The 60,948-nt window shown below is 46.9% G+C and overlaps 3 protein-coding genes across 3 annotated transcripts; 1 reads left to right on the top strand and 2 right to left on the bottom strand.

Annotated features, from left to right (window-relative positions):
* Positions 1 to 12,168: 12,168 nt before the first annotated feature.
* Positions 12,169 to 12,912, top strand: LOC115310774 (the record flags this gene model as incomplete). Its single annotated transcript, XM_040217120.3, has 1 exon — positions 12,169 to 12,912. A coding segment is annotated over one exon (744 nt), but the record flags the coding sequence as incomplete, so codon positions are not given.
* A 7,547-nt stretch (positions 12,913 to 20,459) lies between these two features.
* Positions 20,460 to 22,238, bottom strand: LOC121837856 (zinc finger MYM-type protein 1-like). The gene has a single exon (XM_042293694.1). The coding sequence runs from the start codon at positions 22,236 to 22,238 to the stop codon at positions 20,460 to 20,462; it is 1,779 nt and encodes a 592-aa protein (XP_042149628.1).
* A 4,204-nt stretch (positions 22,239 to 26,442) lies between these two features.
* Positions 26,443 to 27,520, bottom strand: LOC121837679 (the record flags this gene model as incomplete). Its single annotated transcript, XM_042293410.1, has 1 exon — positions 26,443 to 27,520. A coding segment is annotated over exon 1 (1,056 nt), but the record flags the coding sequence as incomplete, so codon positions are not given.
* Between the last annotated feature and the right edge of the window lie 33,428 nt (positions 27,521 to 60,948).

Here is a 60,948-nt window from a genome sequence, read left to right as displayed (position 1 = left end):
CAGAACAAACAAGCTCACGATGAGGGGAGCCGAGTGACCACAATTCGTCACCTTACATAAGATGGGCCAGAAGCACACTAGCAAGCTCTTGAAAAGTGGCAGCTCATCAATATTGCCTTGCAAGATGACTTCATGTGGCGCGGGAAGTGTCCTCAGCGCATCTCGAATTCCTTCTTCTAGACCGAAACGGACAAAGCCAACATCGTTGACTCGGGTGGTTCGCTGCGTACCCATGAGGGTTCGCAGATCCCTTGGGACGTCTATGCCTTCTTCCCTGCAGAATGCGGCTAGGTCTTTCACGCTGGCGTGTGTGAAATTGGTGTGTTTTTGTGCTATATAAGCCAACCTGTCGCGAGGCGGAAGAATTTCTGGAGACCCGGTGACAGCATCAGCGCTGTTAGAACTGTCCGGCGTCAAATCGGGTGCCAAACTTCTCTCGAGGTTGTCTTTCTGCTGCAGAACCATGTCATTGACGTCGGCTGAGCAGGATTACGTCACATTGGTCACATTCTGGCTCGTCTCACCTTCCAACGATGTATGCTCACAACAACTGCTGGAGAGATCCTCTTGTAAGCGCCGAGCTTTGATATCTATCATTTCTTGCACTACTCGGTCATGCTCTTTGTGGACCTTCCTCCATATTTTCCATTTACTCATACCGTGCTTGTCCCGCATTCGAAAACTTTGACTTCACTTACACAAAACAGATAAATATGTGAAAGTAATAGCGTGACAAAAAGATTAGAAAAGCACGCACACCACACGACTACGCACACTGAACACGCAAAAGCGGGCAGCTGTTAGTCATGTCGATTGCAATGCAATTTCCTCTTCGCTTTTATTTTTCTCTTTTTGCAGCATTTGAGATTTGATCTTAATCACAGGATGTGGCTATCAAACAGATCGCTGTAGCAGGACGACAGGTGACACGAGCCACCATCCAAACCTAGTATTACCGGTGTTACGAGCACAGCATCCATGGCATGGTTATCTGGTGCGTCACGCCGGACCTGACCCGGACGCGTATAAACAAACCATATCCCGTACAGCGCCTGGCCACGGCCCCTTCGGCGCGACGCAAAAGCGGCCATTTCATTGGTTTTCAAAATGTTGCGTGACATGACGTCACTTCTGCGCCGTTTGAACGCATTTGAGCGCGTTTTCGTCTCGTCAAGATGGCGTCCGCCGCTACGCTGAATCACATTATGAAATCCAGCTCAACCTGGGAGGTCACAGGATGGGGCTCAACGAAACCTATCTGATCCCGACGAGGTGGCAGGCATTAAGACCTTTAGTGCAGTCTTGCACTTGGCACATTGTCACGTATGCTCATCTGCAGGGAGTGGGCCCTCTTTCTGGGCCTCTTGGCAGATGGTTGGCCTGATGGGCGTCCAGCCGGCACCCTCTCTGAACCCCTCATCAGTCCTGGCCGACATCTGGCAAGGCTTGTGGGCTGCACCCGTATCCGACGTCCCCGCAGGGGGCACCTGTGGAAGCAGGTGTTTGGAGAGTGGCGTCTCCACGGACCCCAAGCCATGCGGGTTTGCCCGCCCACGTCTGGCTGTGCGTGGCTTTCTCGTGTCCGGGGAAAAAGGCATCCTGGTGGTTGAGCCGAGCCGAGCCCGGAGTAGGTTTGGACCCTTCGGGGCCCCCGGGTGAGGCAATACACCACTTCGGCCCCCGCTTCTCGTAGACGGGAGTCCTGGTAAGGCCCGGCCAGGATGATTCAGTCTAGTCGCCTTTTCTTCTGCTATCCCCTCCAATCTTTCGCTTTTACCTTTCCTGTTTCTTTCACTTCCTTCTCATTTCTTTTGCTCCTTTTTCACCCCTCTTTGGCGGCAAGGGCTAACCTTGGGTGGCAATAGACCTCTGTCTTGACCCACACCTGGGTATAGTTTCCCGGCAGCATTGTTAGCATAACGTCTCCAGCCAAGCCCTTGTTATGGTGCGTTACCTAAACCGCTGTTGGGGTCGGTGGTGGCGGTGCACTGCGGATTCTAAAGACTCTTTGTCCTCCTATGGTGCCCCTCTCTTCCAAACCCCGTTTGGGATAAGCCGTTAAAAGGCGCTGTCCTGAACACAAGACTATCGAAAAAGAACCTGAGGTAGAAAACTTCACAAAGTTTTTCATTGTTCATTCCCTCGATGAACAGAAACCAGTGTCAAAGCTATCGCCATTTGTTGTAGCCAAAGTACTTGAACACCTTGTAGGGTTTTTCTACAAGGCTAAGATACTCCACTCAGGAGACCTCAGAGTTGAGATAAATAACAAAAAGCAAAGTGAAGTGCTGCTCAAGCTGAGCACCATACTTGATGTGTAAGTATCAGTGAGCCCTCACCGCACACTGAACACCATCCGTGGAGTCCTCTCCGAGGATGACTTCCTTCACACTAGTGAGGAAGAACTCCTCGAAGGACTCCAAGGTGCCGGCGTCGTTGCCATAAAACGGATTATGCTCAGAAAAGACGGCGAAGAAATTCCTTCAAAACATGTCATCCTCACGTTTGAAAGGCATACACTACCACAAACAATGAAGGCTGGATACCTCAACTGCCACATCCCTACAGTACTCCATACGCATACGCATACCACAAGCATACAGTACTACATGCCCACACGTTGGCGGAATAAAGGAAACTGGTGTACTGGTTTTTGAGCAAGTTTATTTCTATAGTATAAAGTATACAGCCATAACGAGACTTAGTATGCGGCCACAACAACACTTTCTTTAGAGCAACACATATGGTGTTAGACACGCAGATTTTCATTGAATATGAGAAAACATTGTTGTAAGACAGCCGTCGAAAGCTGTTTGCAAGTGGCTGCGTAATAATACTTGATTGCACCACTGAAAATATCGTCCGCCAAATCATTATGATGGCATGAGCCCCATTTTAAGCAGCCAACTTTGACGTTTTCTTAGAACAAATACGGTAAACAGAGATGATAAACACACAACATCTAGAAATAACCCAATGCTTGCAAATTTTAAAGGGTGAAACACAGTCAAAGGTGATTTAAAAAATTAATTTTCCACGATATATATACTTATAGGCTTTGCTTCTCGAGATATTTCCTCCAAAATTGAATATCAGTTGAGCCCCACAAATTGTTGTTTACTTCCCACTCTAGGCCAGTGCGTGTTTGCATTCGCCAGTACTTCAGCAACTCCTCGGAGTATATCTATTTCATTAAGGCGGAGAAAAAAAGCCTATTTAGCAAGAGACACTTTTTAGATAACGTATAGGAGGCCCACATACCTCCCGGCTTTTCATTTCCTTCTCTGGACCTCATAACAAGATGATTGATTCGAGTGATATAACGTTACGCGTTTGTTGCTTTTCAAAAGCCAGTTCCATAAACCATGACGTCATATGCGTACGCACAAATTGTTCATTTCAAAGATAGAAGTGGAATCAACACTAAGGCGCACGCACACATGTTCTCTTGATACTAATAATGCGGTGGGTGTGATAAAAAACACCATACGACACTCATTCGAGTGAAGAACAGATGAACTCAAAGGTGTCGTATGAAAACAGTTCATGAGTTTAGCTCAAACTATTCTATGAATATTGAAAATAAAAGGAAGGTTGATAGGTACAAGACGAAAATAACAAAGATACGGCCGACATGTAGGAGGGCCCATATTATAAAATATGTTGCTACAGTAGGAGTTCCAAGAGTGCGAACTTGAGCCCCAAGCGTTTGTCAACATGAGCCGGAGTCGCTTTGCGTTTTTCGACGATGTTGAAACTTCTCGGATCTTGAGTTCTGTCCGTAATGCGCCGGGCGTAATTAACTCATGATCCAGGTCATCCGGCTTACTTGAACATAGTGTGGGACTCAGCCGCTCTCTTTTGCTTCTTGATGCTTGGATCCCACCACAGTTCCAGTACCGTAAAAACCCGCGTATTATACGAACCCGAATATAATACGAGGGGCGATTTTGGAACCGCGAAAAGAAAAAAAAAGTTTTCATCCGCGTATAATACGACCAAAAGGTACCTGCATCGAGAACCTTTATTAGCACCATGCGCTCATTCATCGCTATCGCTCTCCTCGGACGACTCGGACGACGCCTTGTCCGACATCTCTTCCCACAGACAGTCATCCTCTGTGCCGTCCAGCGCGTTTGATATGCCACATTTTTTGAACGCGCGAACGATCAAGTCTTCGGGAATGGTGGCCCACGCGTCCGCGATCCAGTGGCACAGCGTAGCCGAGGAAGCCCGTTTAAGCCGTCCAGTGGGGGTCACCGCGGGCTCTCCCGAGCTCATCCACTCCACGTAGTTTTGCCGAACACGGTCCTTGAGAGGCTTGTTTATGCAGACGTCGAGTGGTTGTAATTGAGATGTCATACCTCCCGGGATAACAATGAGTTCAGTGCCGGATTCGCGCAGCAGTCGCTTCACCGACTCTACAAGGTGGCACCGAAACGCGTCCAACACGAGGATAGACGGAAACGAAAGCAGCGCTCCCGGCCGCCGACACCAGACTGACTTAACCCAGTCAAGTACGAGGGTCTCATCCATCCATCCTTTGTCCTGGCACCTCACAATGACGCTTTTAGGAGGAAACTTCTCATTCTTTGGCAGGGTCTTCCTTTTAAACACGACGTATGGCGGTAGCTTGCGTCCGTCCGCCGTACAACCCAGCATGACGGTGACCCGAGTCTTCTCGTTGCCGGTAGTCCGCACACAAACCTACGAGAGCCCTTCTCGTGCACAGTGAACGCCGACGGCATATCCAGGTACACTGGCGTTTGATCGGCGTTGCCAATCTGGCCCAGTTGAAACGTCGTAGCCTTCCGTAGGGACAAAATATGGCGCTGGAACGAGATGAGGGGCTCCTCATACCGCTCAGGCAGCTTCTGCGATATTGACGTGCGCCGACGAAACGAGAACCCAGCGCGGGTCATAAACCGAGAAACCCAGTGCTTGCTGGCTTTGAAATCCGTCGGCGGGATGCCTTTTCCTCTCGCCAGCTCCCTGGCTTTCTGCTGAAGAAGCTCGATGTTTACAGCCAGATGCTGTGCACGCTGATCTTTGATGAAAGCAGTCAGCTCCTCCTCGAGATCTGGAAAGGACCCTTGCTTCGAACCTCGGAAACTTCTTCTTGTGCCGCTGCACGCAAAAAGGGCGGCCTTTTGACGCCGCCAGCCTCGAATGCTGCCTTCGTTTACGCCGAACCGTCGTCCAGCGGCGCTGTTTCCGACGGCCTCGGCGGCCAAAATAACTTTCCTTTTAAACGTGGCCGAGTACTGCTTTCTTGGTGCTGGCGGTGCTGGCATCGTGAAGCTCGTCAGTTGGCGTCGGTTGGCGAACGTGGTACAGAACGTACAGAACTGTGAACTGTCGCAAAATGGCGTCGTCACATGGTCACATTCCGTTGCAAATGTCTTCTTTTTTTTTTTTTTAGGACAGCTGCTGATGATGATGATAGGCGTTTCTATTGCACGATATTCTGAAACCGAAACCGTAACTGGGTGCACGAAATAAGCCCCAAAAATTGTGGGACCCGAATATAATACGAGGGCGAAATTTTGGTCTGCTAATATTAGAAAAAAACCTCGTATTATACGCGGGTTTTTACGGTAATCATCATCAGCCTTGACATATTGCCTTATCGGCCTCTCAAAATCGTAGTGCTCTAACCGTTTTGAAAGTTTTATCGCATCTCCGGCAGGTTCAGATTTATTGGACTTGGTATACTGAAGCCGTTTCAAGACGTCATTCTTTTTTTCCAGCCCTTGACTAGAAAGCTTGCCGAGACACTCGCATTGCGTATGTTTGGCAGGTGCGTGGTGGCAGAGGATATGAATGTAAGGTGTTACTCATTCCTTACCATACCCCTTTGTTCTGGTGCTTCTGAGACTAATGAAAGTGTCTAAGAGCACTTGCCTCAATTGTTATTTGTTTTACCATTGCATCTGTCTTGCACACGACAAGCATTTTGTTAAGCGTCCTCCACAGAAGCAACACGTGATCTTTTGTTTCGGTGTGCAGCGTGTTGTTCAATTTGGAGGGGAGTGTCTTTTTTGGCTTTCCTTTGTTCGAAGCATGGGTCAACTGTTGAAATGCTCTGTCGCAAGCTAGGATTAGCGCGTTTATTGGCACTGGCCATACAAATCGGACAGGCATAACAGGCTGATGCAGACTGCATTCCGAGCACCAACAACATATATTTGAGGTCGGAACCGAAGCAAACTCACTGGAAAAATTTCTTCATCAAAAGAGATTCTTCCAGTCCGGGTTACTTTGTTCGCCCCAGAGAACAGCGAGCAAAGAGATTTTGGAACAGCTACATAATATTCATCTATATCACCGATCCCCAGAAGATGATGTTGCTTGGGATTCTGTGTGTTACTCACACATTTGCGGATTACAACAAATAAAAACTGTCCGTGCGATCCGGCCACTAATTCGACAGCCATCTCCTTCTAGCTTAACCAAGAAGTCCTCAGTCATGAGACTCTGTAATTTTCTACTCGCGACGGCATACATTTTTTATGTACCCCCATAGCTGGGATACGAACGAGACCTGGGCACCTAGAGCATCTCTGGGGGTTCGAGAGATCTCAGATAGGTTGTCAACACTTTTTGGTACTAATTAATCAAGCTCCAAAGAGGAATTATAGTAGAGATGGCCTTCCAGAATGTGTCACTCAAAAAGTGATTGTCCAGTAGAGTGGTCTGCTCAACTACAGTGCATTCTTCAACATTAAGGTTATCAAAGTTTTTGCTGCTGGTCAGAAACTTTGTCTTCGTGCGGGTGCGCACTTCCGGCTTGCATTTACTTTTGTACAGAATTTGGTGATTGAAACCTTTGGAATCTTGCATGAGTAGTACTTGGAACGTCAGTGTTGTGTCCATAATACGTACAAACTCAACTTTATTTAGAGTATATAAACCAGCCCGTGGGGCTGGCGGAGAGTACATAGTGGAGGTTGCTCCTATGCTCGGCGGGGACGCGCGCGGTCTCGTGGGGGCGTCCCAGGCGCGCGAGGCAAGCGCAAAAGAAAAACGACATGCACCCGGTTCGTTGCTCTCCGGACGCGTGGTCCCATCTGGTGAAACTTGGGGGTACCCCAATATACGCACTCCTCGGCGAAGACCGGGACGGGAGAATTTGAATACACAACACCCCTCCCGCTTAAACAAATTCTTTCAAATTGGTGGGATGGCGCGTTGTCGGACTTCATCGGCGAAGTGCGGTCGGTGCGGTGTTGTTGCTCTCAGACGAATTTGTAAGTCGCGCAGCAGCGGGCAAGGGGGACCCAGGAGCAGTGGCCAGAATTACTCTGTCTTCGGCAGGTGTTTCCTCAGTTTCAGTCTTAGACGTTCCCAGTATGTTGTGCTTTGCAGCGGACCCGGCATTGTCACGAGTTTCTGTGGATCGAGGCTTGCGCCACCAGAATCCGAAGTGCGATCAAGTGTATCAGGAATGTCCGGCATGTCTGACGTTCGTCGGCGAATGTGGTCAACGTGCTGTTTTTAATATGTGCCATCTTGCAGCTTTACCTGATATGAGATTGGTCCACTGTGAGAGTAGATGGCAGGAATCCAGCGTGGATGTCCCGACGTAATGCTGTGAGCGAACACGCTGTCGGCGAGGCAGAATTCTCTTGTCGTTCTGTTGCTCTGCCTGTGCTTTTCTTGGTGCTGCTCGACGTAGCGCTGATGATCTGGGTGGACGGTGTCCAAAGCCGACCTGAGTTGGCGTGACATCATTAACTCTGCCGGGCTTCTTCCTTTCAAAGTGCTTGACAGGATATGCAGCTCAAACAAGAAACGTGTGAGGCACACATTGATGTCTGGGCGCCTCAAGCGTCTCAACGCTTTTTTGGTGTCTTGAATGAACCTTTCCGCTTGACCATTCAATGATGGATGGTAGGGAGACACTAATGCTTGTCGGATGTTGTTGCGGACGAGGAACGCGCAGAACTTCTCTGACGCGAAGGCAGGGCCGTTGTCCGAGACAACCACATCGGCAATCCGTGTTTGGCAAACATCCATCTCAGTTCGCGGACGACAGTCGCTGCCGACGTGGACTTCATAATTCATACTTTTAACCACTTAGAATACGAGTCCACGACCAAAAGGAAGGTCTTTCCTTGGAAGGGTCCCGCAAAGTCCACGTGCAGTCGGGACCATGGCCTGGAGCTGTATTCCCAGGGATGCACTGGAGCTTGTGGAGGCGAGTCCCTTGTGACTTGGCAAGTTGCGCAGGTGCGGACCCGCTCTTCAATGTCCTTGTCCAGGCGTGGCCACCAGATGTAGCCTCTGGCGAGCCCCTTCATGCGCACCATGCCAGGATGCACAGAATGGAGAATCTTAAGGATTGCGGGGCGGAGGCCAGGTGGCACAACTACACGGCCTGCCCCATAGAATACAGTCGGGGTATGCGGAGAGTTCGTCGCGGCCCACATGGTGCGGTTAGAATTCTTCCGATGGCTTCTCGTCAGGCCATCCATGCCTGATCCATCGGAGGACGCGGCAAAGCTTCGGATTCTGCTTCGTTAGTCGAGCAATTCGCTCTGTGTCTACTGGGACCTCTGGAGCAGCCTCGAGTAGGAGAACGTACCCCAAAAGTGGGGTCTCGAAGTCCTTTGTCGGCAGAGGCAACCGACAAAGGACTTCGAGACCCCACTTGGCAGCAGCGCAGCGCCGCATCGACACATCGTTCATACTTCGTGCCTTGCCATATTACAGATCGCCGCGGCCCCTGCTCCTTGAGGACTGCACTCTCACGAGTAAACCATTCAAGTCCACACGTGCCTCAGCATCAGACAGCCACGTCATCGGCTTCTGAGTGGTGATTGGTACGGCCTTCGTTCGTCGCCAGGGACCAACGATTACAAGAGTGGACCACCACAAGCCACCGGCACTTGGCAGCAGCGCAGCGCCGCATCGACACATCGTTCATACTTCGTGCCTTGCCATATTACAGATCGCCGCGGCCCCCGCTCCTTGAGGACTGCACTCTCACGAGTAAACCATTCAAGTCCACACGTGCCTCAGCATCAGACAGCCACGTCATCGGCTTCTGAGTGGTGATTGGTACGGCCTTCGTTCGTCGCCAGGGACCAACGATTACAAGAGTGGACCATCACAAGCCACCGGCACTTGGCAGCAGCGCAGCGCCGCATCGACACATCGTTCATACTTCGTGCCTTGCCATATTACAGGTGTGCATATATTTCTGCTCTTTCCTCAGTTAATATTGCTCTGAAAAGCGTTGTCGCTGCTGCCTGCAAGTCGCTTTGTTGAAATTGTGTGCCCACTTCGGTTTCTGTTTATTCTGATATTACAAACTTTTCGCTTAGACTATCATGGAAAAAGCGCTAGAAGATCTACGTCGCGAGCTACGGGCAGACTTGAGGAGCTTGAAAGAGAGCGTCAAATACTGCAGCGACACGTGCGACGGAGTAATGTCCATTAAAAACGACATAAAGGAACTGCGAAAAGAAATCCTAGAGCTTACATTACGGAATCAGGAGCTAAACGCAGAAAACTGCCGACTGGGCGCTAAAGTAGAAGAACTGGAACAATACCAGCGATCGAACAATCTTGAGATCAAGGGGGGTACCAGCCGAAGGAGATGTGAATGATATTGTCAAAAGGATTGGTGCCCTTCTCGAAGAACCCGTGGACGATGCAGATATTGACATCTGCCACCGCGTCGCCACATTTAAACCAAATGAAAAGAACATAATTGTCCGTTTCATCCAACGCACGAAACGAAATAAAATCCTACAAAAAGCTAAGAAAAAGCGAATCACTACGGCATCTCTCGATTTTGGCGGGACCGTTTCTCCGATTTATATAAATGAACACCTTACGAGCCTGAACAAGAAACTGCTAGGAACGGCCATCGCGCAGAAACGAAAGGTTGGGTGGAAGTTTGTGTGGTGTTCTGGTGGGAAGATATTCGCGCGTAAAGATGAAAACTCAGATGTAATTAAGGTTTCGTGCCTTAGCGATGTCGAGGGAAAAATCAGGAACTAATTCCGAATATGTAGATGACAGCTACTTTTTTTTTTCTTTGAGATGGCTGTGCACGACCATTTTTATGAACCACATGAAGTTAACGCGTTGATTCGTGGGAATAAACAGAAGTGCCTTACACTCTTTCATCTAAACGTGAGGTCAGCACGATCCAAAACTGATGAACTTTGTTTGTTTTTTAACAGGTTTCAACCATTGTTTAATATTATAATGCTCACTGAAACTTGGTATAGCGATGACAGTGATTTTTTTGTTTTGCCAGGTTACGCCCATTTTTATTTGAACCGCAAACAAAACCGTGGCGGTGGTGTGTCCATTTTGATAGCGGACACTGGTTTCGAGATTGTACCCGAATTTTCTATGATTACAAACGACTACGAAGCATTATGCATACGCAAAAACCTTGAAGTGTATTGTGTTATCTACCGACCACCGAAGGGAAATGTATCCCAGTTCTTTGAATTTTTAGATAAGCTATTCACCGCTATCACTGAAGTGACGTGCAATTTCACCCTTGGCGGTGATCTAAATATTGATATGCTTGATGTATCGTGCAACCAGACTGAACTTTTATTATTGTTGTCCGCAAATAGTCTTCATAATGTAATATCTCATCCCACACGTATCACAACATCATGTTCTTCCATGCTTGACTTGTTTATCACAAATCATGAAAGCTCTGATATTACTGCTGGGGTGCTGTGTTCGGACTTAAGTGATCATTTACCTATATTCATGCTGATTCATAAACAAAATCTGTCATCAAAAACTCAATCCAATAAGGCTCCTCCCCCGAGATATCTACAAGATATCAACGAAAAAACACTGCAGGCATTTAGACGGAATATAGAGACAACAAACTGGAGCAGTATATTCGACATAGCTGATGTAAATCAAGCTTACGACAAATTTATCGAGGTTTTTAAAAATATTTATAGTCTTTCATTTCCATTGAAACTACTTAAGAACAATAAACGTGCGCGCAAACCATGGATTACTGGGGATCACTTAAAATCAATGCGTATCAAAGCTTGCTTATATAAAGATTTTTTAAAGACCCGAAACTTAGTTGTGCTTGCAAAATTTAAGACGTTGAGAAACCGTCTGAACGCAGATTTGAAGCGTTCAAAACGTAGCTACTACAACAATCTTTTTGACTCAGAATGTATGAAACACTCGGACTTAATTTGGAAGAGGCTTGGTGCTCTCTTAGGTAAAAAAACAAATTGTACTAAAATAGAATCTTTAAGTATTGATGGAATAGAAAAATCTGGTTCTGCACTTTCAGATGCTTTTAATCATTATTTTGTAAACGTTGGGTCAGGAACTTACTGTAGTGACGCAGGAAATAATATACCAAGAGTTTCTGAGACAATATTTTTTTATCCTGCCGATGAACACGAAGTTTATGCGGCGATGGCCAATTTACGCAACAACAACAGTTGCGATGTTGATAATTTAAATATTAAACCTGTTAAACTTGTCATAGATATCATTGCGCCTTGTTTAACACATATTTACAACCTTGCTCTGACATCAGGAATATTTCCCATGGGTATGCAGACCGCGAAAGTAATAGTATTGTTCAAGAAAGGGGATAGAAATTGCATAGGGAACTACCGACCTATTTCTATTCTTCCCATTTTCTCAAAAGGCCTCGAAAAAATTCTGCACACGCGAATTACAAATTTTTCAAATAAGCATAAACTCCTAACTGACTCTCAATTTGGTTTCAGGAAATTCAGGTCAACCGAGTGTGCACTCTTACACCAAAAAGAGATAATACTGGACAATTTAGAAGAAACGTTGTCAACAGTCGGTATATTCTTAGATTTCAGTAAAGCGTTCGACTGTCTTGATCATGGTATTCTTTTAGATAACTTATTTTTATATGGTTTTCGCGGTGTTTCTTTTTCTTTGTTAAAATCATATTTTCAAAGTCGTCGGCAATATGTTTCAATCAACGACCATATGTCCTCTTTGCTAGGTATTAATTCTGGTGTTCCCCAGGGAAGCATTCTGGGACCACTTCTATTTCTTTTTTATATTAACGATATTGTAACTATTGACCCTGATGTAAATTTTATAATTTACGCAGATGATACGAGTATAATCATTTCTGATAAAAATTATGAACATCTTGTTACCAAAGCAAATATTGTTCTATCTAAATTAAAATGTTGGTGCGAAATTAACTCCCTCCATATAAATACTAATAAGAGCAAGGCTGTAATATTTCAACTACATTCTAGAACTCAAACAAATTTATTCCTTCTTTTCAAATATGGTTCTGATATTATTCATTGTGTTGAAAATGTCAAAACTCTGGGTGTATTTTTTTCCTTTAACATGTCCTGGTCTGAACATGTTAAATATATTCGTACTAAACTTTCAAAAATAGTTGGAGTAATAAACAAATATAGAAACATTTTACCTACCAATATCAAACTTCAAATTTTTAAATCATTATTTTTCCCCGTCTTAGGATACGCGCATCTGATATGGGGATCCACTGGTTTAACCAACTTAAATTTGTTCCGCGTGCTGCAGAAAAAAGCTCTTCGTGCAATAGCCAATGTTCCTACGACCTCACCATCATTGCCTCTCTTTGATAAATTTTCCATAACCGACGTGTCAAAACTTTACAGTCAACGCTTAATATTAACGTACCAATCGGCCCTAAAAGGTAAATCCGAAACATTTCTGAACCTCGCTGACCTTCATTCGCAAATTCCAATTTATCAAACCCGTCAAATACATCCATGGCAAATACCAAGATCACGTACGAACTTTGGACATCAAAGAATTAAACATGCACTTCCTCACTTACTAAATCATGTCGCATCGCTAGAAATTGATATCACTTCACTTAATAAAAATAGCATCGTTAACATTGTATAAAAAAATGCACGTTCTATGATTTATTAACATTGTATAAAAATGCACATTGTATTGTTTTTCTAGATTTATTTGTTCATTAAATGGTCTCTTGTTGCGTTGTCTGCCATGTAGGGGTGCCAGGGGCTCATCAAGCTGCATATAAGCAGCTTTTTCCCTTGGTATCCCCCATCATGTGATGGAAAATAAAAGCTGATTTGATTTGATTTGATTTGACTGAATGAGTTGGCATTGCCCATCTGCCGACCTGGACGGTAGACCAGCTCGTAATCGTACTGTCCCAGGAGCAGATTCCATCGGAGCAGGCGTGGCGACAGAACCGCTGGGATGGAATTGCTGTGATGCAGAAGCCCAAGCAAGGGTTTGTGATCTGTGTCTCTCATGCAGGTACTGGTGAAACTTACTTCTGACACCACGGCCAACGCCTCTCGGTCTGTTTGAGAGTAGTTCCGCTCGGTCGGAGTCATCGTCCTGGATCTGTAGGCGACTGGAGCTTTCAGGCCGGGCTGATCTTCGTGAAACGACAGGACGTCTATCCGGGATGTTAAGATTTTTCAAAAGTTATTTCATGAATTCATATACAGTTTTACTCTTCTCGCTTCTCTACACTTTCATATTCCTGTTAGCACAAGCTCTAGAATTCGTAGTGTATTTTAACCAAATTTTCATCACAAGTTTTCACCGGTGTCACAAATCCAAACCTGTTTTACACCAAGTTTTGCAACACTGACATTTGTTGTACAAATCTGCCTCGTTTTAAGCATCTGTATGAATTTTAAACGTGTCCTCAATTTTAAGCGTGTGTATGACTTTTAAGCATGTACGGTGTATATGTATCTTATATTTTGTGTTTTACCGCAAAAACCTTCAGACACGTGAATAATAAAGATTGGATTGGGTCAGTATTTCAGGCTGTCCTGACTTCTGAGCTGAAATAAATACAGTATAACGTTGTTTCATAACAAAGAAGCACACAAAAAAAGACACACTGCATAGTTAGATAGGAAAATTTTCATTTGGTTATATTGGGCGTGCACTGTTACCACGCTACTAATTTCTTTTTTTAACCATTATTTTAAGTTGTTTTTTTTTACATTTTTTAATGTTCATCGGAATACCTTTAATATTTGCAATATTTCATGCCCGAACTGTAAACGCTGAACTCGTTTATACGTTCTGCAAATAATATTAAGAAAGAAAATGTGATATTTAGATATTACTAGTGCGGTGTGAGAGTGTCATTGCGCACGGAAGCTTAATTTCCAAACTTTACTTATTATCCCTTAATTTGTTTCATACAAATTGTTTTGCTATTATAGCATATACACATTGTGTACGGTAGGCTCCGAGATAAACTTTATTAAGTTGAATTTAGTTACTAAAAGATGCACAACTTAAGGCTGGTTTACCCACTTGCGTTTACTTACGACCGAGTTTTCGAGATCTATGTAGCGAGGAGAGAATATCCTGGCATGCTGGCGCCATCCATGAGGTGGCTCTGGAACTGCATTTCACCAGAGTTTTGCAGTATTTGGGAGATCAAATTTAGGTGTAAAATATTGACGTTTAAAACGCTGGTCAAAGGTTTTCAAGTCAACGAAGTTATGATGAGAGAAAAAATAGAAAATATGTGGAAATTGCAAATGTTATGTGTCTACCCGATAGGTGTGTTCTTTCGTCGAAAGCGATCACAAGGCTGTCAGTCGTAAGCAATGGGCAGTGTTTAAACTTGCCTTTACTTGAATGCTTGTACGAGGTAGAATGCTTTCGCCGTTCTAATCAGTAATAACTCGTTTCATTTTTGAAGTGTGTGTTCTCCCTCTACTTGTCCTCCGTCTTTCGCGCTGTGTTTTCCACTTCAATCTTTTTCGAGACTCTAGGCTTCCGATATCTTGGGGCTTTTATAATTTTAGCCGACCTGTTCACTAAAGTCCCAAGCGGTTAACGACCTTTCTGTGTGTTGCGAGTACACATCATGACAACAGCTGGCAAGCTGCGTATAAACATAGGAAGTGAACGCTTCCATTGTTTACATGTAAAGGTTGAGGGTTGCACTGCCAACACCTCTCCGGAAAGGTCACAGTGCGTTGGCAACATTGCGAAGGTGGTATTTATTGTTAGTGATACAATGTTGCCGAAGAGACGTCCCCTTGTATGGTTTTCACGAGTCTTTAGGCGACTTTAAAAAGTTACTTTAGTATAAATACCGTGCCACTTATTTATAGCTAAATATCTATTTTAGCCATACGTTACCTGTGGGAATGCGGGGATGGAGCGTCTTCAACCCGAGTTTTCTTGTAACGGACCACACACCAGAGGGTTTAGTAGCAGTCACTTCAGTCTTCAGTTTATGGTTATTTGGAAGCTATGAGGGCATGTGTGCGTTTTGGAACAATGCTAGAATTTCTAAGGTTTCATCTCAATCTGGGTCTACTCATACAGTGTGCTTCACATTACTTTTTTACATTTTTTTAAAACACTAATATTCTAAGACGATTTAAAGAGGCAGTGCAACAATTTTAATGTTGAAAGAATTGCCCGTTTGCATTTTTTATATTGTTGATGCAAGCCCAAGTGACTAAAAACGCGTCACGTTTCCCCGAGAAGCTGCTATTCTGCTGCGTAATCGTAAAGCAAAAAACAAATTATTTGCCTATCTGCAGCTGCCTGTTGCGGTTACGGGAACTAAAATGACAGCGTCTCTGGGGGATACACAGAAGTCAACAAAACCTTTGCTGCTACACTTGCCGTCAACCCCGTGGCGACCCGTCCTTTTTGTCGATCATTTGCTGCGATCTTCGACGATGCAAATCCTTTAAAAGTCTGCAATCGTGAAGAAAGCGGCTGGGGTCTCTGAAGGGAGGACCCAAGGGGAAACCACGTGAACCCCCAGAGTATGTCACTCGAAAGGCGACGCGGAAAGTTGAGAGGCACTTCGACCTTCGATTTTTTTTTTTTTTTTTTTAAATAAGAACTAGCACTCGCAAGAAAATAGGTTTTCTGTTTTTCGTTCCATAGGTGACGCATAATTATTTCGGCAGTTAATTGGCCAAAGTCTGAAAATCGTTGCACAGCCCCTTTAAAGAGCAGAGAGCGAGGCAGCTATTAGAGGCTTTTATTATCAAAACTTGGGTGATGACTGCATAAGTCACCCGTCACTTGCTTTGACAGATACTAAGGAAGCATTTGTGCAGGCTGCATTTGTGCAGCTTTTTCTTCGGCCTCCCATTCACCACTTGTATTTGTGGTGAAAAATAAAGTTTGTATCGTATCGTTAATTAAACTTCAGTTGTGAGTAAATGCCTGTTTTTCATACTTTTCTCTTTTCTGTCCTCTGTTTGTTTTGCGCGCTTTCTATTTTATCATAACATACTGATGTTCCAATGACATCTGAATCCACCTCTTCAGTTGTTCTTTCAGCTCGTTTATGGCGCTCTGTGCCGTCTCTTGTCCCCGCATATCCGCACTCCCTGCATGGATGAGAACCATTCCTGTTCCTGCTTGCCACACTCTGTCCCTCTCCGCCCAAGCCATCGTTTCTCTCAGTTGAACCCCGGGTTTATGTCGCAAAGTGCTGGTCGTATTCGATTGCCTTTAGTACTCTTCTTTTCATTTTGAATGCTCCTGTGTCTCCCACCACAAGCACTCTCCTGTCACCTGTATGGCTCGCTTCCCACGCCTCCCTCTTATCTGCGCTGTTGGCCTCACTGTAATATCTGTTGGGCTGTTTTGTTTCGATTCTCCTTGTCTTTGGGGTGTTGATGCTCTCTTGCATTAGTTGGCATTAGTTGGCCCCTGTTGATTCACACTCGTGTCTTGTTGTTTTTCTTCTCACATTTTCCGTCCCGCTTTCTCTCCTCGTTTTGGCCTCTTCACCACCCCGTTGCGGTGGCCCGTTAACGTTGTCTATTCTTCTATCAGCCGCCCCCTGCACACTCCTGGCTGAGTCGGCGTCGTCTCGTGTGTTTCTCCACTTTTTCATCTCTGTATTGAGTAGCTCCATCAGCCTGGTTTCCGCCACCACCCTTTGTGTTCTTTCATCCTTTGGGCTTTGCCATCATTCTACTCTTCGCTGCTGTTCTCTCTATCCTCTGTTCAGTGATTTGCACCCGCAGCTCTTCAATCATGCTTCTCGGTATTTCTCACGTCTCATTTCTTTTTCTGTGGCTCGTCCCATTTCCTGTTCCGTCTTATTGCACTCCCAACATTTGAACTGTGTCTCATCCAGGTCGATCCATTTTTTTAAACTCTCTCCCTCTACATTTGTTTTTTTTCCCCAAACTATTTTTGTTCTTCTTACCGTCCCCCCTCCCGTTTTTTCCTGCAGGGATTCATCCTTTCTTTCATATTGCTGCTGCCAGTGTGTCCTGGATAGCTAGGTTCGACATTTCAGAAAAGGTACATGGAAGTGACGTAATGGAAAGGAGGAACATATCCTAGCAACACTCACGTGGTGGCTCTGCCCACTTTGACGCCGCTACATCATCGCAAACTTGACGCCTGTCACCCGTTTGAGCGACGTCCGGAGCCAACCCCCGACGAGCGGAGGGAGCTACGCATTCCCTGAGGTGTCCCTACGAGCGGGATACGGGGTAGGATTTACTACGACGCGGGGAGCAGTTTCTGTGTATAGCGAAGGAACGGCAACCAATCGTGTGCGTCGCTGGCCGTCGCATCTGTTCTAGTACAGGTAAAAGTATTGAAAAACAATACAAACCTGTTGGCGTTGTTAAAGCAAACCACTTTTTTTGTCCTTTTTGAATACATTTAAGAATTAGTTGGAGAGAAAATTGTTCCAATATTATGCGGGATGTGTGCTACGCGCCTTTTTCAAACCAAAATGTCGGACCACGAGGAGCCGGGGGCAGCGGAGGGGTCGGCGGAACCAACGAGGAGCGCGCGAGTGACGGCTGCTCAGAAGAAGGAGCAACTCTCCTTCATGTGTGAGCACCCGTCGCTCGCACGCAATGCCACTGACCTCTCTGCCGCCCTGACGCGGGACGATAAGCGGCGGCTATGGGAGCGGCTCGCTCTGCGCCTGAACGCGCTGGGGTCTCCAACCAAGAGCTCCAAGCAGTGGAAGGAGCATTAGTCCCGGCACGGAAGCGAGCTGCACAGCTCAACGAGGCCGCAAGGTAATCTTTGTAGTCTGCTGATAGTGCAAAGAAATTTATTCAGTCGTTTTCGTCAGCGGCGTAGAGTTTCCATTTTCCCGGGGGGGGGCAGACCCGGAATGTGGCTCAAAAAAAAAAAGGGGGGGGGGGGAGGCTGCGGGGGGGGGGGGGGGGAGGAGAAGGTCCTTGTTTTATTTGTTCCGTGGGTTCTCCCCATAAGGGTCACCTGCAGCAGTCGGAGCCTTTACCGAGCATTTTGGTAAACCTGAGACTGGAGAAAAAGGGACAAGGACATAAACAAACGGACACGGACATTGTGACAGCTAACTACCTGGTGTCCCCAAATAAGACGCTCCGCAAAAGAATGACCCGGAAACTTCAGCGGTTTGACGCATCCAGTAGAAATTTCTCTGAATACGTGTTTTACTGGCCACATTTATGCAAACATATTGCAAGACTAAACTACCAGTACAAAAAAGTAAATCTTTTTTTTTTCTGCAGGGGTAGTTCGGGTCTAAAATTTTGTTGCATAAATGTGACCAGTAGAACACGTATTTCAGGAATATTCCTACTTGTTGCACCAAGGATCTAAATTTTGCGGGCCATTTTGTGTGTAAAGTGTATTTTGAGATGCCCATATAGTACCAAACTCCCCGAGTGTATACGCAGGCGCACCAAAAGTGGTAATTTTGAAAATGGTGAACAGGAGAAAATGAATCTGCTGTAACCAAAATATTTTAATATTTTTATTTTCGTGTGGTACATTTATAATGAACAGACACACGAGGCACACGTTGAGCAATTCTCAATGCAACGGTTACAAAACGCTTACAATTAAAAAAAAAAGTATAGAGCAAACATACAAGCATTAACGGCGTATCTGCTCGCGCATTTCATCGTACACTGCTGTTTTTGTTTTGTACATTTCCTTAACGTGCTCACTCACAAAAGCAGGAAGTAAGAAAAAGAAACAGAATGAACAGATTGTAGCAATGAGAACACGTGCATAAAAGAGACAGATAATTTCAGCCTTTCGCGGAAGCACGCAAGTTAAAATAAGAATTCTTCCAAATAATATGTCAAATAATGCTACGGAAAAGACCCGAGAAAAATATGTATGCTTCACATTTAAATTTGATCAGCGTCCAAATAGTTGGATCGCGAGCACAGCATTTGACACTTCACAGTGGTGTTTTACACTCTCAGAACACACAAATAAAAAAACTATTACAGTTCTTCGATTCTATACATGCCTTGCAAGTGACGTCGCGCTAGGGAACATCTAGGGAAGGACGGGACCCCGCATTATACTGGTGGTTGACTTCACACCGCGCGGATGCGCTTACCAAGGCGTAGGATGCCGCTATCGGCCCGGACATGCGCTAAAATGCATCACATTTTCAACAAAGGTACCGTGAACTTAGAAAAACGTGCTGAGCTTACGATGATGACGTTTATCCAGTACGTGCGGAATTTTTCGGCATTTGTGCGATTGCCCTACGAGCAAAAAGTTTCGAAATGCCGCCGACGAAGTTTTGACGCGAAGGGCTGCCGTGTCGCCAAGAAAAGGACACAGCTTAACTGCGCGCTTCATTATTTGACGAGTGGCTCTAGGAGTCGCTTGTAGAAAAAGTGTTACGATTTCGCGAAATATTGGTAAACAACGCAATGTCACCGTCATAACCTTAACCCTGAGAAAAGGGTAAATCAAATAACGGACAAGAAACTGTCATCGTCTCTCAGGGCTTATACTATGATGTTATCCCAACCGGCTCCTCTGCATACTTTCGCTCCTTGCAAAGGTTACCGTCTTGCGGACGGCACAAACCGATGACCCGGCGGTGGCGGCTCGGCGAGCTTGCACACGTGGGCCGCCGCCGACCGATCGCCGTCGGGCCGGGCTCGCGGCGCGACAGTCGCCCGGATTCGGGCGGGAGCCCCGAATGTGCGCTCGAAGTGTGAAAACGGCGTTATGCAACGAAGGTCAAAGGCCATACACACCACGAACGAGCAAAAGCCGATTAAAAGGCGTGTGCGAGCTTAAACAACGATAGAAAAGTGCCGTCGTTCGCCGCTATGAAATGCGTCCCGCAAACTTGATAATCCGCGGCCGCATCCCTTTCCTGCCGTTCGTACTTTCTCTAACTTGGCGGCTACTCTGTCTCGCGGGGCATGCCGACGAAACGATCGGACGACAATCGGGATACGGGGTAATTGCTACAGCCGAGCACGGCGCAGTTTACCATGGCTCTCGCTGTGAAGGGCCGCCGAGTCAACCACCAGCATGGTAGATACCGGTGTTTGACGTCATCACGTGACGTACGTGCAAGGCATGTATACAAATAGATAAAAACAAATATAGATACACACGACTGAGAAAATAACAAGCTTCAGGAACGGAAGATATTTCAGAGGGTATTCCCGAGAAGAGTGGTCTTAGATTTCAACATGAAACGTGTTTTCTCTAACTACCGTTCGATGAATGAACTCGTTAGCCACAAGATCTAGATCCACTTGCCTAGCGAGCTCTTTGTGGCAGTGGAGCAAGGCGGTATGGTTGAGTCTGGCCTGTCCCATTGTTGAGCGCAGGTAAGTTTTAACTCTCCGGAGACACGAGAAAGATCTTTCTGACGAACAGGAAGTCACAGGAATCGTCATTGCGATTTGTAGAAGCTTGACAACTTCTGGAAGGAGCACCCTCAAGGGGTCACCTGCTTTTCCCGAAAGAAGGTCCACCACATCTTGAAATGTGACAAGACTCGTTGCACGTTGCTTTGCTATGTCCAGTAACATATCGCGGTGAAGCTGAAGACGCACAGCGTTGAGATCTCCTTTATAGAATTCGCAAAGGTACGTGCTGTCAGTTTCACCTGTTACGAACTGCTCTACTTGTGTCATGTGATGCCACATTTCTGGCGGAAACCGCGTGCGCAGCGATGCATGCACCGTGTCGATGACTAGATAGAACCGTTGCCGGTAGAAAGCTTCCGGGGAATTAAAGTCATGAGCGTGCGATCCTTCATCATATCGACGTGGTGCCTGCCGCGGTCTCTTCGGAACGCTTGGGGCCCCAATCTCCATTTCACGTTCTTCATCCGACACATCGGCCCAGAAGCTGGAGAAGTCCTCGCGGAGTTGACCGATACTCTCTTCAACAGCCTTAACTAAAAGCTCTGCTCGGGTGAACTGTAAGCTCTTCTTTTGGAGAGCGGTGTTTACACTTTCCAACCTCTCAAAGACAAGGAGCATAAACCTAAGTAGAAAATAGGTGTCAAATTTTTTAAGCGTTTTCGCGTACCCACTCGCTTTGGCTCCCGTGTCATTTTTTTCTTCCGATGAAAGAGTGAAAAGGAATTTGGTTAGTTCGGAGTAGTTACTGGAGACCGACCGGAGCGAGCACGCCTTTAACGTCCACCTAGTTTTGCGAAAGTGTCTGAGAGCAGGGTTTTCCTGTTTCTGAAACTGCTGGAACCAGCTGAGACGTTTTGGGGATGTTTTAACAAAATTGACGAGGTCCGTAAACAAGCTAACAAAATCCCGACAGACATCAATTTTCGTGCACAAATCTTGCAAAGACAGGTTCAGTGTGTGCGCAAGGCAGTGCACATACAAAGCCCTTGGTTCGATGTCTTGAACGAGGGCCTGAAGCCCACCGCTCTTGCCAGAAACATTTGCAGCTCCATCATAGCATTGACCACAGCAGTTCTCAATCCGAAGATTGAACCGACAAAGCACGTCTTTCAAAATGGAAAAGAGAGTACGGGCTCTGGTGTCCGCTGTTGCATAAAATCCAACGAATACCTCCTCCACTTCTAAGTTTTCCTTAGCATACCGAAGGCAAAAGGATACTTGCTCTTGCGTAGTTATGTCAGAAGTTTCATCAGCAATAACAGCATAAAACCCTGTCTCGTGCACTTCTTTCATTAGAGAGCGAAGCATGCTGTGCGTTATTAACTCGAGCATCTCGTTCTGGATGTCACCGGAGGTCCATTTATAGCCTATTCTACTTAGCCATGCTGCTAATCCCGGTACATCGGCTTCGCGCAACAGTAACAGTTGCTTCAAGTTCCCCTCGTCGTCATCGTGTCCCCGCAGCGCTAGACCTTGAAAAGCCAAAAAGCGAATAGATGACAATATAGCCATCAGAGCTTTACGGCTTTCCTTCATTTGGTTTTGTTTAGACTCTGAGAGAGCAGATGCCACATTTAGCCCCATGTTTGAAGCTGTCAGAGCGATGGAGGCTGCGCGATGCAATGCCGAGTTTTCGTGGCTTTTAAATCTGCAGTGCTTTTTTCCAGTTCTGGAAGCCAATTTCGACAAAAGCAATCAATGAGTCTTTGTCTCGGGATGTACGCAGTAGCGGAAGCTTCTTGTCAGTAGCAGTTACGCAGGTGTCACAATACACCTTACCGGTTTGTGCATTGTAGGAAAGCCAGCTGTAGGTAGATTCCCAACTCTTCAGAAACCCTCGTCCACCGTTGCCTTTAGCGGGCGCCGGCCGAGTCTGTTCGGGACGCCCATGAGTGCTTGGTTTTCCAGTTGTGGCCTCCCCATTCTTTGAAGCTGACTCCAGGACGTTTCCTACAGTCGGTGCCGACCAACTCGCAGACCTGGGCGTATCAGCAGTAGCAGCGCTGATGGCACCCAAAGTGTCCACAGAGGGCGCAGAGGTTCCGCCATCGTGACGTGGAACGCCATCGGCTGGATCGCACAGGCCGGGAGGATTTCTGGGCACTTCAGCAGATAATCGTGGTCTCTTGAGGAGATACTTGTCCATTCTGCATATCCAGGAGCTGAAAAAATATTGGGAGTTGGAGCGCCGTGAAGAACGATTGAAGGCAAGAGCACCGGCGCGATGTCCGGGAGGGAGAAGCGGCGGTGAGTCACCGCGCGATGCAGTCAAACGAAAACATCAAGTGATGAGGAGAGGAGTACTCGGTCAGTGAGAGTAGTTTTGTGGAGGCGGCGAAGGCGTCGCGGCAAAGATGGATGGATGGATGGATGGATCTGGCTAAACCCTGTGAATCGGGCGGTGGCTTGCGCCACCTAGCCAACATTATAAATCTAATTATATGTTTTGAATTCCAAGATTAAATCTCACCCCTGCCTTGATTTTAGCCACCAGTCTGATAACCTCCGCTTGGTTATTTCTACCCGTGTAAAGTCTATTTTTCCTTCACTGTCTTTAAAACCCAATGCTTTGATTAAATCCGCCCGGTCACTGTTAACTGTTGGGTGAAGCCCTTTACAGAAAAATATTAAGTGTTCAGCCGTTTCCTCCTGCTCCCCACACACACTACATAAAGTGTCCATCTCCTGGTACTAACCCGGTACGTCTTAGTCCGCAATACTCCTGTCCTGGCCTCAAACAACAAAGAGCTTCCCCTAGAATTATCGTAGATATTTTCCTTGCAAATTTCCTGTTTGAACATTCTGTACGTCTCCAGTGCTGGTTTTGTCTGCATACCCGTTTCCCACAGACCCTTCTCTGTTTCTTTTATCCTTTTCTTAACCCGTAATTCCTGGTTGGCGCCCCCACTGCCGCCCAAATATTTGCTTGATAATTTTCTAGTTCGCTTTCTCCATTTGGTATCTACATTCCTCATGTACAAATAATTGAAAACTTTCCTAGCCCACTGCTCTTCCTCCATTTCCCTCAAACGCTCCTCAAATTCTATCTTGCTGCTAGCTTCCCTGCCCTCGAATGACGTCCATCCCATGTCGCCTTGTACCCCCTGATTCGGTGTATTTCCATGAGCTCCCAAAGCAAGCCTACCTACGCCCCGCTGTTTAATTTCTAACTTTGCTTGAATATCTGGTCTCATGCACAGGACCACATTGCCGAAGGTCAGGCCGGGAACCATGACCCCTTTCCAAATCCCCCTCACCACTTCATACCTACTGTAATTCCACAGAGCCCTATGTTTCATGACGGCTGCATTCCTGCTACCTTTCATCGCTACATGTTTTTCATGCTCCGTTAGATACTCAACACCATTATTTATCCATACCCCAAGATACCTGTACTTATCCACTACCTCCAACATGACCTCTTGTATCCTATGCTCGCCACCATCTTTATCATTAAAAATCATCACTGCCGATTTTTCTTGACTAAATTTAAGACCTAGTTTATCTCCCTCTGTACCACAGATATCCATTAATTTCTGCAAATCTTCTTTGTTGTCGGCCATTAGCACTATATCATCTGCATACATCAGCCCCGGTAGTGATTGTTTAATCCATTCACCTTGCTTGATGAAAGAAAGGTTGAAGCCAAACCCGCTCCGCTCTAGTTTGTTCTCCAATCCCTGTAAGTATAACATGAACAACAAAGGCGACAAAGGGCAGCCTTGCCTAAGCCCCCGCTCTATCTCTATAGGCTCCGATACATTTGTTTCCCATTTTATAAGCACCTTGTTGCTATTATATATATCTTTTAAAAGATTAGTTACTCCAGCTTCTACCCCTAATGTACCCAGTATGCCCCACAAATTCTCTTGAATTACACTGTCGTAGGCTTTTTCGATATCCAGAAACGCTAGCCATAGGGGCCTTTGTTCCTTTTCTGCTATTTCGATACACTGCGTTAAAGAGAACAGATTGTCCTCTGACCTCCTTTGCTTCCGGAACCCATTCTGCAGCTCCCCCAGCACCCCCTCGCTCTCCACCCATGCCTGCAGTCTATCCTTTATAATCTGCATCACCACCCTGTAAATCACTGACGTCACCGTTATAGGACGATAGTTGTTTATGTCTGCTTTGTCCCCCTTTCGTTTATATATCATGCTCATCCTGCTTAGTCTCCATTCATCGGGGGCTTTCCCATCCGTTACCATTTTATTCACTGCCTCTCTTAATGCTTGCTTAGATTTTGGGCCCAAGTTCTTGATTAACATAATGGGAATACCGTCAGGGCCTGTCGAGGTGCTACTAGGAACTCTTTTCTCTGCCCTTTCCCATTCTCTTTGTCCGAACAAATCCATAGCACTTACCGGTCTGTTCTCCTGCGATAAAGCATGTGCCTCATTCCTTCGGTCTTTAAATTTTTCCGCCATCATTGTCCCTATATGCTGCATTGCCTTATCCCCTTCCAGTCGAGTACCTTGAGCTGTAACTATAAACCTCTGTTCTAAACTTGTCTTATTACTCATGGAGTTCAGATGTTTCCAAAATTTCTTTGCTGCCTTTTTATCCTTTTTGTGCACTTTTGACAACCATTGGGACCCCCTTGTTCTCATTTTCTCACTGATTAAACAGGATGCTTCCCTTCTATAAATTATGAAATTATCCCATTTTCTGTCTACTTCGGCTTTTGGTTCCCCCCTTTGCTTGGAATGTCTGTGTTCCCTGGATGCTTTTTGGCGTCTCTCTATGGCGTTCTTAACCTCCCCATCCCACCAGCTCTTGGGTTTATGCCTTCCTTTTCCTTTTTCTCTAGGTCGGACCTTGGATAGCTCTAGCTCAAATAATCTCATTAAATTTGTGTAAGTCCATTCTGCTGTGGTATCGCCAGAAATTAATTCCTCAATTTGTTTGGTTGCTATCTCCAGTTGCTTCTCCGAGTAAAAGATCCTATCTGGTTGTTCATCTTGCATCTTTCCTTTCCCGGTTTCTCTCGTAAAGCTCAGCTTGATCCGTTTGTGATCACTACCCAGGCTTCTGACCCCAAGTTCATCTATGTTCATTACCTTTAGCCTATCATACATCCTATGCGACATTAGTGAATAATCTATCGTCGAATGCAAACTCCCTACCTCCCAAGTTATGAGCCCTTCACACTTCTCGGTACTGTTGCATAAAACCAAGTCATGTCTTTCACACATATCTAGCAGCATGTTACCTGTCGAATCCGTGTACCCGTCCATATCTTTAATGTGTGCATTCATGTCTCCTAGTATAATAATCTCACACCCCCTCCCTAGTTCATTAATGTCACTTGCTATACATTCTATAATTCTTTCGTTTTCCTCTTTGGCATCTGCTCCTGTCCACAAATACACAAAGCCAAGTAGTGTTTGCTCCCCCGCCACTTTTCCTTTTAACCATAAATGTTCCACACAATCCTGTTTGACCCTTTGCCAATCCGTACTTTTATGAATGAATGCCCCAATTCTACCTCCCTTTCTGTAGCCTGCTGTTCTATTGCAATATTCCCACGCATAGTCTGGGTTACAGGGTGGTTGCTCTGTGTCCCTAAGATGCATCTCCACAAACCCATAGACCATTAAATTCTCCTGTCTCAGCTGCTCTTCTATTTCCTCCCATTTCAGCCTATTCCTGCCACCTTGCATGTTAATATACCCTATGTCTGAAAAAACTTTCCGCTGGCATTTATGTCTATTACTTCTACGGCCTCTACGCTTCTTTGCCATTGGTTCCTCCCCCGGTTCACCTTCGCCTACTCCGGAGCCTTCAGGGCCCTGGGTCCCCCTAAAAAAGCTGTTGCCTGGCAGCCTATCCTACTGCCTACCCTCCTGCCCGTGGCACCACTGTAGTGGATGCCATCCTGTGCAAAAGAGTGGGAGCCAGCCTCATACACGTCCCTGTTCACCTCCATTACGCCGTACCCAAGTCGTCGGCTCATACCCCTAATGACCCGGTTAGCTTCAACTACTCTCCTTTCCATCCCGCTAGACTGTCCCTGGACCTCTGGGATTGTGCATATGGTCACATGCACTTTCTCAGAGGCCTCCCTAAGCTTACGCAACCCCACCTCCAGCTGTCTCTCAAGGTTCTGGCTTCTTCCCTTCAGCACATCGTTGAGACCAGCATGGATAACGACTAGGTTCTCGTTTTCCATGTTGTCCCATACTACCTCCCGGGCTTTGGCCATTGCATCTACTATGCACTTACCTGACTGGGCCTCCACCTTCACCCGCCTGTCTGCCCTCACCTTTGCCAACACGCCCTCCTCGACCCTCGCTATGTTGGAATCTCCCACCACCAGCACCCTCCTGCGCTCGAACCGTTCGTCCCCAGCCCGCGACTGCTGCCCTCCGGATTGCGGCACCTGGCCCGCCTGCCGCTGCGGTGCTCCTGCCCGCCGTACGGGACTGCCGCTTGTCACCCGGTCCGTCGCCGCCTCTGCCTCATCCGGAACCTGCTGTGCTACAGCGCTGTAGGTTCGTGGTGCCTCCGTGCTATCGCTAGCTCCTGCCGCCTCTTCCCGAGCACCCACGCCAGCCTCGCCCTCCACATGACGCTGGCCCGACACGGGTTCACTCTCCGCCCGCGCCAAGAGCTCCACCCGCTCTTCCAGCCTGGCCCGCTTTTCCCGCTCCTCCTGAAGCTCGCCGGCCAACCGCTCCACCAGGCCTGCGCTGCCTGCCTCCCTCCTCAGCAGCTCGCCGACCTGGGTCTCCAGCTCCACACGCTTCTGACGCTCCAACTGCAGCTCCCGCCTGAGCTCCTCAACGCCAGCTGCCCGTTCCCCCTCCATCCTCCGAACGGCCTCGTCCAGAATTGCGCACATCCGGCACGTGAAGCTCCGGGCCTCCTCGGCGCCTGCCAGGCTCCCGAAGTCCGTTTCATCTAAAAAACACCAGCGAAAGCACCTTTCGCATTGTACATGTTCGGCGTCGCCCTTCGGTTTCCTTGCCTGTCGACCCATCTAGCTCCTAGCTGAAAAGCCCGCCAAAACCACCGCCAAAAATCCGGAAACAATGACCACTCTAGCCTAACTTACTGGTGGCTGCCTGCGGCACAAGCCGCTTAAACTAGCCTAACTACTTACCCTAGCGTTAACTAACTTTACGGTAACTATCCCATACAGGCACTACTCCATGCACTTTAGGTCCAACTCACAAAAAACCCGTATCAACCGAAAAGCAAAAGCCCGCCAAAAATCCGGAAACAATGACGACTCTAGCCTAACTTACTGGTGGCTGCCTGCGGCACAAGCCGCTTAAACTAGCCTGACTACTTACCCTAGCGTTAAGTATACTTTACGGTAACTATCCCATACAGACACTACTCCATGCACTTTAGGACCAACTCACAAAAAACCCGACACCAGGGGGCGGCGCCAACGCCGCCCCCTGGTGTCGGCGAGAGACACCACTCGCCCCGCCGAGGCGGTAGCCCCCCGCACCGCGTGCCGCCCGGAAACCGGGAGTTGCGCGATGCCAGAGTAAGCGAGCCGATGCCTCTCTCCCCCCCCCCCCCCCCACGTCACGGCGCAGGGGCCAGTCGGCCGGGGGGCCGCTGAAGCCAGGAGAGCAGAATTTGTAGATTAAATAGATACTAAATAACCTGGGGGATCGACCTCGATGATGGTGAACCTCTTGCCTTTAGCGCGCGCACCACCACCGATGAAGATCCCACAGTTTCAGCCAATGGCGAGCCAACAGTCCACTGTCGATGGGCGCAGACCCAAGCCAAGCTCTTTAAAAAAAATCCCGGGCCGGGGCCGGGGGGGGCTCTGCCCCCCCGTGAAGCCGTCCGGGGGGGGGCACGAGCCCCACTGCCCCCCCGTAGTTGGCGCTTATGGTTTTCGTTGTCAATTAACAGAAGGACCGGGGGTGGGAGCTCAACTGTGTGCTTACTAGCGTCGTCCCTGGCCAGGATCCTGACGCTGGTGGGCACAGATTCGGCGCTTGGGGCCCCTGGGGTGCGGGTCCCCGGTGAATCGGGCGACCAGCAGGTACATACTTCAACAATTACCATCATGTTAACAAAGAGTGCCCCGCAGGGGGCACCTGTGAAAGCAGGTGTTTGGAGAGTGGCGTCTCCACGGACCCCGAGCCATGCGGGTTCGCCCGCCCACGTCTGGCTGTGCGTGGCTTTCCCGTGTCCGGGGAAAAGGGCATCCTGGTGGTTGAGTCGAACCCGGGGTAGGTTTGGACCCTTCGGGGCCCCCCGGGTGAGGCAATACACCACTTCGGCCCCCGCTTCCCGTAGACGGGTGTCCTGGTTTGGCCCGACCAGGATGATTCAGTCAGTCGCCACTTCTACTATCCCCTCCCTTCTTTTACCTTTGTCTTCTCCTTCTTTTCACTCTTCTCATTTCTCTTCTTTCCTTTTTCAACTCCTTTGGCGGCAAGGGCTAACCTTGGGTGGCGACAGACCCCTTGTCCAAAACCACACTTGGTTATAGTACCTGGGCAGTGCTAATAGTCTAACGGTTCCAGCAAAGCCCTTTTTGTTATGGTCCGTTAACTATTCCCTCGTTGGGCTCCGTGGTGGGCGGCACACCACAGGTTCTGAACACTCTTTGCCCTCCTATGGCGCCCCCCTCTTCCAAACCTCGTTCAGGGCAAGCCTTTAAAAGGCCCCGCAGGGGGCACCTGTGAAAGCAGGTGCTTGGAGAGTGGCGTCTCCACGGACCCCGAGCCATGCGGGTTCGCCCGCCCACGTATGGCTGTGCGTGGCTTTCCCGTGTCCGGGGAAAAGGGCATCCTGGTGGTTGAGCCGAGCCCGGGGTAGGTTTGGACCCTTCGGGGCCCCCCGGGTGAGGCAATACACCACTTCGGCCCCTGCTTCTCGTAGACGGGAGTCCTGGTAAGGCCCGGCCAGGATGATTCAGTCTAGTCGCCACTTCTACTATCCCCTCTCTGCTTTCACCCTTGTCTTCTCCTCCTTTTCACTCTTCTCCTTTCTCTTCTTTCCTTTTCAACTCCTTTGGCGGCAAGGGCTAACCTTGGGTGGCGACAGACACCTTGTCCAGAACCACTCTTGGTTATAGAGACTGGGCAGCACTAATAGCGTAACGTCTTCAGCCAAGCCATTCTTGTTATGGAGCGTTACCTATTCCCTTGTTGGGCTCGGTGGTGGGCGGTGCACCACAGTTTCCGAAAACCCTCCCCCTTCATATGGGTTCTCAAGCTAAAAAACCTTTTGATCGGGCCCCGAAAAGGGTCCGCACCGAAGCACTGCAGATAGAAAAACCAACATACACATTTTCAAAGTTCCCCAAGTTTCTTGTCATGCACTCCGAGGATGAAAAACCACTTGGCAAGTTGTCCCCTTTCCTCATTTCAAAGGTTCTTGAAGGAGTGATTGGGAAGAATTACAATGCAAAAAAGATGGCATCTGGTGATCTCCTAGTGGAGATACACAGTAAGCAACAAAGTGATTCACTATTAGCACTAAACTGTGTGACTGATTACAAAGTCACTGTCACACCTCATAGAACACTTAACACAATTCAAGGAGTGATCTCAGAAGACGACCTGCTCGAGTGTACAGAAACCGAAGTAGTTGAGGGCCTTTCCACACAAGGGGTAATCGCTGCTCGGCGTATTACCCTTCGCCGCGATGGTGTTGAACGCAAGACGAAACACATCATCCTCACATTTGAGTCAACTACACTTCCTGAAGTTGTGAAGGCAGGATATCTCCAGTGCCGCGTCCGCCCCTATGTGCCAAACCCTCAGCGGTGTTTTAAATGCCAACGGTTTGGCCATGGGTCACGGAACTGTCGAGGAAGTGACACTTGTGCCAAGTGTTCTAGCAAGGAGCACGTTGCTGATGTGTGCGAGAATGAGCCCCACTGTGCTAACTGTAGCGGTAAGCACCCAGCGTACTCCCGATCCTGCCCATTATGGAAACAGGAAAAAGAAATCCTGACCTTGAAGGTTACCGAAAATATTTCATACGCTGACGCAAAGAAGCGTTTCGCCTTTGTATCCAAAGGCTCTTATGCCGAGGCCGTACGCAGGGGACCGGTACGGCCAATGGTTTCGACGGGAACGCAGACGTCTACGGACAGTCTGCGCTTCCCGTCGAGGTCTCCGTCCTCGGGAGCGGTGCCAGTAACACCGCTTTCGAACCGTAAGGTGGATGCTGCCTCTTCTGCATCCACCTCAGGGCAGGGGCTGACCCCCCCTGCTCCACCTGGCCCTTCGGCCCCTAAGGGCCGAGGCCTACCCCCTCGCTCCTCTGCTCCCCAGAGGAAGCCCGGTGAGACGTCGAAGCAGTTGGCCCCTAAGGGTCAACCGACGACACCACCGGAAGAGCCCATGGAAGAGTGTGGGCTCAGATCCGACGACGAGGCTATCCTCTCGGGATCGGAGTCCTCCCTCGCTGCTCCCACTACCTCTAGTGGGAAGCAGAATGACTGCGCGAAAAAGAAAAACGCTCCGCGCATAAAAATCGATTTTAAACCTTAGTAACCCGTTTTTACCCATTCTTGCAGTTTATAAGTTAAAGTTTATTTTAATTTTAGCACTGCTATGAGTAAACAATTAGGTATCATGCAGTGGAACTGTCGCGGCCTTCTTCGTAATATTGATGACGTTAATTTTTTTCTCGATGAGCTTCGTCCTGTGGCACTCTGTTTGCAGGAAACCCATCTCTCCGACAAACACACACAGGTCTTACGCCGGCACCAGGTTTTTAGGAAGGACCGCCTTTCTCCTAGCCCTTCTGGTGGTGTCGCAGTTGTAGTGCAGAGCGGGGTTGTGTGTGCTCAGGTTCCTCTACAAACACCACTCGAGGCAGTAGCAGTTCGCGTTCTCCTTGACCGACTCGTCACCCTCGTCTCTCTCTACCTGCCACCCAACGTTCCACTGCAGCTCCACGAGCTACAAGGACTCATAGATCAGCTGCCTAAGCCTTTTTTAATTTTAGGTGATTTTAACGCCCACCACCCACTGTGGGGTAGTGTTCGTCAGGATTCCCGTGGTGGAGTTTTAGAACGACTTTTATTATCCTCCGGGCTCTGTCTTCTGAATAAAAAGGAGCCAACGTTTTTTAGTGCTGCTCATAACACCTTTACTTCAATAGACCTTTCCATATCATCATCAGCTTTACTTCCATGCTTTTCATGGAAGGTTTTAGATAATCCATTTGGCAGCGATCATTTCCCCATAATTTTAGAAAGTTCAATACCCCTTCCTTCGCTTTCGACCCGCCTTCCAAAGTGGAAATTAGAGAAGGCTGACTGGGCTCTTTTTGGTTTAAATGCCGTACTGGATCCATCGCTTTTTCGCAGTATGTCCCCCGAGGAGGCGACGGTGTTTGTCACTGAATGTCTAATTAATGCTGCTGCATCTTCTATTCCGCAAACATCCGGCGTCCTACCCCGGAGATGCAAACCCTGGTGGAATGAGGACTGCACAGTCACTCGCAGGAAACAGAACAAGGCATGGGGTATATTTCGCCGTTATCCCACTGCTTTGAACCTGATTGAATTTAAAAAATGTAGGGCCAAGGCACGTTGGACACGGAAACAGGCAAAGAGGACATCATGGGAAAAATATATATCTTCTCTAAATAGCTTTGTCCCAGCTAAAGAAGTTTGGGATCGCCTGCGGAAAGTCCGAGGAGATTACCAATCTTTCCGAACTCCTCTGTTTTCTTCCCCCTCTGTATCGCTGAAAGATCAAGCAAATGTTCTTGGGGAGCATTTCCATCTTATTAGTAGCTCCTCTAATTTTAGCGAAAAATTCAAGAAATTCCAGTCGACTGTTGAAAAGCAGCCCGTCTCGATGTCGGAGGGTGGTTCATTTTTTTACAATAGACCATTCACAATGTGTGAACTCAAAGTCGCTCTTGGTGCAAAGAAGCAGTCTGCACCAGGGCCAGACAGACTCCACTATGAAATGTTGAGGAAACTGTCCCCTGAATCTATGAACGGTCTGTTAACTTTCTTTAATCATCTATGGCAAGCTGCTGCCTTTCCTCGTTGCTGGAAACATGCCCACATAATCCCTTTTTTGAAACCTGGGAAAGACCCTTCCATTCCTACGAGCTATCGTCCCATCGCACTCACAAGTTGCTTAGGGAAGACTTATGAGCGGCTTGTGAATCATCGTCTTGTCCATTTCTTAGAGACTGAGAATTTTTTTGATGTAAACCAGTGCGGCTTTCGGGAGGGACGAGCGACCACCGATCATTTGGTTCGCCTAGAGACCGCTATACGTGAGGCATTTGTACACCGGCAGCATTGTGTCTCGGTGTTTTTTGATTTACACAAAGCATATGATACCACATGGAGGTATGGAATACTTCGTGACTTGTACAACTGTGGTGTACGGGGCCGCATGCTTCAGTGCATACAGAGCTTTCTCAGCGAAAGAACCTTTCAAGTCCGATTGGGCTCCACACTTTCAGATGTTTTTTCTCAAGAAAATGGTGTTCCTCAAGGAGGAGTGTTGAGCGTTACCCTCTTTGCTGTAAAGATTAACAGTCTAGCTAAGGTTATGCCATCATCAGTAACTTACTCTCTATATGTGGATGATGTGCAAATCTCTGTGTCTTCCTGTAACCTCTCCAGTTGTGAACGACAATTGCAGCTTACAATCAATAGAATGTGTAAGTGGGCAGACGAAAACGGCTTCAAATTTTCTCCTGAAAAAACAGTCTGTGTTCCTTTTTCATTACGCCGGGGATTGTCTCTTGATCCTTCCTTGCATCTTAATAGCATTGAGATATCAGTCCAACAAGAACACAAATTTTTGGGTGTTATTTTTGACAAGAAACTTACCTTTGTACCCCATCTGAAGAATTTGAAACGGAAATGCTTGATGTCATCAAGCATCCTAAAAGTGCTATCGCATATGTCGTGGGGTGCTGATAGGCGCTGTCTTCTACGACTGTATAACTCCTTAGTTCGATCCCGCCTCGACTATGGTGCAGTAGTATATGGGTCAGCGCGGCCATCCGCTCTTAAGATGCTTGACCCAGTACACCACCTTGGACTACGACTTTCTACAGGTGCATTTCGCACATCTCCTGTGAAGAGTTTGTATGCTGATACGCATCAAATGTCCCTTGAGAAACGGAGGCAGTACCTCAGCGTCTCTTATGCTTACAAAGTATTTTCAAATCCAAAGCATCCCTCCTACAGTGCCCTTCATGCTTGCAGAAGTTCACAGCTTTTCGAAAACAAGCCGAGCATTGTTAGACCATTAAGCCTCCGTTTGCAAAGTACTTGTCAATCCCTTAATATCCCCCTCCATGAGATTCCCTTGCTTAAAAACACTCATAGGGTTGCTCCATGGGATGTTCTGCCGATTTTCTGTGACTGGTCTCTTGCAAAATACAGTAAGAGGGTCATTTCACCACAAATCCTCCGGCAGGAGTTCCTCTCCTTGCAACAAAAATATGCAGACTACCTGGAGTTTTATACAGATGGGTCCAAATCGTCGTCTTTTGTAGGGTGTGCTTTCTATTCCGCCTCCTACAGCAAAGCCACACAAGTTGACTCTAGGGCAAGCATTTTCACTGCAGAGCTTTATGCTATTTTACTAGCGGTCGAACATATACTCGACAATAGTATTATGAAAGCTGTAATTTTTGTCGACTCACAAAGTGCCTTATTGGCTGTGTCCTCCCTGATGCCCACAAAGAACCGCCTTGCACAACATCTACATGGTAAGATCAATAGCGCCCTGCGACGCGGTCGGGACATTAAGTTCTGCTGGGTGCCAAGCCACGTTGGGATTTTGGGCAATGAAGAGGCGGATAAATTGGCCGTGTCTGCCCAAGGCTCTTCTATAACATTCAATTGCTTACCTTACCAAGACTTGAAACCACTTCTGAGGAAATCTATTTTTCTCAAATGGCAGCTGGAATGGGATACAGAGAGCAACAACAAACTTCACATTATCAAGCCCGTTCTGGGCGTTTGGGAGAGCTCTTACAACAGGGAACGTCGTGTGGAGGTTCTTCTATGCCGTCTAAGAATAGGTCATTCCCGTGTGACACATCAGTATCTGCTTCGTGGTGAGGATGTTGCACTATGTGAACATTGTGGAGAGCTTCTGACCATGTTGCACATTTTGTGGCATTGTTCGTCCCATCAACCACTCCGTCAATCATGTTTTCTCGAACTTTTTAGGGATCATCTCCCATTTCATCCCTCTTTTTTGCTTGGTGATAAACCTTTAGTTCCATTCAGCCGTGTCTTAGACTTTTTAAAACAAACTGGATATTTATACCATTTGTAAATATGTAGCCTCAATGTAAACTTTTGTTATAATATGCTCTAAATACATTAAGTTTGGCGCATTATGGCCCTCGTTGCTGCTGCGCCAATAAACTCCTAATCATCATCATCATCAAGCCTTTAAAAGGCGTTGTCTTGAACCCAAGACCATCGACAAAGATTCTGAAGGAGAAACATTTACGAAGTTTTTTGTTGTTCATTCACTTGATGAACAAAAACCTGTTGCAAAGCTGTCACCTTTTGTTGTTGCGAAGGTACTAGAAAACCTTATCGGATTTTCCTACAAAGCTAAAAAGCAGCACTCCGGAGACCTCCTAGTGGAGGTAACCAACAAAAAACAGAGTGAAGCGATCCTTAAACTGACTAGTTTTCTTGATGTTAAAGTGTCGGTTAGCCCTCACCGCACGCTCAACACCATCCGTGGGGTCCTCTCCGAGGACGACTTCTTACACACTAGTGTGGAAGAACTTCTCGAGGGACTCCAAGGTGTTGGCGTTGTTGCCGTTAAGCGCATCATATTCCGTAAAAATGGTGAGGAAATTCCTTCGAAACACGTAATCCTTACTTTCGAAAGAAACGCACTGCCAGAAACCATCAAGGCAGGATACCTTAACTGTCGCATCCGCCCATATGTCCCTAACCCCCAGCGGTGCTTCCGTTGCCAGCGTTATGGCCACGGATCACGCAGCTGTCGAGGGAAGGAGACGTGTGCAAAGTGCAGCAGCCACGACCATCTAACCGACAACTGTGAAGCGGCAGCTTTCTGTTCCAACTGCAAGGGTCCTCACCCTGCGTACTCTCGTTCATGCCCCTCCTGGCGACAGGAAAAGGAAATCCTCACCTTAAGAGCAAAAGAAAACTTATCTTATCCGGAAGCAAAGCAAAGGTTCTCCTTTCTTTCGAAAGGCACATACTCCGACGCGGTGCGCAGGGGCCCTCCGCCGCGAACGGAATCGAAGGCCACCCAGGTCTCGCCTGAAGCCCTGGCAGTGGCCTTTCGGGCCCCCACCCCCCCGCAGGGGCAGCAGCTTCCCCCGCCTTCTGGAGGGAGCACATCAGCAGCCCCCAAGTCTCAGGACAGGCAGGCAATGCCAATGCCCGTCCTGACCGCGACGCCTTCCTCCGGTGGAAAAGAGCGACACTCTCGTTCCAACTCACTGGAGAGGGCCTCCTCCAAAGAGCGGCACAACTCTCGTGCTGCTCTCCCTGTACTCAAGGGGCCGGAGCAGGCAGAGTTGAAAGATACTCTGCCCAGCACCTCCGCTGCCTCTTCGGCTGGTCGTGGCCGGGGCCTGGCTCCCCGTGATCCAAGCCGGAAGAAAACGCTGGCCAACACCAGCGATACGACTCAAGAGGCAGACTTGTCCATGGAGTTGGACGACTCGGCTGCTCCTGCTTCTGACCCGGATAGCATGGAGTGGCAGACGCAGACCCGTGCAGGGAAGAACAAAAAACCGGTTACTGCACCGAAGTAATCCAAGTGGTCTCCCTCCCGAGTTTTAATCTTTTTACTACAGAGTTTTATTGATTTACACTTTCCTATATAAACACATTTTATAAATGTCAAAAGTGAATTTTATGCAATGGAATTGTCGCGGCCTTTTAAGAAATATCGATGATATAAATCATTTCATGGATGAGCTTCGGCCAATAGCTCTTGCTCTCCAGGAAACTCATCTTCATGATCGCTCTCCTCATATTTTAAGACGTCACCGGGTCTTTAGAAAAGACCGTCTTAGTGATACTCCCTCTGGTGGCGTGGCAGTGGTTGTACAGGGTGGGGTCGCCTGCTCTGAGGTCCCACTCTGTACACCACTTGAAGCCGTGGCAGTGTGCCTTCTTTTAGACCGCCTCATAACTGTAGTATCACTTTATTTACCACCTAACACTCCATTACATCTTAGTGAATTGCAGGGTCTTGTAGGTCAGCTCCCACAACCCTTTATGATTCTAGGAGATTTTAATGCCCATCATCCCCTATGGGGTAGTATTCGTCAGGACTCTCGTGGAGGTGTAGTTGAACGTTTTTTATTGGCATCTGGACTATGCCTTCTTAATGGGAGAGAGCCAACATTTTTTAGTGCAGCTCACACCACATTTACATCCATAGATCTGTCGATCTCATCCCCCTCATTGTTTCCTTGCTTTACATGGAATGTTCTCAACAACCCTTTTGGCAGTGATCACTTTCCGATTGTTTTAGAGAGTGTTGTTCAGTTGCCCTCACTTTTAAAACGTATCCCTAGGTGGAAGTTAGATAAAGCTGACTGGTCACTTTTTGGGTTACATTCCACCTTGGACCTTTCTCTGCTTTCTTCTATGTCACCTGAAGATGCTACACTGTATATTACTGAGCAGATACTAAATGCTGCTGAGGTGTCTATTCCACGAACCTCTGGTAATGTGCCGAAAAAATGCAAACCATGGTGGAACAAGGAGTGTGCCACAACCTTAGCGGATCAAAACAGGGCTTGGGGCAAACTTCGCAGATACCCCACATCAGGTAATCTCGCAGAGTTCAGGCAGCGGAAAGCTAAAGCCCGTTGGACCAGGAAGCAGTCAAAATGGAAATCCTGGATGAAGTATGTCTCTTCTATAAATAGTTTTGTGCCAGCCAAGGAGGTTTGGGATAGATACAGGAAAATAAATGGAGACTATAGGTGCTTTGCAATTCCTACTTTTGATGCGCCTTCTTCATCTTTAGTTGACATCGCCGACATCCTTGGTGAACATTTTTATAACACATCCAGCTCGGCAAACTATAGTGATTCGTTTAGTAGATTGAAATCTCGTGCAGAGCGGCAAAATATCTCCATGTCTGGAGGAGACTCTGAGCCTTATAACCAGCCTTTTACGCAGTATGAGCTTGAAATGGCACTTGACATAACGAGGGTTTCTGCTCCAGGGCCCGACGCAGTTCATTATGAAATGCTTCGTCGCCTTTCTCCTGAGTCCCTGAAAAGTCTTCTCTTGTTTTTCAATTTATTGTGGGAAAAAGCCTGCTTTCCCCATGCCTGGAAGCATGCTCATGTCATCCCGCTCCTAAAGCCGCAGAAAGACCCTTCACTACCATCAAGTTACCGTCCCATTGCTCTGACGAGCTGTGTTGGGAAAACATTTGAAAGGCTTATAAATAGACAGTTAGTATACATATTAGAAAGGCAAAAGGTCCTCGACAAAAATCAGTACGGGTTTCGCCGAGGTCGATCTACTCTCGATAATTTGGTTCGCCTGGAAACCATTATACGCGAGGCTTTTGTGAACAAGCAGCACTGTGTTGCAGTGTTTTTTGACTTAGACAAGGCGTATGATACCACTTGGAGATATGGTATCTTGAAAGACTTAACAGAACCTTTCAAGTCCGGCTTGGGAGCACCCTCTCTAAACCTTTTGTTCAAGAAAACGGAGTCCCACAGGGAGGCATTTTGAGCGTCACTTTGTTTGTACTGAAAATGAATTCTCTCACACGAATGCTACCTCGGTCTATTTCCTACTCTCTTTATGCTGACGATGTACAGATCTCCTCATCTTCTTGCAATCTTTCTAGTTGTGAGCGGCAGTTACAACTGGCTATAAACAAACTTTGTAAGTGGGCAGACGAAAATGGTTTCAAGTTCTCTGTTGCAAAGACAGTCTGTGTGCCTTTTTCCCTACGTCGTGGGCTCTCCTTAGACCCAGTTTTGAAACTAAACGGTACTCTAATTCCTGTTAGGAAGGAGCACAAGTTTCTTGGTGTCATATTTGATAAAAAACTTACCTTCATTCCCCACCTGAAATTTCTGAAAGAAATTTGCCTTCGTTCCACAAACCTTCTGAAAGTTTTGGCTCATAATCATGGGGGTCGGACCGAAAATGTCTGTTGCATTTGTACACCGCGCTTGTGCGATCTCGTCTTGATTATGGCGCCGTGGTGTACGGATCGGCTCGCCCATCTGCTCTTAAGATGTTGGATCCTGTACATCATCTTGGCTTGCGTTTGGCAACAGGTGCTTTTCGGACATCGCCTGTACTTAGTTTGTATGCGGAATCAAATGAGATGTCGCTGTGCAAAAGACGTCAATACCTCAGCCTAGCCTACGCGTCTAGGATCCTAGCAAACCCTCCCCGCAGGGGGCACCTGCGAAAGCAGGTGTTTGGAGAGTGGCGTCTCCACGGACCCCGAGCCATGCGGGTTCGCCCGCCCACGTCTGACTGTGCGTGGCTTACCCGTGTCTGGGGAAAAGGGCATCCTGGTGGTTGAGCCGAGCCCGGGGTAGGTTTGGACCCTTCGGGGCCCCCCGGGCGAGGCAATACACCACTTCGGCCCCCGCTTCTCATAGACGGGAGTCCTGGTAAGGCCCGGCCAGGATGATTCAGTCTAGTCGCCACTCCTTCTACTATCCCCTCCCTTCTTTCACCCTTGTCTCCTCCTTCTTTTCACTCTTCTCATTTCTCTTCTTTCCTTTTCAACTTCTTTGGCGGCAAGGGCTAACCTTGGGTGGTGACAGATACTCTCGTCCAGATCCACACTTGGTTATAGTTTCTGGGTAGCGCTAATAGAGTAATGCTTCCAGCAAAGCCATATTTGTTATGGGGTATTAACTATTCCCTCGTTGGGCTCCGTGGTGGGCGGCGCGCCACAGATTCCGAACACTCCTTGCCCTCTTATGGCGCCCCTCTCTTCCAAACCCCGTTCGGGGCAAGCCGTTAAAAGGCGCTGCCCTGAACACAAGACTATTGAAAAAGAACCAGAGGTAGAAAACTTCACGAAGTTTTTCGTTGTTCATTCCCTCGATGAACAGAAACCTGTGTCAAAGCTTTCACCATTTGTAGTAGCCAAAGTACTTGAACACCTTGTAGGGTTTTCCTACAAGGCTAAAAAACTCCACTCAGGAGACCTCCTAGTTGAGATAAATAACAAAAAGCAAAGTGAAGCGCTTCTCAAGCTGAACACCATACTTGATGTGAAAGTGTCAGTGAGCCCTCACCGCACACTGAACACCATCCGTGGAGTCCTCTCTGAGGACGACTTCCTTCACACTAGTGAGGAAGAACTCCTCGAGGGACTCCAAGGTGCCGGCGTTGTCGCAGTAAAACGGATTATGTTCAAAAAAGATGGTGTAGAAATTCCCTCAAAACACGTCATCCTTACATTTGAGAGGCATACACTACCACAAACAATCAAGGCTGGATACCTGAACTGCCACATCCGCCCTTTTGTCCCCAACCCCCAGCGGTGTTTCCGTTGCCAGCGTTTTGGTCACGGAACACGCAGCTGTCGAGGGAAGGCGACTTGTGCAAAGTGTGGCAGTCAGGATCACATCTCTGACAATTGCGAGAATGTGGCCCACTGCGTTAATTGCGATGGACCACACCCTACCTACTATCATGGCTGTCCCATATGGAAGCAAGAAAAGGAAATCATTGCCATTAAAGCCAAAGAAAATATCAGCTATAGCGAAGCAAAGAAAAGGTATTCCTTCATGTCGAAGGGATCATACGCCGACGTGGCACGGAGGGGTCTTGTGCCACGCTCGGAGTCGAGGGCTACCCAGGTCTCACCTGAGGTTCTGGAGGCAGCCCTCAGGGCCCCAACCCCCCAGCTAGGGCAGCAGTGCCCCCCTCTTCATGGAGGGAGTGCACATGCTGCTTCGCTGGTTCTAGACAGGCCGGCAAATGCCGCACCTGTCCGCACATCGCGGTCCTCTGCCGGGGAGAGGGGGCGAAACTCCCGCCCGACCTTCTCAGAGAGGACCTCCTGTTCGAAAGAGCGGCACAACCCTCATGCCGCTCCCCCAGTACCCAAGGGGCCGGAGGAGGCAGAGTTGAAAGACACTCTGCCCAGCACCTCCGGTGCCTCTTCGGCTGGTCGTGGCCAGGGCAAGCCACCCCGTGCAACGAGCCAGCTAAAACCTTCAGGCAAAGGCTCGCCTCCAGAAATAGAGGCAATGGATGATACCGCTGAGTCACCCACTCTTGCATCCGATGATGGTGACATGGAGTGGCAGACTTTGAAGTCTAAAGGGAAAAAACCAGTGGTCCCTCCCAAATAACCATTAATTTCATACTCTCAATTTCTTCATTGCCTCTCTCTTTTTAATTTTACACTTCACCTTTTTAGATAAATGAAGAATTTGCATTTTATGCAGTGGAACTGTCGTGGTCTTTTACCCAATATTGATGACGTTAACTATTTTATGGATGATCTTCGGCCTATTGCCCTCTCTTTACAAGAAACTCATCTTCAAACACATCATACACAGATTTTACGACGTTATCAAGTGTTCCGCAAAGATCGTCTGAGTTCCAGTTCTGGTGGCGTAGCAGTGGTCGTGCAGAGCGGGGTTGCCTGCTCGGAGGTCCCTCTCTGCACACCGCTCGAAGCTGTAGCGGTACGCCTTCTTTTAGATCGCCTCATTACAATTGTGTCCATTTATTTGCCACCAAACGTTCCATTGCAACTTCACGAACTTCAGGGTCTTGTAGGACAGCTTCCTCAACCCTTCTTAATTTTAGGAGATTTTAATGCCCATCACCCCATGTGGGGCAGTACTCGCCTCGATTCTCGAGGCCGAGTAATTGAGCGGTTTTTATTATCATCTAACTTGTGTATTCTTAACGGGAGAGAGCCTACTTTTTTTAGTTCTGCTCACAACTCATTTACATCTATTGACCTTTCTATTACTTCACCTTCATTACTTCCATGCTTTTCATGGAAGGTTTTTAATAATCCCTTTGGGAGCGATCACTTCCCGATTGTTTTAGAGAGTACTGTCTCTCTTCCGACTCTGTTAACACGAATGCCCCGATGGAAACTAGGTAAGGCAGATTGGTCCATTTTTCAATTAGAGGCACTGATTGATTCTTCTATAATCTCAAACATGAATCCAGATGAAGCAACGCTGTATGTCACAGAGGTTATAATACATGCTGCCACACGGAGTATCCCTCAAACGTCTGGTCGTCTTCCTAAGAGATGCAAGCCATGGTGGAATGATGACTGTAAAACAACACGGAAGTCCCAGAACAAAGCTTGGTGCATCTTTCGTAGATATCCAACTTCTAGCAACTTACTTGAGTTTAAGAAAACGAGAGCTAAAGCTCGCTGGACAAGACGCCAGGCGAAGGGAAGCTCCTGGAGAAAGTATTTGACGTCCTTGAGTAGTTTTGTATCTACAAAAGAAGCGTGGGATCGGCTTAGAAAGGTTAGGGGCGACTACTTACCTTTCAGAACTCCTCTCTTCCCTGCATCATCTTCAACATCTCTGAAAGATCAAGCGAATGTTCTTGGGAAACATTTTCAGGATGTTTCTAGTTTACGCAACTGCAGTGAAGCCTTTAAAAAGTTCAGTTCGACAGCAGAGAAACAACCAATCATTTTGTCTGGTGCTCGTGACGCTCCGTACAACAGGCCTTTTACACTCTCTGAGCTCAAAGTGGCTCTTAGTGTAAAGAAACAGTCTGCTCCTGGACCAGATAATGTTCATTATGAGATGTTAAGGCACCTGTCACCTGATTCTCTAGGCAGTTTGTTGACCTTTTATAACTCATTGTGGCATCGCTCTGCATTCCCCGAGGTTTGGAAAAGAGCCCATGTAATCGCTCTTCTGAAGCCTGGCAAAGATGCTTCTCAACCAACTAGCTACCGACCCATTGCTCTCACAAGTTGCTTGGGAAAAACCTACGAAAGAATGATTAACCGACGTCTCATTCATTTCTTGGAGAGTGAGAATGTGCTTGACATTAATCAGTGTGGTTTTAGAGCTGGACGTTCCACCCTGGACCACTTAGTCCGCCTTGAAACCTCTATTCGTGAGGCGTTTGTACACCGCCAGGTCTGTCTCTCTGTGTTTTTTGATCTGCAAAAGGCGTACGATACAACGTGGCGCTATGGGATCCTGCGGGATCTTTATGCTTACGGTGTTCGGGGTCGCATGTTGCGATGCATACAAAGCTTCTTAATGGGACGTACTTTCCAAGTCCGTCTGGGCTCCACCTTATCAGATGTGTTTTCTCAAGAAAGTGGTGTCCCTCAGGGAGGGGTGCTTAGTGTCACACTTTTTGCAGTTAAAATCAATAGCCTGGCTCAGGTGATACCACCGACAGTATCTTATTCTTTGTATGTGGATGATGTGCAAATTTCAGTTTCTTCTTGCAATCTGCATAGTTGTGAACGTCAACTGCAACTGACAATCAACAGGATGAGCAAGTGGGCAGCCGAAAATGGGTTCCGCTTCTCCCCCGACAAAACCGTATGTGTTCCTTTTTCGCTGCGTCGAGGGTTGTCACCGGATCCTACCTTGCATCTGAATAACGTTACCATTACTGTTAAGGAGGCGCACAAGTTTCTAGGCGTGATATTCGACAAGAAGCTCACATTCGTACCCCATTTGAAAGAACTAAAACGAAAATGCCTACGATCTTCCAATATTCTTAAAGTGCTGTCGCACACAACTTGGGGGTCTGACAGACGATGTCTGCTGCGAATTTATAACCCTAGTAGCACCGAATGTTGCCACAATGTTACTGGAATGTGGTCCGCCAACGTTGTGTATACGTGGCTAATGTCCGCAAAATGTCATGTCGCTGGAACGTTATCTGAAAACATTCCCGTAACATCACAGTAAACATTTGTGCTATGTTATGCCCTCAACATTTGTGCTATGTTATGCCCTCAACATTTGTGCTATGTTATGCCCTCAACATTTGTGGTATGTTATGCCCTCAATATTAGTGGAACATAATTTATTAACATTGTTTATATATTTCCAATGACCACACAGCAAACATTTGTGGTATGTTTTGTCCTCAACATTCGTGTAACATTAACTTGGTGTCTCAAGTAGCAGCCAGGCTCTTTAAATCAACCGCAAAATTTGGTTTCTTAACCTATTGCGCTAGGAGTTTTTGCAGCGTTGCCCACAGGCGGTGCATTTTTTTATTATAAAAATTGGAAAGAGCGAACTTACCTGAGGAAAAAGTAAAGAAAGAAAAAGGGTTAACTCCTTTGGAAATTCAGCGAAGGCACCAGTCTTCAAACAATAGGGCGCCCTATTTTTGAAGACCGTTGGCTTCGCTGCATTTCCATAGCAGTTAAGCCTTTTTCTTTCTTTATTTTTTCCTCAGTTAGTTCGCTCTTTGCAATTTTTATAGAAAAAAATACACCACCTGTGGGCAACGGTGCACAAAATCCTAGCGCGACAGGTTAAGAAACCGAATTTTGTGGTCGATTTAAAGAGACTGGCCACTATTTGAGACACCCAATATATTGCCAATTGACCACTACTTTTCTACATGAGCTACATTATAAAAAAATTAATTTACCCACAACAAGGACAGCTAAAAACGGACAAGCACATATACGTAGCCGCAGTGTGCTAGCTTCGTTTCTATCTTTCCTCGTCTCGGGCAAATTAGTCGCAGACTAGCTCTCTCAGCGATTTCACCCCACCTTTGCCTGTGTGAAAGTCGTTCATCAAATAGCACTGCTGCTGAACCGCTCTAAGAAGTTATTCACTTCACTTGAGAAAACGTGAATACTCTTTTCTGTAATCTGCTTTCAATCATGTCGATCTATCCCAGTTTTATTTCGAGGTAATAGCTTTTATAAAAAGCTCCACTTTTTTTTAAACTTTTTTCAGCCAATCAAAATGTTTAACTTTCAGATGTTTGTCACTCCAATGTTCTTGCACAAGAATTTTCTGAGCAGAGAAGTCACTAAAAAAGACATTTAGCCTAATTGTGAAGTAAACTTTGTGAGGGAAAAAAAAAATCTTTCTTACGTGACAGAGAAATAAAGAACTTCTGAGGATCTTAAAGGACAAACATTGATTTTAATTCCCAAAATAATTAGCACTTATAACCAACAAAGGCTAGACACATTTAGCTAATGAATGGGTATATTGAAGATAAAATGTTTGTTCCAAGTTGCCTTAATACCCAAGTTGACATCTTAGTAACTGTTGAGCACAGCACTTGTTGACAACATGTCGGTTACCAGAAATGTAGCCTGTAATATATATGCCTCACGGAACTCCAAAGCCAAATTTAGCAGCTATACTCCGTTTCACCTCAGTTGAAGCGCAGCATACACTACGAGCCATCCCAGTCAATTTAGCGTCAAGTCTGATGCGACTTTGAGCTCTGCCTCCCGTTCCACACAACTGGAAAGTCATGTGATACTCTTCCGGCGCTGGATCAGCTGGGATGGCCCATACCGTTCACTATGCTTTAACTTAAAGGGAAACGGAGCATAGTGGAGACAGCACTGTAACTATTCAGACTCAATATTTCGAAATTAATTAGTGTTGATTTTCATTTCTTTTATATTAAACTTTCACAACCCACAAAAGTAAAAGGTTTCATGGATTACCAGTATCCCCAACCATTGGGCAATTGATTTGCATGATAACTTCTACAATTGTTTCTCCAATTGCAAGATTTTGAATTATTTTGGAGTGGATTATCTACTCTCTACAGTCTATTAGTCAGTCTCTACTGACTAATAGAACATGCATATCACAAGATGCATTCCCCCCCCAGACAGTATAATTTCAGCAATATTTTCACTTTGTGACACAATTTAAAGCAGTCCTCCACTCTACCTTTCTCTCTCGCACCTGCTCGTGGCAAGCAGAGAAGGAAGCAGGGGTTGCTGGGAAAAGTATGCACATCCGTCTCCATCACTTCCTTCCAGCCAATAGGAAGTTACAAAAAGAAAGCTATCTCCTTGAAATAGCAACCACTTTTCAGGCAACCATGTAAAATCAGTCTTGCCAAAATGAGTCTTGCACCCTAAATAGTTATACTTTATTTTATTTTTTTTTTCAAGGAAAATGCATTTTATGACATGGGTGTCCTATACATGTCATTCTAACTTGTTCTAACTTTTTTAGTGGCCCTCTAAGAGGCACCTGTCACTGACCATAAAGTAGGACGCTTAGAGGAATCCAAAAGATTTGTTGAGATAGGGTTTATTTTCATAAATCTTCCAAGTTTTACATTGCACTCAGTAGAAGCTGTAAGCTCAGCCAACTTGATTAAAATAAACTGAGAAAACATCACGAAAAAGGTTGCAGCAACAGGACCAGACATATACTGCGGAAACATTTGCAGATTCACTAAGAAACATGCTCACCTTCTCAAAAAGTATAATGAGTGGTAACAACCAAGCTTAAGTTAGCAGAAGAAACATGTAGTTTGAAAGTAACTTTGAGTTAAATAAAATTGACTAGATATATAAGCAAAGGTGTGTTACAAACGGATCATTCTTGCATCCGTAGGGCAACTGCAAGAGGAAAAAAAAAAGTAATTACACAGACGAAAATTATAACAAAAATGTTTACATCCTATTCATAGGCAGTATTGACGTTTACCAGGAATAGGTGTGACAGCTACTCGCTTAGTTCTATATACACAGATATTAGATTGTGAAAATAGTGGTAAATGAGTTCAATAAAAAAAACCACGAGTAACCTGCCACTGATGTTACCATATCTGTTGCTGCTCAAAGTTATCATAAAACAAACATATGTCATATTAATGAACAGAGAAGGAAGAGGAACAGTTACATAAAACTAGAGGGCACACAGTCCCTTATCGCCATCTTGAGCGCAGTGTCACCCTTTCTCTACACCAAGTGTCATTATTAGCTGTAGATTACTCCCCGAAGTCAAAAACTTATTTTCGGAAACCTCAATGAGACAGGCAAATGTCCTGCTTGTCCTCTGTCAATAACATAAACGTCATAATTATTGTGATCAATAAATTGCATGGGTCCCCACCCCCTAACCTAAAAAAAGCTGTGCACATGGCAGGCTTCATGTTGCTTGGTAATGACATTAACGAAATAAACACTCACTTTTCTCAGTACTGTTTCTAAAGTGCAGTCAAAGTCAGCAAAACAAACTGACATATTAAGGAACATAATTTCCACATCAAAGGTCACTCAATGCCTGGAAAGTAGTTATAAAAGGGAAAGTCAGAGTGAAAGAAGCTGACTATAAACATAATAAGAGTAAAAAAAGTGCTTGCCTCTTTCTACAAAGTCACCTCCAGGCAAAAGCAGTGCCCTCCTGCAAAAAGCATATTAAAGAGTGAAGCTATACAGGGCGTTTCTTTAATTCTTTACGGAATTGAAAAAAAAAAAAAAAAAAAGCTGATAGCTACGTGGATTCGCCTTCAGTATATGTTTGTGGGGCTTGGAGGGCATTCTATGAGGGGATAAATGTCACAGTATGTTGGCTAACAAAATTCTGTTAATTAAATTTTTCATAAATGGTTTAATGGGCCACGTTGCAATTGCAGTTTTAAAGGGAGCCATTAGTAAAGGCTAACCCAATTTATACAGTTTGCAAAAAAAAACAAACATTAAGATATTTATTGTTGAAATTTTGCCTTTCTTCGCTTGATTAAAAACCGCGTGCTGAATGGCGCGCCTGGTTAGGATTCGTAGAATAGTGAAGGATTTGTTTCTGGTTCATCGTCACTATCTCTACAGCGTGCCTTTCATAGACGCGCCGGCGTCACTTTTCTGAGATTGTGACAGATGGACAGAAGTGGCTATGTCACTCTTCTACCAAGCATAATCAGGTGCGCGTTTTGAATCAAGCGAAGAACGGCAAAATTTTAACGACGAGTATCACAAAGCTCATTGTCTTTTCGCAAATTACCTCCATTGGGATGGGCTTTATTGATTGCTTCCTTTAAAACTGTAATTGCAACATGGCCAATTAAGCCATCAAATAAAAAGTTAATTATCAGTTTTTGTTAATTAGTGAACATACTTTGACATTTATCTCCTCACCTAATGTACGCCGAGCCCCAGAAACATACAGTGAAGCGGCATTCACGTAGCTATCAGCTCTTATTTTTAAAAGATTTTGTAAAAAAAATAAGAAAAAACATTCTGTATGCTCAAATCTTAAAAGCTTGCAAAAAAAAAAAAAAAAATGGGTTGTGGATATTTAGACAGCGTGATGTTGATCAGCCATTCAAATGATACGCATACGTCTACGCTATAGATGAGATATTTAGCCAGTGCAGTACAACTGGAAGTCTAGGTCATTCAAGGAACTATCATCGTCTCCTTCGGAAGTAAATTCGGAGCCTCGTTGACTTTGGACTTCAATCAAACTTTCTGTTGCCTCGGCTTCTGCCGCCACCGGAAGAGCGCAAACATCTTCATCTGTGCTAGAGTCCACAGGATCAATCAGGGAAACGTCATCGTCTTCGTTTGAAGTAACTTCGGAGCCTTGTTAACTTCTGACCTCAATCAAGCTTTCGGTTGCCTCACCCTCTGTCGTCACCGGAGGAGCGCAAACGTCTTCATCGGTGCTGGAGTCCACGGGATCTTCTTTGCGGTACCTTTCTAGTTCCCTCTGAGCGTTTTGCGCGATTCTTCTTTTCTGGCGATCGGACAACTCCGACAGCGAACGCTTAACGCGCTCCATTCTCCACAATAACAAGTAACAAAATACCACGTACCTTGATTTGTGTTATTTGCAGGGAGAACGGCGATTGAACGATAGGGCGATGGTGACGATGGTGCGGATAGCGCTTTCAAAAGCCTCGGCCTTGCGCGGGAACACTAACGGCTGCGCAAACAAAAGAAAAGTGCTACTTCTGGCTATGGCTAGAGACGAAAGGACGAAAGGACGAAAGGCCTTGAGCCCGATAGAGTCCAGAATGGCCCCGCTTTCGATCATTTTATTAATGAACAAAATAAATAATTTTATTGTATATAGTACCAAATAACACGTATAATTTTTTTAATTATAAAATTGTTTTTAATCACTTTAGCACTTTAGTCGATAATAAAGTTTGGTTGTGTTGGTGAACATTGGTCAACGTCGCTAGGTGACGCAAGCTACCGCTCGTTACTACTCGTTACAATGGGTATTTATCTATCCATCCAGGCAGCGTACTCCAAATGGCAGCCGTGTTTTCCCGGTTTTCCCGTTCTTTCTAAGCGTTTTTCCAAGCGTTTTTCCGATGACACCGATTGAGAGCAGACGAAGTGATCCGCGTACAAGCTTTTCATCATCAGAAGTTTAAAAACTCAGGTTTACGAGTGCTAAATCTGTGCATACTCTTTGATAGGCGCTTCAGATGTGTGAGTTCATATCGCGGGTGACGAAACTGTAGAACGGAAGCTCTGCGAGCGCTCTACACGGCCCTCGTACTTCCCATTTTGGACTGGAGTATTGCTCGGCGACCTGGTCCGCGCCCCAGCAGCACCTCTGGGAACGGCTCGAAAGTGTGCAGCGCCGTGCGACACGGATCATCTGTGGCACAGCGGACGGCTCGTACGATGCACGCCTGGTGTGGGTGCCCTTGGTCGGCGACCCCCACGAGAGGCGACGGGCCTCACGGATGCGCGCACTGTGCCGGATGCTCGATGGACCGCTTTCCGGGATCTCGTTGTACTCCGCAGTGCGGACAAGCAGAAGAACTGGGCAGCCTGAGCCTCTCCGTGGGAGGACCACCCGCCACCGCTAGCTCTTCTCTCGCCAACTGGCTTTGAGCTCGTGACGACCAGTGACTTGCACCATTATTTTTCTTGTTGCTGTGTGTGCTTGTTTTGTTTTACCCTACTGAGTCCCCTTTCTCCTGTCTCCTGCACTGTAGGGGGCGGCCTGCTAGTAGGCGCATATGCATAAGGGTTATCACCTTCTTGTCTAGCCTTGCACGTCGTCGCATACACGTCAAATCCGTGTGCAAATAAATTACAATCGCAGTTACAATTACAGAAACAAAAACAATGGTGAAAAATATTCCTGCACAACTATACACTGCATTGACCCTTAAATAAGGTGCAGCGAAGGCTACAGCCACTAGACCGCAGCTTTGCAGCGTGAGACGGCCCTTTGGACATGAGTGAGCGAAAGGGCACGTGGTGCATGCATCCTGCTTCGTGGGCGCTTGCTCACTGGGGCCATTTGAAAGCTTTTGAGCTTGCTCGTGCTGCATGCAGTGTAGCTCTACCAAAACTGAAGTGGCAAGTGGGGAGACTGTGCATTCCGTTTACTATTTCTGATTACTGGGAGGCCATGCTCCGTCCATTTTAATTAAATATTCATTAGTTAATTCAGAATTACTTCAGTAAAACCAAACTGCTACATCCATTCAATGGAGCCCTTTACACACAAAAGTACAATAGTTTTCAGACCATAGTCTGCAGACTATACATGCCTAAAAGTTAATATTTCACTCTGCAGACTATCTGCAGGTGCAGAGGATACAATACATTTTGTGTCTTTCGTTCTAGATATTTTACAATACAATATTTACAATATGTTTTGCTTTGCTGAAGTGAGAAACAGGTCATACTGTCAGTGTGTCGTCCAGGCCTTTGATGTCTTGGGGTTGACAGGCTGTTAGCTTAAGTGCCTCCAGGCAATCTTTGTTTGTCAAGCTTAATCCTCATGAGCTCTGTGATTCACCACGACAAGCGGGCTCAAAAGGACCTCTCCCCATAATGTGGACCGTCTAAGGAAACAGATATTCAGTTTGAATTTGCCCCTGTGGACTATACACCGAGTTGGGACTGTATAAGAAAAACACTTTTTTCGAGCCAAAATTAACCCTTGTGGGCTTCACGCCGGGTGCGAACGAAGAAATATTGTAGCGGTTTATTTCCTTAGGGCATTGAGACATTAAAGAGTGGAGTGGACAGAAATATCTAATTGCAAACAAACACATTAAAAACTAAATCAAAATATTGTTAACAAGACCCCGAATTCATTATCACACTGCATCTTTAAATTCGGTGCAATCAGCTATGCCAGCGATAAGTAGGGGGGATGATTCTTGCCTAGTGATGACATAGGCGGGAATGACTGACAATAGGTGGAGGTGTGACAAAGGGGGATGTCATTGTGGTGGTGGATCTTATGAAATAAATACAGGCGAGATATGTTTCTGCAGACAGAAAGGCGTGTTGTCCTCTCAAGTTGCGGGATGTTTTTGTAACATTTTATAAGTTATCACAGATGCATCTCCTTAATGTTACCTTTGAAACATAGGCTCTTTGTTTCTGGATTATATTGCCCTAACATTTCTGCAGCAACATTTCAGTAACATACGTAAAAGTAGTGTAACGTTGCATCTCACTTGTGTAACATTGTGTTGATGTTTCGAAATAATGTTTTTGCAATATGATTTTAGTAATATTGTCGTTACATTGTTACACGTTGCATAACGTTGCACAACATTAGCCACGTTGCAGTAACGTTCCTGCAACATCTCGTGCTACTAGGGAACTCTCTAGTGCGGTCCCGGTTGGATTATGGTGCACCGGTATATGCGTCGGCACGACCATCTGCTTTGAAGATGTTAGACCCAATCCATCACCTTGGCCTGCGTCTAGCCACAGGTGCTTTTCGCACGTCGCCCGTGCCGAGTCTGTATGCTGAAACACATCAGATGTCCCTTGAGCGACGCAGACAATATCTTAGTCTCTGCTATGCCTACAAAGTTTATAGTGATCCACACCACCCTGCATTCTCTGCTCTGCAGACCTCTGCATCATTGCGCCTTTTTGAGAACAAGCCCAGTATTGTTCGGCCCTTGAGCCTTCGGGCTGAGAGCATGGCAAGGTCGCTGCACCTTTGTTTTGATGAGCCTCCTTTGTTGAGACAGGCCTATAGGGTTGCTCCTTGGGATTTGGTGCCAATCTCTTGTGATTGGTCACTTTCGAAGTACAGCAAAAAGGTTGTTCCTCGTCTTGTTCTCTTGCGGGAGTTCGCAGAGCTAGAGCAGAAATATAGTGACTATCTCCACTTTTACACTGATGGCTCAAAAACATTGAATTGCGTAGGCTGTGCAGTTTATTCTCTCGCTTTCAGTGAAGTGAGGCAACTCAACCCTCTAGCAACTATCTTTACTGCTGAACTGTATGGTATCCTGATGGCTATTGAATATATTCTAGAAAATAACATTAACAAAGCAGTTCTGTTTGTTGATTCCCAAAGTGTTCTCTTAGCTATTTCATCTTTAGCAGACAGCAAGAACGCTCTTGTGCAACAGGTTCGTTTTCAGATAAACAAAGCTTTCCATCTAGGACAATTTATAAACTTCTGCTGGGTGCCCAGTCATGTGGGCATTCCCGGTAACGAGAATGCAGACCATCTTGCACTTTCTGCAATAAATTACACGGAAACGTCTTTTGGCCTGCCGCACCAAGACCTCAAGCCAGCCTTAAACAAGTCAATTATTAAGTTAGGAGGGAACAGCGCAAAAAAGGACGTAAGACGAGGTCGAAGAAACACACAGACAGGGCGCTGACTTACAACTGAAAGTTTATTGCTCTGAAAAAAGAGAAATAAACACAGAAAGGAGGAAGGGGAGAGAACAAACAAATCAAACCAATAACATGCGGCATCACCCACGCCCACGCTCCGTCACACGAACCTGCCACACTTTCTTAGAAAATCCACCTCGTCATTTGCAAGGGCGACCGAAGGAGCGCTCACACACGTGTCAGCTCCGATAGACGCGATAAAAAAAGCTTCGTCTATCTCCCTCGCAGTTTTGTTTTTGTGACGAGACAAAATCTTTATGTCACGCAATGACGGCGTGCAGCCACACCTGTCACAATGAACCGCTAGGTTTCCTGAGGGCGAGGAACGCAAAGAAAGGGAATGTTCTCTTGCCCTTACGTTAACACAACGCCCGGTTTGACCAATATACACCCTGCCGCAGGACAGGGGGATCCGGTACACGACCCCGCTTACACAGGCGACATACGGGGTGCGATGTTTGACGTCGCACACAACGGAAGGGCGTCCCTCTCTACTAACAGCAGCACAAAGGTGTGAAAGCTTAGATGGCGCCGAGAAGACGACAGGCACCTCAAACCTACCGGCAACGCGCTTAATTCGGTGGGACAAGGCATGGATATACGGAAGTACGACAGGTCTAGTGGATGGCCTTTGTTTTTTCCCAGGACTAGCGTGCCCCCTAAACATCCGAACAAGGGACTCAGCAACACCCCCCACAACCGCCGAAGGGAAGCCCGCAGAGGCAAGCCTATCAACCTGAGTCAACTCAGGTTGATAGGCTTGCCTCTGCGGTTTTTCTGCCTCTGCGGTGGCTCAGAAGGTTTTTTTCCTTCTGAGATTTAGCTATTGTGCTCAAATAAGACCGAGTGTTCAACAAGATATCTGTGATATATACTTGCCCAATTGTTTACATGGTTTCAGTCGATGCTCAGTTTTACTTCCAAGAATGAAATATTACATTCCATGTTATCACACTTTTATTCATGAAGTCACAGGTTTTTCTTCAGAAATAAAGCAATTTTCAAAACAAACTACCTGTGCACTGTCTTGAGATAACACAATCACCTAACTTTGATGAAGTGCCATAAAAGAGATAATAAAATGGAGCAGAAGGCAGGACGCTTTGAAGCATTTGTAAAATGAAACAATGTCCACAACAACAATATCTCTGGTTGAATCGGCAACTAAGAAAGCAATCTCTGCAAAAGCAAGCATTTCTTTCTAGAGGTAGTCTAAATTAATTCTCAGTTCTTTGCAGGGGCAATCCAGATGACCTGTTGGTCTGGCAACTAAACCCCGGATCCGAACCTTTTCTGTCACTGTCGACTGCGTCTTGTGCACTGTCGACTGCGTCTCGTGCCTTCTGCTCATAAAAAAAAAAAGGCTGTATCAATATCGCCACGATGCACTCGACACATATCCGGAGGCAGCACGCTGGCTGTGCGACGAACTTCACAAGGCTGAGGAGCTGAAGAGAGTATGTAGCTTGTGGACGGCCATGACTGTGGAGCAGGAAGCGAAGTGTGCACTTTACGGCTTCCACGGGGAGGGCTTCATTGAGGGCAAGGATGTGACGGGGTCCTTGGTGGTCAGGACCTCAGTCGTGGTGGCGAGAGGTTCCCCGTCGCCGGCGGCGTCCATGCTGGGCACCACCGTGGCAAGGGCGCTGAGGGGCTTCCCGACGGTGTCCCTGGTGGTCGAGGCTACCGTCGTGGTGGCGTACTCCTTGCGCGTGGCGCTCCGCACGGGCACGTCTGCGGCGGGTTCCAAACCGGGCGACAACGCGCTGCCTCGGAGCCTTTTCCCTGTCCGAGAGGCCGACCGGAAGGCCGACCGGAGGGCCGGTGAGAGCCAGCCTCTCGGGAACCAACGCTGACCCCTCCGAGCTCGGCTCGGACTCCAACTCTGACACTTCAGGGTCGGAGTCTGACTCCGGTTCTGGCTCGTTCGATGCAAGGCAGATGTTGTGGAGCACTGCACATGCCGAAATAATGGCAGTGGCTGTTGAAGGGTGGTAATACAGAGCCCGGTGCCTTTGCAGACACCGGAATCTGTTTTTGAACAGCTCGATGCAGCGCTCCATAACAGACCTGACCGAGGAATGCGCTTTATTAAATTGGCCGCAAGCGGTGGAGGTCGCGTGGTTCCCGGGGACAAGTGATGAGCCAAGGCTCCAAGGGGTAGCCGCTGTCACCTGCACATGTAGAGGACGGAACTTATTACATTCTTTTCTTTTCAAAATGAAAGGCAAGAAAACAGCAAAAACAGCTGTGTGCAACTATGTCAATTATAATGTAACTTAAGTGTGACTTAAAAGTTTGTTCATATTTCTGCACTACAGTATCAGTTTACATTATGATTAGTTAGCGCCAGCTTGCCTGCACACTTCCTGTTATTTCGTGTAACTATGACTTTTCCTGGTGGGTTGTATGGGATGTGTGCTCGATTCCTTTGGGGTGCTGTGTTGTTTACAAGTGCATTATTAGGCCCTTGCGTCCGACAGATAAAAGCTTTGTTGTTTTTGGGAGTGTGGCCGTGACCTTAGGCACGGGCGGAGCAGAGCACGCTGGCCTTGTCTTTGGCGAGCAGGGGGATAAGGTGCCAGTTCGACGAGCCTCTCTCCTAATCCTCGGGGGAGTTGGAGATGGGGAAAAGGGAGGGGGTGGCTAGATTGGAAAGGAGTCAGGTCTTGCTGGGACACGGAGGGAGGAGCTACAGGATGATAGAAGGAGACGCCAGGCTCTTTAAATTGACCGGAAAATTTGGTTTCTTAACCTATCGCGCTACGACTTTGTGCAGCGTTGCCCACAGATGGTGCATTTTTTTTGTAAAATTTGCAAAGCGAACTTGCCTGAGGAAAGAGTAAAGAAAGGAAAAGGCTTAGCTCCTATGGAAACGCAGTGACGCCACCGGTCTTCAAACGACACGGCACCGTTTCGCACGGGAGACAAGAGATGGCGCAAGCGGTCGCGACACCAACTGCCGCCAACGACCGAGCATACGACTCCAAGAGCCGGCGTTTTTAGCAGACAAGGAACTGCAGTTCCTTGTTGTTACCACGCCTGTTTTTGTTTCTGCGACTGTCGCTGCCTGCGGAACGCGTGCCGCTTTTGAGTCGAAAAGATTGTCTGCTAAAGACGCTGGCTGTCGGTGCCGTATGCTCGTTCGTTGGTGCAGAGCCGTATATTAAGAGAGTTTGGCCAGTGGGTGTGGCGACGACGGCGCCGGAGAGGAGAAAAGTAAATGAAAGGGAGGAGAGCGCCGAAGGAGCGAGAGAGAAAGAAGGGAGCAGAGAGGAGACAACCGCCATTTTTTAGCAACGCTGTCGGAGACTGGTCGGAGAAGAGCACTGCTGAGGCTACGCGTCGTCTGCTACGGGCCGACTTCTTTTTCGCCTGACTAAAAGTCTGTGACCATACGCCCAAAAATCTTTACATGTTCGCTTTTTAACCCACCGTGGAATAACAGAATGTCATTTTCTTGCCAGAGCCAGCGATATAAAAGGCAATAATCGACATTTAGATGCCGATCCCACGCATTCCGCCGGGAGAATGATCGAAGATGGCGGCCCTCCCCACTCAGGTGGGAGCAGCCGGGAGTTCACGCGCATGCGCTCATGCCTCTCGCTCTACGCCGCGTGCTGATTGGCTCACTCGGGAGGCGAGCGTTACGGCGGTGAGATCATAGACTGACCAAACTCTCCCCATATACGGCTCTGCGTTGGTGGCGTTCGTTGCGCCATCTCTTGTCTCCCGTGCGAAACGGTGCCGTGTTGTTTGAAGACCGGTGGCGTCGCGGCGTTTCCATAGGAGCTAAGCCTTTTTTTTTTCTTTACTTTTTCCTCAGGTAAGTTTGCTTTTTGCAAATTTTACAAAAAAAAAGCATTATCTATGGGCAACGCTGCACAAAATCGTAGCGCGATAGGTTAAAAAACCGAATTTTCTGCCAAAAAAACACGGACAAAGAGTAGATTGACAACGACACAGGGCGCTGTCGTTGTGTCGTTGTCAATCTACTCTTTGTCCGTGTTTTTTTGGCGCTTATTTTCTCACGATGTACCAACTGGGCCATCTAAGCATTTTATTGCGAATTTTCTGGTCGATTTAAAGGGACACTGACAGGGTATTTATGCTCGCCGAGGTTTTTAGTTGTACGTGACATATGAGAGCTCAACTATCCAGAACAGAATTTGCGGCTCGAAATTCGGTTTCTTTCCGCCCGAAAACCGCCGATGAAGAACTGGCCGGTTTGAGTCTCGCTCACTCTCTTTTTCGCGGTCACGGGCCGTTTTCTAAGGTATCGATGCGACCACCAAATTTAATCAAAGTCGTGGGTCACTGAAGGCACACACTCAATATTAAAAATAGAAAAAAATATGAAACCCATTTCTTGTTGCTTCTAAAAAGCTGCAAATACGTTGATTAAAAAAAAAAAAAAAGTTCCACAGACAACCGGAAGCATTCTGTGCGTTCGTCGTTTCGCGTATCGTGGGTCTCGCGGGGACGGCGATGGCAGCGGACGACGGGCGTAGGACCTCTATTTCAGAACTGTCGTTCGCGGTACCGGCGAATTCTGTCTACCGTTAAAAGAGAAATTTGGGACCGACCAAAAGAATTGGTATTCATCCCGTACGACACGCCCGACTACCAAGCCGATTTGCACGAAGACGTCGCCGAGCCGTCGCTCCCTTCTCGTGGCTGAAGACATCGCTCGCGCAAACGTCAAGCACGACGTGTCTACTTCGAGTGGAATATGCACGCGTACGATTTCTTTACTAGGTGCGAATGTCCACGAAGCGTGGTGCTTCCCGACTTCGACCCGGGAGTGCTTTTGCTAGAGAAAAATCGACAGCCAACTTTCCAACTTACAGTTTACCGGCTGAATTATTACTAAGGAAAGAGATCCTCCAGAATCGAGATGCCCCAGTACCTCAGTGGACATTCTGTTGCCGGCGCTCGCAGCGATCGGTCGATAGGATGGCGAGCTCCGACGGAGCGATGATAACGGCCGTTGCCGGCCGCGGTATCTCGTCTGCTGATGATTATAAGATACTTCTGCCTTCTCTGCCTTCTGAAGCAGCCACTGTGAATTCTGTTTTTCTACACTGCGACGTAACCGGCCGTCCGTACCGAATCGAGGACTTTCGAGAAGAACTGCGACGACTGCAAATCCTCGGCGACGTGGCGTCTTTTGGCGCCTATCAAATGAACCACGTGTGGCTCGTCACCTTCCACTCTGCGTCAACGAGGAACCGGCTGCTCGCCGCCAAGGAACTGACTGTCAAAGGCAAGCGATGTATCCTCATAGACCCGAAGAACTCGGAAACCTGTCTGAAACTTCACTGGGTACCTTATCACGTCCCCGACGACACAGTTCGACGAGCACTGGAGCCATATGGCAAAGTACACGAAGTAACCCGTGAGACGTGGAGAGCCCAAGGTTTTCAAGGAGTCCAGTCAACAACAAGGCTTGTTCGGATCACTCTGAAGGAAGGCGTCAGTAAAGAAAGCGTCCCGCATCAACTGCGTTTCTTCGGCGGCTCTGCACTCGTCCTAGTGCCCGTACGAGCCCCGCTCTGCCTCCGGTGTAAGAAGACCGGCCACATCCGAAAGGACTGCCGCGTCCCCCGTTGTGACGATTGCCACCGCTACGGCCACACAAAGGAAAACTGCGTCAAATCTTACGCAGTGGCAACGGCTGGACCACTTCCGGACGAGAACACCGACCTTATTATGGACGAAGCGGAAGCCGAGCCACTACTGTAGACAACCTAAGACCAATCAGTCTACTGACCACAGACTACAAAATTCTGGCGAAAATTCTTACCAAACGTCTGGAGGTGGGATTAAGCGGCATCGTAGGAGAGCACCAGCCCTACGGATTTAAAGGCAGATCCATCACTACAAACGCGCACACAATGAGAATCATATGTGAGACAGCGGAGGCGGAACAGTACCCAATTGGAGTACTGCAAGTAGACCTCAGCAAAGCGTTTGACAGAGTGTCACACTCCTTTCTTTTTGCGCTTCTTGAACGATGCCGCCTAGGAGAAAGGCTAACGAAGTACATAAAAATTTGCTACAAAGACATCACAACCCGGCTGTTAGTGAACGGACAACAAACTGCCCCGATAGAGGTCAAATCGTCAGTTCGGCAGGGATGCCCGATGTCGCCTTTGTTATTTGCTCTATATTTGGAACCTCTGTGTAGATCAATCATGACCGATGTCAATATTTGTGGTGTTAATCTAGGTTCCGAGCCGACCAAAATATTAGCCTACGCAGACGACGTCGCTTTGATCTGTTCGTCGAAGCTAGAGCTGGAGCTGGCTTTGAATCATATAAAGGACTTCTGCAAAATATCAGGAGCAGCCATGAACACCTCTAAATCGACCGGATCCTGGCTTGGCCCGTGGACGTTCAAACCAGAGGAATATATGGGAATAAAGTGGTCTTGCTCACTCGATAATTACCTCGGTATTCGACTGGCGACGGAATCCTTGAGCACTGGCCATGAAGGTATCCATTTAAACAAGGTTAACGGCAAAATGAACGAATGGTATGGAAGACATCTCTCTCTTTTTAACAGAACGTTTGTCTGTAATTCTGTCTTTTTCTCGAGTGTATGGTACGCGGCACAAATTATACCATCCCGGCAAGGAGAGATCCATAAATTCCACAGACTTTGTGCCACGTTCATCTGGCAATCTTTATTTGAACGAATGCGTAGAACCAATTTGTTTCTGAGCCTGTTCAAAGGCGGTTTGGGGCTTGTGAACCTAGAGTTAAAAATAAAAGTTCAACGCTTTCTGTTTTTCCGGGACCAGATTAATCCGGTGTCAACACGAGCGCTAAAACGTCTAGGGGGACGGTACTTGCCCTCCTGGATAGTAAGTACGGAAGAAGCCTCAATGAAAGCACCAGTACTCAGATTTTATAAAGAAATTAATGATGCGATCCACTTCTTCCACGCCAGGTTTTCCTGGGACTACCTAATCCAAGTGAACAGAAAAAGGCTGTATTGGGATACTGTTGACTTAGTCATTCCACCTCCAATGTACCGCCCCCCACCGGGAAATTCAGAAGGATCGAGTGTATTAAAAAAATTGCGTAAATTCCCTGTAAAAACAAGCATCAAAGACTTCTTCGTAAAATTTCATGTAAGAGTGCTGCCTGTTAAAACATGGCTTGAGAGAAAAGGGTTCTTTGTAGCATGGTCGACCCATTGTGCACTGTGTCCTTTCCCGGAGACTTTGCAACACGTTTTTCTGCTCTGTACTAATGCGGAAATATTCTGGTCTGAACTTCGAAATGCTTTTAACATCAGTGCACAGTTGAACTGGGAGAACTTGAAATATTTTCAAGTGGAGACGGGTGAAAATAAAAAATGCACAGAAGTGCTATTGCTGCTCGGGTTGCACGCCATCTGGAGATCTCGAACGGACCACACGCTGGTGTTAGAAAAGGGCAAACCTGCTTGGCACCACTTTGTTGACAACTTTGCATACACCAGTAGCCTCCTGGAACACACTGAAATGCCGGGTTTTGAGTCATGGCCAGCGATACAAGTCGCTTTAAGAAACTATATGGTAAAAAGAGGAACATTTAAGCACTAGACATTGTATAATGTTCAAACCTCTATGTGAATGTACCGGGTTATGCATATGTAATAAGGTCTCATTTTGTGCGAGTGCTCTTTGACCAAGGTGGCCCTCTGTAATGCTTTTAATATGTAAATAAACACATTTTACAAAAAAAAAAAAAAAAAAGCCCCAGTATTTCAGTGGGAAAGACGTCCGGTTCACACGCGGTAGGACCGGGTTCGATCCCCCGTGATATTGTTTTTTTTTTTTTTTCAAACATTTTTTTGGTGTTTACATATCTTTTTCTTTTTTTACAGCCATCACTGAAGAAACAAACAAAAAATAACAAACAAATGTTGTGGACGATACTTCGCTTAATTAAATGGTATGGGATTTTCGCTTTGACATCTGCGAACTCAATGTAATCACTTTCCACAAAATGCAAGGAGCATATAAGTCAGGTAGCGTCCGCTTTCCGAGGTTTCCGTATATGTTCTACAGGAATTGCAGCCAGTCCCGATCCCGTTGATCTTGCGGAAGCTCTGTCGCACAATGCCACTTTTTTTCGGATGCAAGACATGTGAGCCAGCTCTTCACGCAACATCTTGGGTGTATTCTTTTCGGAGCCGATCATGGAAATTCACCACGGGCACTCACTACTCATCTCCAACTCCTCAATGTACAAAACAACTCATCTTGGAGTACAGAACAACGAGCGAAACAAACATAACTGCAAAAGAATCGCAGGGCGAGCAGTTCCCGCACGCCGCATCGCACGCCGCACGTCGTGTCGTCTGCTACGGAGAGGAGAAAAAAAAAAAAAAACAAAAAAAAAAACGCACGGTCGGGTGTAACCACGTGACTTCCGCCACTCACTCTCTTCTCTCCACTTCTCCGACCTCCGTCGGGTTTCGGTTTCGAGCAGTTGCGTCTTTTGGCTTTATTAAAAAAATACGCTACTCTGTTGCAAAATATTAATTGGGTAGACCTCCGACACCGTAATGAAGCGCCTGACAAAAAATAAAAAAAAAATTTTGGGGGGTGTCAGTGTCCCTTTAAAGAGCCTGGCGTCTTCTTGTATCACCCTGTATATAGGCAGACCGAAGAAGGAGGGTCAGGGAAAAGAATCCAGTCTGTGGGACAGAGACGACCCGAGGACAGATTCTCCCATTCCGTACAGACTAACGA

The sequence above is a fragment of the Ixodes scapularis genome, unplaced genomic scaffold (genome assembly GCF_016920785.2).
Source record: "Ixodes scapularis isolate PalLabHiFi unplaced genomic scaffold, ASM1692078v2 PGA_scaffold4__175_contigs__length_147842914, whole genome shotgun sequence".
NCBI lineage: Eukaryota > Metazoa > Arthropoda > Arachnida > Ixodida > Ixodidae > Ixodes > Ixodes scapularis.
This window is presented reverse-complemented; position numbering and strand designations above follow the sequence as displayed.

What these genes read in the sequence shown, in the direction of transcription:
- LOC121837856 (XM_042293694.1), bottom strand. Translation starts at nt 22,238, where the DNA reads ATGGGGCTAAATGTGGCATCTGCTCTCTCAGAGTCTAAACAAAACCAA.